This window comes from Carassius auratus, chromosome 34, assembly GCF_003368295.1.
Source record: "Carassius auratus strain Wakin chromosome 34, ASM336829v1, whole genome shotgun sequence".
Lineage (NCBI taxonomy): Eukaryota > Metazoa > Chordata > Actinopteri > Cypriniformes > Cyprinidae > Carassius > Carassius auratus.
Window position 1 is genome coordinate 10,177,951 of NC_039276.1, and position 72,089 is coordinate 10,250,039.

The window sequence follows — 72,089 nt, forward strand, 5'->3', positions numbered from 1 at the left end:
TCGTGTTCTGTACCTACAAACAAATCACAAATCATACCATACACGAATCTGACTGATACGATTCGGAATGATCCAGTCACAACCCATTGCAGGGCAAGATTTATAGGTGAATAATGACATATGAAATTGGACTAGCCTATTTTTAAAGCTTGAAAGTCTCATTCACTGGAATGAAAACAGCGACCATCACAGTCTATAGAATTCCTCCTGTGTTACACGGAAGACATGCAGACACACAGGTTTGGACGAACTTTATTAATTGCTTAATTAATAATCGAATGCTTGATTTAATCTGTCCTAACATTTTAATGACAGACACATAAGCACAATAGTTTCCTCATGAGGGCAGTGTTCTCTTTCCAATGGTAATGCAGGAACCATCTGTCACGCATGGTTGGGATGTGTGCCACTGAGATGAGGTCTGGGAACAAGCCTGAACACATTGCTTTTGGGAACACTTTCTGAGCCGATCCTTGAGGTTCAAAACAATCCTGTCAGGCTGTAGATTTTAATGGCATAATTGCAGAGACTTCCTAGCTGTGCTGGGTCAAAGCCACCTGCTTACCCTAAGTTTGTTCTATCTATCTATCTATCTATCTATCTATCTATCTATCTATCTATCTATCTATCTATCTATCTATCTATCTATCTATCTTTATTAATGGCACAATTGGAAAGGCTTCCTGGCAGTGCTGGGTCAAAGCACTTCCACTTACTCTGACTTTGCTGAACACCTCCTTAATAATTTAATATTTTTATTTGGTTAATTTTGCACATATTAAGATAATATCATTATATTTAATTTATTTTTTTAGTACCTTGGCATACCATTTACTCTTCAGTATGTGAATGCACCAATCAGTCCTATGGAATGTTCTGAAATTCCACCATTTTTACCACCTGATACATTGCCGTGCAATAGAATGACCACATTATGTTTTCGGAAGGGTTCAGCTATGAGAATAACAATAATATAACTATAATGTTTAGCTGCTTGTGGTTATTAGTGCTCCAACTGCATTTAGAAAAAGCATAGTGGGGGATAAATGGGGTATCCAAAATAGCAGTATACTTGATGGACAAATCCAGCTATTTTGTGGCCAAAAGCACGGAGTGAGCAAACGGCAGCACTTGTATGGAATAATACATGTCAGTTGTCTTCAGCCGACTGCTGATTTGAAGGCGGCTGTGGACGGCCAGCACCGTCCCACGTGCGGGAAGCCTGTGTACGCTGTGTTACTATATAAAAGACTGTCGATTCAAAGGCAAAAAGCCTCAACTATTTAACAGCGAGTTGTGGGCTCTAATTATGGGAAACACAGGCAGGAAAAAGTGGCTTGGGGTTTTTCAATCCGTCTGTTTGTGAGGACGAGATGCTGTTTATTGAAATATTTTCAAAGCTAAACATAGACAACTGTCATTATGGACGGTCTCCTCAGAATGTCTCAAATATACTGCATCCCTATTTCACAGGCTAATGCAATGCTGCGAGGGCTGAAACTGGACTTCGGCGTCCACATCCTCAGGAAGAGGTGGTAGAGTCATGTGAAGCCAGAGACACAAACAGTGCACAGACCACCAGTCTTGATTAAAAGGGCTGCATTTGACCCAAGGTTAAGCAGAGCATTTGTTGCTTCCAGGCACATATGGGCTACTGTACAGATATTTAAAGAGTCATGTTGTACTAATATCCTATAATGGTTTGCGTTCAACTGGAACTGAGTGAGGCACTCTGTCCAATTTAACCTCCCTCAGCTTTTATCACCAGTGACATGATTTTGAAGTAATTTGTAATTACCATGGTACATGAATATGGTAATAATTGCTGGGTACACAACCAGCAATAATATATACAAATTTATTTGTTTATATGCATAATGTATACAAAAATGACCATTGATAACACTATTTGATACAATCAGTGTACCATGGTATGCCACAGTATTTTTTTGTAAGGGGATTAGGTTTCCCTTGCATGAATTGTTGGTGGAATTACCCACTTTTGAATTTCAAAAACACCGACAAGGTCAGCAGGATTTTTTTTTTTAAATAAGGCTAAATGTATGTGAAAGTACAGTAAGTGTGTATTAGAGATGCTTGAGGACTAGAGCGCTGAAAGCAGTCTTTGTGTGGGTGTGGAGTCCATCCTACACCCTCCCCACAGCCGGGGTGCCCGGGTCCTGTGGTGGCGGATCACAGTTAATAACTGTGTGGTTGGCTGTCAAGAGCACTTAGCCTGATGCTGGGCAGGCAGGACCTACGAACAGAGCTTCCTCTGGCCGATTGAGAGTGCACGTGTGTGTGTGTGTGTGTGTGTGTGTGTGTGTGTGTGTGTGTGTGTGTGTGTGTGTGTGTGTGTGTGTGTGTGTGTGAATGTATACACCAGTATCTTGACCTTAAACTAGAAGAGAAAAAAACTTGCACATAAAGGTGATTGACTATATAAGTATTTTAATCTTACAATAACTTCTTGCATTTGCATTTTGCATTTTCTGCAGCATGCTACAGTTACGGATTGCTTTAAAACTTTATTATTCATAAATGAATGAGTCAAATCAGTGTCCAAAAGTGTATAAAATAAAATAAATAAATGTAAATGTTTTTACATGCTTCAGTAAAAACTTGTTAACTGATTCACCTTAATATTACCTTATCATTACAGTGAAAACCTGATAGAATGATACCATGAAAACATAGAATTTGATGAAATTTAGCTATAAAGTACTGATAAATGTATGGTTTACCAAATAATTTTTAAGTTTAAATCTGTATAAAACTCAATAGGAAAATGTAAATTGTTGTTTTTGTAAGTAAGAATAATCCTGCAACATGCATCTCTTGTTATATTTAAATAGTTTACTTTTTTATCATTTTTGTGCATTGGGGTGTTTTGTGCAATAATTTTTGTTATGTAGTTTAAGCTTATGTTTTAAGTTAAAGGTTGAATTATATACAGGCACCTGTAGAGGATACAAAATGCTGTCCTCTAATACCTGTTACATTTCTGACCATTTTAAATGTTTTACATATATATATATATATATATATATATATCTTTTCATTATTATTATTATTATTATTATTATTATTTAAACAGTGCAGTGTATTTTAAAGCAATCAGAAAAAGCAGAGAACGGCAGAAAATGCCGGTAAGGAAAACCAGACACAAATGGCTTTTATTTTGTAGTCAAACAAAGCAAGCTAGAAGCTATATATACGCTGTCTGTTTGGGATTCAAAGTCCAGCTCATCCTCAAGTGTGTAGATTAGATAAAGGTGCATGAAGACGGGGATACCCGACCTTCAGCTGTTTGCTTGGTTCCATTCAAGCCTCTGATCCTGGTACAGATAACCAGGTGTCTTCTTTCTGTTAAATAAAGCTAGACATTATGTGTACAGTTGCTGAGGTTTATGAAGCACTTTGAAAGACACAACACATAACACAGTAGTATGTTACTTTTTGACATAATTTTAAATATAGAATTTAGCATGAGTAGAAATGTGATATTGAGCAAGCTTTTGGACCGCCATTTCATGGGTCTAAAGAAAGTGTCGTATTTTTGTCTTGTCATAGCTCATTGATCCCTTCCACACCTTTCCGCAGCCCCTTTTCCCAGATCATTTCATTGGTTACTGCTGCACAGGCTGTCAGTCGCTGTGCTCCAGGGCTCCTGTATCAGACTCCCTTGGGTGGAGGCTGGAAAAAGTTCCATGCAGTCAGGCCAACAAATTAAATCCCAATCAGTTAGACAGCCCTGAACACTGCTTCTAGCCAGACCCCCAAGCCTGCGCACACAAGCCACCACGCAGCTCTGATTCCACCTAGAGCTGCACAAAGCAGAGACAGCTTTGGCTTTGGCCTTGTCCTTGACAAGACCCCTGAGCTCACCACCATTCCCTTCTCCTCTCCCCACACACTCTTCCTGAGAGAAACCAGGTGCTACAGAGGCTGAAATACTGTTGGCTGTTCTTCTCCTTTCACCCCTGGAACTGGTACACCATTTCCCACGACGGGTCATTTGCACTATCACCTTTCCACTTGATTTTTCAATTTCTTGCTTTCCAGTTTCAAACCCCTAGGCTTCTTTTGTATGTCACTTCAGAGATGCCAAAATTGCACTGTGCAAATTAGAATGTGGAAAAGTTCCAGCTCGGTTTATCGAGTAGGCAATTATTTACGACAACTCCAGATTATGAGGACATGATGTTTTGTCTGTTGTGTAGCCAGCATAAAAATAGAATCAAAATGTGAAGTCAATATATCTTATAATTTCCCAGGCTAGCTCTGGATTGTTTTCTTTTGACTTTGCTTTGCTTCCAATTTGAACATTTTGTAAAACTTTTTGGTAACAACTATTTCCTAAGTGTTTTCCTTTAATAAACTTCCTTACTGCTTATTGATATTAAGTAAGGTAGTTGTTCCAGTAGTTCTTTTTAGATATTGGGTGGGGATAAGGGATCTAGGATATGGTCATGCTGAGTAAGGCATCAATATGTGCTTTATAAATACTAGTAAATAGCCAGTATGCTTGTAATATGCAAACTAATAATAAGCAACTATGTAATGTGAATGTGAAAGTGAATGTGTTCCCTAAACTAAAGTGATAATGCAGTCTTTTTTCAGACTCTACTTAGCAACTATACAGCATCTTTGTCACTTGAGTTGTTGTGTTATTTATGAACTGTATGTGGCTACATTGATTGTAACTAACGAACACTGTCAATGGTTCTGACACATTTTCACATGCAATATCTGAACAATACAGTGCAGCTGACTTAATAGCCTTAAAAATTTGACAGTTAGTCAAACCACATTTTTTGAACTAGGTGCAGTTTTGGTACCGTTTCAGTAACAGTGGAGAAATAGATCACCAGATATGTGAGTGAACAAATGAAGAAGGTGACTTGTCAGATATGATTATCAAAATGCTTGTAGTTGCATAACACTGGCCAAAAACTGAAGCAAGGTTCATGCTAATGACTATTCCTAATTGCCATTCTGAGATTATATTTGCCATTTGCTGGAAGTTATTGTCATTTCCAAATACTTAATTCTGAATGTCTTGCATAAGAAACCATTACAGTTTCCTTTGACAATACGTCAGTATAAAAATCCAAGCTATTTTTCAGTGCCATCACTCATACAATTCATTTTATGACATAGATTGTGCTGAACTGAAATCAAGATGTATGCATAACCGTTAATGTACTTGCTGTTGGACCCCACCCTTCATCTGAGAGTTTTTATCCTGTAAATAGCTTGGAGGCTATTAAGTTAATTAATGGCACATGAAGAGTGAGGATCACCCAGAATCTCAGTCTCATGCAGTTTTTATCCCATTGTCTTGTTTCTTCTTTATTCTTTCTTTTCTCATTTCTTCAGCGTCAGACCAGTCCAATACCCCAAATACCTCTGTTCACAATCCAGGCAGACCCAGTGGTCATGTATTACTCATTCAGAGATTCCATTCATTGTAAATATGGCTCTGGCTCCACCTTCTCTCCTCTTGCTGCTTAATCCTGCCAACATCTTTTTCTCCAATGAACTGTTGGTATGCTGTGATTGTCCAAGCCAATACATGGCAAGAGGGTACTGCTAGGAAGTGAAGTTATCTCACGTGGTCCAAAGAAGAGAAAAGCATCAAGAATGTGGGGGGTTAACATCAGGGGGGAGGGTGTTAAACTGATCTGGTTTGCTCTGATGAATATATCTGTATGTGATTATTTTGACAGCAGTTATAAACCCATAAGGCCTGGCCCCAGTTCCTGCTCTTGTTGATTTAAACCACTGAGCCCCATAAATAACGGCTGATTAAGTGGCTGCGCCAGCTCTCTTAGCCCAATTTACCGCTGCCTGGGTCTAAGCGCTGTGGCCCTAAATGTGTTCTGCATTAGTATTACTGAAGAGGAGTGGGAATGCAGGGTGACTGGTCCCATGAGCCGGAGTAAGCTCTCAGTGAAAGAGGATTTAATAGATTTAAACATCTTTTGATAATCATTTGAGCAGACCTAAACTGTGCCTTGATTCAAAGGAAACATGGCAGAGACATTCTTGTCATAAATATGTCACGCTAAGTAAACTCATTAGTTACAGAAGTCTGATATTTTAGATGCAAATAAATGTACATTCACTCAAACTGCTCTGTTAATGTCAATCACTTTTTGCATTGTGTATCAACAATCCAGCTGCCGTTAGTGGCATACAAGAGTAGCCATTGTTGTTTGAGGATAAATATTGGTTACTAGACGATTTGTAAATTAATGTAAAGCTTTAAAAATACTGTAATTTAATAACTTTTTAAAACATAATCTTAGCAACTCTTGAAAGAAAAGTAATTTTTTTCTTACTGTACGTGAAATTGTGGTGATGCCTAAATGCACTTGTAGCATTGAAATGATTCTGTGATTTATAGTGATATATCACTTAATTTATTTAGAAATAATATAACAATTTTAATTATCTGCCAATTATTGGTTTCTCTGCACAAATAACATAATTACATAATTATCTGCCTATATTGGTAATGAATTGTTTTTTAGATCAAAACTTTGTGTATAATAACAATATAATAATATGAATTATTATTATTATGCAAATAAAGTTTCAGTACTACAGTTGGCCACTGAAGTGTGAGAGCTACCTCCAGCTGTCACTTATCCAGTTCAACAGTGCAAAGACTTGGCGAGCAGTCTTTCTGACAAGGTAAGCGGGCGCAATGGTGGTAAGTGTGCTTTGAAATGTCATTACCCCCTCTTTAGTGGGATAACATTTCACCACTTTAGATTAGCCACCCCAGGTCCAATCAACACATTTAAGAGGGTGACCTCCACCTTCCCCCTCCATAGCGCGCAGTGAGATGTCTGAGATGATGGCGCTGTGTTAACCTGGCCAAGGGCAGCATAGCAATAACAAACACAGGATCACAGAACCAGTGCGACCCCTGACCTCACAGCCCTTGCCCAACACTACATAGATTGTTATCAAAGGAATGGCTTCAAAGAGACCCAAAAAAGATGAAGAGGAAAGAAACAGAAACACACAAGAAAGTTTTTATATTTATTGTTTTATTAGTTTTTAATATATATATATATATATATATATATATATATATATAGAGAGAGAGAGAGAGAGAGAGAGATAGATATATAATCTCATTATTTGTTGATTTGATGCAAACACTAAAACATTCTTTTTCAACTTTTAATATTAAATTACTGTTTTAGAACAGTGGTGGGAAAGGTCTCTTTAGTAACTAAACCTTGACTAATGCTAAATATCCATTTTAGACTTTCTAGAGTAATGCAAAATGAAGGATACTGTGTGGTTTGCAGCCAAATACTGTAGCTGTTTTCTTCAAATCTGTGATACTTTGCATTAAAACATGTCTCTTGTGCATGCCACTGAGTCATAATTGTAAATGAACTGAAATGTAGCCTACAAACATGTCACAGAGAAAGAGGAGGATCAAATTCTGTGGTACTGCTCTGAGCCGAGTCTGACAGACTGCTCTAGTCCAGAGCTCTCAGACCTGATTGAGGTTTTAATAAGTAAGAGTAATATGACCTGGCTCCAGTCCCCATTTCTCTCTCTCTCTCTCTCTCTCTCTCTCTCTCGCTTTCTTTGTATTTTCTCTGTCCTTTCACTCAGTGGTTTAGTGCATCAGAAACACACAAATATATTCCAGCTTTGGGAAACTTCACAGACTCAGACTTCACGATTCAGAACTGAGAAGGTGGATCAGTGATGTGTAACACTACTCTATTGCTATAACCCTCCCTACTTTAACAAACACATCAGCTCACACGGCGGTCGTGTTCCACAAAAAAAAAAAAACCCTGTTTGTCTGAGTTTAAACCTCCTTTGGCTTAACCCTTAGTTGTACTGACGTTCGTCAAGAATAAAACATCAGTTTGCTACCGAAAGCAAACTGTAAATCAGACTCTTTGACAGACGACAAGCCAATCAAAGACATAGCTGGCAATGGCACGGTCCTTCATTGGTGAGTAGCAGTAAATGATTCACACTTAGTGTCATAGTTCCGCCCAGTTGTGAAACCAAACTTGTGCAGGCCGCTTGCTTTCACTGATTGACTAGGCTGTTCTTCCGCCAAACTGCTGTCAGTGAAGGCTGTGAGAGTTAGAAAAACCAGATGTCCGGATGAAGAGTCATCTTCCTTTACATTCTGCTTGAACAAGCGGTGAGTAAAAAGGGTAAGATCATTTAATTTGACATCTATCAGTTCAGAAACTTGTCTACGGATATCTGGTTAAATGTTTTTCGGACCATTCACCATTGCATTAATTGAAAAGCCCAAATTTACAAATGGGTTTTACTGATTGCTGCAGTGGTGTATTTTTGTGTACTCAAAGGTGTGTTTGAGATGTTTGATTGGTTGTGGGCCTCATTCTTAGGAATTTGTTTATTGTCCTGGTCACTATTAGAAAGTGGACTTTGGTCCCTACTGCATTGGTGACGACACAAATGGCATCAGCACCAGTAGCTGTAAACTACTCCCATCCGTCCTTTCCATCACCTAAGTCCCTGAGACGAACCTTTGATAAGAGCCCACTCTCCTTGAGTGTTGTGAATGTGTCTATGTAAATGTTGATTCTTTGTCTAGACATCTACTGGCTTGCCTGTTCTCCTGTTACCTGTGGTTTTGCTAGTGATGAAATGATCCACTTGTCTTAAGATGATTTAGGTTGAATTGTTAGGATTTAAAGGATACTGTCAGGGAGGGAAAAGGATTAGCCAGTGAAACAAGATCATGGCTAAACCAGGTAGAATTCGGTGGGTTCAGTTTTAAGCTGCTTCAAATATTGATTACATTTTTATAGGCACAAGTTGCTGTTCAAATGTATTAATTTATTCATTCATTCATTCATTCGCATACAAACTCATACAGAACGGATATCTCTATTAGCAAAGTATACCATAGAAAATGTTGCATTGATTAAGCCTTTGTAACATAAATTTAAAATCAAATAAATAAATAAATGTGTTTTGTCAGTAAAACTGCAAAATAAAGTTCATTATAAGGATGGTCATACATGTGATTATTGCTTGAAAAGCTTTGGCTAGTTACTAATATAATTTGTAAATTTTTCAGTTTAAATGTAATTTTAATAAATATATTTCACAATAATTTTTTTTAACTTATTTATTATCTTTATGGTTTTTTATTTTATTTTTAAAGGGAGAATGTACATGTATTGAGCACGTGTCCATTATGTAAATGTGGCAGATTTATACCATACAGCTTAGTTTTCATCTGCAGTCCCTGTTTAGTTTAGTGGCATGACAAACGGCGTCAGCATCAAAGTGTTTATAAAATTCGAAACAATGATTACTCGCTAATATTATTTTACAAAACATGCATAATTTAAATATTTGTACCCACGTGACGTTTATCGTACTTTAAAAAAAGCAACATTATTTAAGCTCTACTTCATACATACATATATATATATATATATATATATATATATATATATATATATATATATATATATATATATATATATATATATATATCCATTTTGAGCAAGGGTTCACAAAACATTCAAATTGCACAGCTCTTGATATCCCCTTGCCTTTTCTAATAATTGTGCTGTGCTTCTTACCTTCAGACCTGCGACGTCCCTTGACGAGGTTCCATATCAGCTGAACTTAAATTAAATGAATAAAATAAAATAAAATAAAATCATTAACAGCACTGTGCGAGTTATGTGGTCGGTCAAAATCTCATCTTGCCCAACAGACGCCCTGTTTTTCATGTTAAGGGGGCAGATCACATTCTTAAGGGCCCCTCCTCCGTTTTCAAACGCGGGATCAATTTCTTTTTACTCTGTTTATGTTATCATTTGTAAATCTTACCAGAACTGGACCATGAGGCACAAGGGGGGCTCGTACACAGTCTAATGAAGTATTTACAGATCATTCCAACTGTCAAATACTTTTGCCCATTGACATAGTGCAGAGTGCTCAAGCTTAACAACTCGCGCGTGCTTTCCAAAGCCCTGCGTGAATGTCTCAGGTCAGGCGGATTTCATCACAGGTAAACACTAATGCGAGGACCTGCAGAATCTGTAGCTATTTTTTACTTTTTAAGGGTGTTTTGTGGAGTCTTGGCTGAGAAGGTTTTTTTTTTTTTTTTTTTTTTTTTTTAAAGAACATTTCATCCTAGTTCCACTCAGTTATTTCATATGTAGGCTTCTTCCGTGCTAAACGTTCTCGTGAAAAATTATATGATTTGCAGAACACATACTGTTATATATATGTATATAGTTATAGTTATTGTTATTAAAAGTGCAAAAAGTATCAGGAGAGGTTCTTTAAAAAAGGCGATCCAGTTTTTTCACCATAAGAACCTCTCCTGATACTTTTTGCACTTTTAATAATAATAATAATAATAATAATAATAATAATAATAATAATAATAATAATAATAATAATAGCATATTACCACTACGGAAATTTGTTCTAAAATCTTGTGAAATATGCAGACAAGATGGTCTTCAGTCCAAGCATTAGAATGAGAAAATACGGGGGGAATCGTGACCTCTGAGTTAAAGTAGTGCCCCTTCTATTAAGTGTTTCGTTTACAAAAACAAATGGGCTTAACATTTATTTGGGGCGTGTTTCTTTTTTTTTTTTTTTTTTTTTTTTTAAACAAATTCTATTTCGTATTTTTTTTTACGTAACCTACCATTGCCTCTAATAATATAGCAATATTAATAAAATAACGATTAGTTTTCGTAGGCCTAATATAACAATAAGAAACCAATTAAAGATTTAGATTTAGAATAAGTGTGCGTGTGTGTTGGGGGGGGGGGGGGGGTTATATTTTTAGTGATGGCTTCCTTTGTAATTTATTGTTTGTGATTGCTGCGTAACTTTAGAAATCACATTTTTAAAATCATTTCAACTTATGTCGGATCTTTTACGATTGGACTAACTCCTATTTCCCAAATCAATATATTGCACGTTATGAGAGCATTTAGAGACCTAATTAGGCCAAATTATTTCAGAATTTTAGATTATCAAATATTATTGAATATGAAATATTTATTTGGCAAGACAGACTTTTATAAATAACAGTGCTTAACAACATATTAATGAAAGGGCTTACTGTCTGTACTTGTGACTGCCATTATGCAATATACAATGAAACAGACAAAGTTATACCTTAATTCAGGCCTGTCACGTGGCATGCACAGACTGCAGATTATCATTGCAAATCTGATGTAACGATTCCCGGAAGTAATGCACATTGGCTTTGCAATAATCGACATGCATCAGTTTATTCATCTTTCATAAATTGTGTAGTCTTGTTATACGCTGAAAGGAAAGACCATTTACGTCTTTACTGTTCTGAGAATAGGATAGGCTACTTGAATAAATATTAGACTATTGTTATTATTATTAATACTATAGTAGTAGTAGTAACAGACTATTAATGAGGAATAAATGTGGAATATTAACGGATAAAATCTGCTTTAATAGTGCAATGTTTAATGTAAATAGTACAGTTGGTTGAACACAATCAGCCTATTGTTTTACACACAGAATTAATATGTATTACAGAAACTTTGTAGCGAACATAATAGAATGAGAATATATTTTTTTTTCTGATTGTCTCTACTATTGACTTATTATTTACTCTTTATATTATCTGAAAACAATTGATCAGAAACTGTATATGGGTCGAGCAAATGCTCAGGAACTTCATAAAATCATAACATTCGTTTACAAAAATAATTTAGTAAAATGTGTAAACGTTATGTTAACAAAATGTGTGTTCTTTCTTCCATATGATTGATCATCGTCACCTTTCAAGAATACGGTAGTTCAGTTTCCTTGTAAATTTTGCAGATTATCCGTTTGTGGGTAAATTTAGTAGCTGTAAAAATTTAGTATTCATTTATTACTTGAATCTCCCACCACCTCCACTTCACCTCAACCCTGTACATAAGCATAAACTATCACACTCCATACAATAGGCTACAATTCAAAACTTCCATCTGGAATCACGATAATTAGAGGTGTAGGTTTGTTTCTGGCCACTAGACGATGCTAGTTCCACATTTACTCCTCAAAGACCAGTCAGAGTAATCAGCAATGACCTAAAGGCACTATCACCTTTTCAACACAGACATAACTTATACAAAACGACTAAAATTTGAGTGATTCGAGATTATGCTCTTAGCTTTTGTTAGGTGAAGTTTAAATCCTTTAGATACATTCATATTTTTATACACAGTGACTGCTCCAGATAGGTTTAGTAGCCTATTATATACTTTGTTTTTAAAACTGTTCTAGTTATTGTCATCATTGATTTTAGATGAGACTTTCACTGTCGATCTGCATAAACTAGCCATAAACCTTTGTATAATGTAGGGCTTCCTCAGTCGTTATTTAATTACGTTTCTGGGACGTAATTAGGACGAAAATGGTATCAGACATTTCTCATTAGTTACCCCATATTTAAAAATATATATATATTGTTGAATCTTTGATCGAACGTGGATTCAGTAAATTTGAGTTTGGTTTACTTTGAGACGGTAGCGCCCCGCGATGCAAACTGCCACGTAATTGTTGTCTTGTTTTACAAATTCGTCGAGGAAATTACATCTTTTCATTTATTAGTTTTCTCAAACAGAATAGTTTTCGTATTTCTGAAGTCTCCGGCATATATATTTTTAATTGTTTCACGGTTTGACTCTTTGTGCTTGAATGTTGTTTTGACTTACTAGTCAGCTAATTTTAGATCCCCAGAAATGGAAAAAGGAGAGCTCGTGGGAACCGTAAGAAAGATGCTCAGAAAAGGTTTTCAAAACCAGAACTCAATAATTTAGATGTGCTCGAGACACCAGGTTTTTGCGTGCAAGAATTTCAAATCAATACACCACAGTAATGTTATTAGTAATGTTCATTCACACTTGGTTAAAGATTGTTATTCATAGCAATTATTACGGTTTCTGTAATATTTATATAAAACAAAGATAGCATAATTGATTTTGGTTAATTATTTATATCTTATTTTTAACCAATGTAATGCAATGCATACATATAGGCTAAACATACGTAAGCTATATGTCTATCTATTCATTGGGGTAAATTATATATTTTATTTACTAACTGTAAATCAGCAGTTACGTGGACCAGGCGATAAAATATTACATTTCTCATAGAAGTCTTATTTACGGATTACAGTCAGCGGTTTCACTCTACATTCGTATACCATAAGAAACTATATTAACAAAAAAAGCGCGCGTTCTTTGATCTCAGGGTAGACTATAAGATGTTTATTATTTTTATTGATGAAATTAAAAAAACTATCAACGATCTGATCATTTTGGATTCAAGTATTCAGCCAAATATTTAGGTTTTAATTTTGTTATTAATTTTGATTGGATCTTTGTTCGTCTCTTGAAAATTCCAAAGTCTTAAAATGTGCAGTTTTTCATAAAAACGAACGAAACATTGTCAATCACAGAGCAACAACAATAATCACAATAATAATAATATGACAATAGTAATAAATATTAGGTAATGTTTTCCCATGTAATATAAAGACCTGTCATCTAACAAAATATTCGTATATTCAAACATAAATGTTCCATTTAGTTAGTGGAGTTCTGAAAGGAACGGAGCATGTTGCTGAAACAAGCTAAACTTTAGCTGATGGTAACATTCATGTATGTTTTCATTCTGTCAGTGAACACTAACTCGTTTGTCACTATACATTAAAATAGGAACAATTGCACTCACCTATTCAAGTTTACATGAGATGAACAGGCATCATGCAATGCTTCATATTTTATTCATGACTGCGTCCTGTCAAATTCTGCAAGGATCACAGTTAAGAAGTCCATCCAACTAATATTTGATTAGGTTTCGTGTAGCTTCATTCTGACCAGCAGACAAGATAATTTCAAGTTCTAGGCTACATAATATATATTGGTCGACTGCATTATTTAGTCCGTGTTAGCAATGCAATTCCATTTTGCCTTTTACCTGTCACGCAACACTGCAACACCATCATCGTGATCATTATCTGGTATTATATTAGTGACGAATGAGGTTGAAGTGTTCGCTCACACCCCCGTGTGTCTCAAAGCAGCAGAGCAGCCAACTGCGCACACCATTGTGCAGTTATTGAGGTCTCATTAAACCATCACAAAGGTAAGTTTTTTTGTACAGACATATGAATGCTTCCTGTAAAGCTGAATGTCTGCATGAATTTTAATATTCATGTGATGCAGCTTATTTGTGGCTAGCTCTGAGATAAAGACTACGAAACTGAGGTCATAGTTGTAGAAATGAGCAAACGGTTGAAGAAGGATATTTTTAGGCACTATATTCCAGAGAACAAGTTTTCAGGTTTAACTTTGATAGCTTGTATTGTGATATGAAAGTTTTGAGAGCATATAAAGACAGAGAGACCCTAAAACATTGGGCTTCGACATGCACCATGCTCACACCACCGCTGCGCAGAGTGCACATCACAAACCGCTTCACAGTCTGGACGATTTTCGGTCTTTATAGCTCACGGCTTGTTGAGGTGGTGTCATTAGTGCTGTTTTGAGTTGTCTTCCCGACTCAGGACCACCAAATGTGAGTCTCTCACTTCCAGTGTGCTATGATAGAGAAATCAGCCATTATAAGGTGATTCCGTTAAAACAGTAACAACTCCGCCATCGACACAGAAACTAAATTAGTTGCATTTTAAGTAGTAGGTGTTTACGTGAAAGTGCCTCATCCAAAACAAGGTTTTTCCATTAGCCTATCCGTTTGAACATTAACCCACAAATCCACATGTGTAGCTTTCCCCCCGCAAGATTTCACGTTGCAGGCTATTTTTTACTGTAGCCTATGTCCATATCACTGTTTAACGTCTGTCGAGCAGATCAGTCATCATTTCTGTGCCATTTCGTTTGGTTTAACAAGTGAAAATGTACAAGACATCGATTCATTCATATCGCGTAAAATGCACTGAAAACAGAAACCGGTGTGCAATTGATCAGAAACGGTTTCTCAAATGCAAGCAAATGGTTGAACTAATAGCCTTTTATAACTGATGTCAACAAAGGCGGCACCAAAATAATTAAACGGCCTAATTATTAAAACCGAAGTCAAACTTAGAAGCTAAACATAAGTTCAACTAAGCTGTTTTATTGATAACTTATACATGGAATGAATTAATTACCTACCTTGGACAGCCCCGTCCCTCCCTCCCCCCTCCGTCCCTCCCTGTCACACTTCCACGTTTGCTCTCCAGTCCTCCTCCCCTCCCACTCCTCTCTCGGCTCTCCGTCAGTCCGTGCGCCGCGCAAGGGAGAGATTGAAAGTGACACACTCACATTGTTGCTCTTGAGATTTTGCGCCACTTTAATAGGTGACGTCCGCATCGCACAAAACCGATTCTTGACGTCTGTTTTAGCTTGGTTTCTATTTATGTGCATGCAGCAACATAGATGGACGTTTTTAGATTTTGATGCTCTTTTTTTGCGCCCGCTGCTGAGGTTTTCAGTTCTGCCACGGACACTCGTGACTCAAACTCGCGGTAAACGGTGACAAGATTCTGTTGCTACTTTCGGAGAGATCGCTTCTCGGAACTTCTCGGATCTCTGTGCTGTGTTGAGTCTCGTGCACTGTCTTCTCTCTGTTTTTCCCTCGCGCGCGCTCTCTCTCTCTCCCTCTTCATGCTGTCTATCTCCTGCTACCTGTACCCCTCAGCTCGGAGTCTCTCAGTTCCAGCAGCTCAGACACAGCGCGCAGAGCACGGAGCCCAAGTGTCCAACACCGAACCCGACCGTATTTAGACCTCCTCCGAGGCAGCGAGAAGCCCAGCCCTGGATTCAATACTTTTAATCAATGGACAGAGCCCTCTCAACGGCCAACCGAGGTACCGACACGCCATAAGCAGTAAGTCCAACAGAACATAACTTTCGTCTTCTTTCATCAGATACTTCATATACATTACTGCTACTGTAACAACTGTTGGGGAACTAAGTAGGCTTTAAAATCGAGCTAACCCTTCTGAATACAGTTAAACATAAATGATATGTTTGAATATTCGTTGAGGCCTTTATAAAGAAAAATATATAGGCCCATTAAGCAGTTTAGAAGGCCATGGAAGTTTTACATATTCCCACTTAAAGCGTGCTTCTCCAAGACACGTGCAAATCTTTTATTTCTTTCTTTTTCTTTTTTTTAATGAGTAAGCTATGTCGGTGAAAGATTAAAATATTTGATAGTGACTGACGTTGAAAAAGTAAAATGCAGAATGCAGCGGATGAGGGGGAGACTTCGTTTAGATATTCACTATATTAATGTTTTTATGAAAGAGATCAATAATAATACTAATTTAAGATGTTTATTTAAGTTTAATTCCAAATATAATTGCAATACACGAATAATAGCTTCGTGCAATTAGCTTTAATTATTACAAAACTCAGAAAAGTTCAAACAAGAGCACAAGAGTCATGCACCTTGTGTACTTTCGATCTGGTGGAAATGTTAATAATGCTTTTTCTTTGAAGAGTATAACATGGTTGATATTCAATTACAGCTAAACAATTAATTTAATACACATGTCGAGATTCTGTAATACATTATTACTCTTTACTGACGAGTGTGTTTCAGTAAAACCCTTGATGTGGAACTTGTTTAAAAATATTTTAAGTTTTTATATTTATATTTTTACAAATAAATTATGTAAAGTTATTTGACCATCTTAAAGCATTTTTGAGCGGAAATGCTGTTTTTACTCCATCCGCAATAAGGTTAGGCCTCGAGTTTAGCTTCACACGTGTTTGACTTTTATTTCTGTAGTCTCAACGCCCTCACGTTATGTGTGTGTGTGTGTGTGTGATTGCCATTTTCATACGTTATTTTATTTTATTATTTACTTATTTATTGAAAGCCTATTTTTTTCTTTTCTAAGTCAAAGAGAGGAATCTGAGACTTGATTTCGAAAACGTTATGCTTGTTGTATTATTTTGTAAAATAAATGAAAGAATACCAAAACAAAAACAAAGCTATTATTCTGTGCAATGTGTTAAATCATTTTCAGCCTTAAGAAACTGACGATCATGGTTTATTTACCCGTAAAACGTTTTTTACCGTTTAACAATATTTTTCTGTTGTTTAAGAAGGTTGTCAAATGTGGTGGCATACATTAAAAGTAGCTAAACAATATCTCGCTGATGGTTTATGTATTGTAAAACCCCGTACTTCCTGTTTTTTAGCTACCCCACGTTTTTAAACAACTGCTACTTTAGTTTTCATTTATATATTTATGTATTTTATGAGGAGAAACATCCTTTATTATAGGGGAACCTGAAGCAAAAGATCGGACATGATATTATGATTGTTTTATTCAACGAAGATTACCGATACACTCTTTCGATCAAATTAAATTCGATTAAATTATATTATTACATTACACAATTACATTGAGGTGTTTTTAAAAGCAAATCTGCAAACTCTATAAAACAGTAATTTAGGTGTAAAATCGAACACGATTAGACATGCACCACAGAGTAAATCAGAATAACACAACAACAAGTCTATGCATTTTTATTACCATCTGACAGTTTCGGGATATATTTTTATTTCTTTAGTTTTAATGGCAATGTGAGGAAACCTGTGACCTGCGTCTGCTTCAGTAGCAGGTAGTCTGAATTATTTGGGCGCAGAAGTAGACTGCTCGTTAAGAAGTCCGAGATCTTATGTCAGAAATCACAATATTCCTCTTTAAGAGTACAAATCTGTGAAGTGAAAGCGAGTGAGCACTTTTCCTTTCAGAGCCCGTGAATTTCTCTTTAATATGAAGATGATGGAAGTTAACTAAATCGTCTTTGCTAGAAGCCAAAAAAAAAAAGAAGAAGAAGAAGAAAAAAAAGGTAATGAAATCGCTATCCTTCTGTTGTCGAAAACCATACACATTACATCGAAATGGAAACACAATCCAGAAGAAAGTTGTAGCCTACTCTTATAAGACTCTGGACTGTGAAGTAAATAGCTAAATAAAAAAATATATAAATAAAAAACACATGCAGAGTGCACATGATTTGTTATTATATTACATGCGATATTTTTTTCCCCTGTCAGTTCAAACTCCGAGTTATGCATCACTTTAAAACTTTACAGCAATGTATTTGAAGAGTCACTCACAAAATCATTCCTGTGCAAGAGGGAGGCATGGTTGCTATATAGCTGCCATCAGCAGTAGAGATCATTCTGTTTCTTTTTAAAGTTACATTGATGTATCCATTATTCATTTGCACAAACTTGGCCCCCATAGCCAGCGGAGACGTTTTCTTAACCAGGACCAAAAGGAAAAACTAAACGTTAGTTAGTCTCCGTAACAGGGAGGCTCTATACGTCTCAGTAATTTTGCAATAGATGAAAGCCTCTGAGGATCTCGCGCTTTGTGGAGCCAATCACAATGGATCAAATCCAGCATTTATTCACGGCATGTTTTCTCCAGCCCTATACCTGCAGGGACTTCACGGAGAGTTCAGCGCCAGATATTTTTTTACTTTAGCCTATACTTACAATACCTGTTAATTAATTTGCTTAATAAATAAGACACGTGTCGTTATATCTGTATGGAAGTTTCAAGGTGCCTAGAAGTGTCAATAAATAAATAAATAAATAAAGCATTTGACATTTGACCAACTGCTTGAGCCTATATTTACAATATGGCATTGCCTTATTGTTTTTATAAAAAGGTGTCTTTGTAATAGTCTACTGATATTTCAAGACAATTCAGTAAAGCATTATGCAAAGTTTTGAAACGTCATTCTTCCGCTGGAATATAGTCTAGTCGCTGAAAGGTTAAGCTGGCCCATGGGTGCCTCACAGTGATTCACAGATGTACATTAGTTAAGTTAACATGTTTGTGTCATATCTGTTTTATTATTGTGTATCTTAGCAGAATTGGAACACTGTACCGGTCGAGCATCTCTCTGGACCAAACATATTCGTTTAATAGAATAGGCCTAACATGAATTCGCCGCAAATATCTCGTCAAGGCCTGCTAACTTGCATTTGATCGCGATTCCTTCGATTTTGGTGACAACTGAATTAGCCTTTTTTTTAAGCGCTATTATTATTTTAAATAAATAACTTTTTTTTCTCCTCTGTAATTTTTTTTCTCAGAGAAGATTTATATATCATAGTAAGTTAAGAATCGCTATTGCCCATGGAAAGATACCGTTCATGCAGTTCATTTCACAGTTATATGTGGCTAAGTTGTTAGTTAAAGCTGATATTAAGCACCCTGTCAGCTAACCTTTTAGTTTAACTATCAGTTAATTTTTTGTAAAATTCGAACAGTAAAACCAAAATACAACATAAATAATTCTCGAAACAGCAAAAAATGTAAAATGTACATTATGAAAACATCAAGTTATTGTATTCGTCAACAAAAATTGTATTTAATAACTTTAATTTAAACTTTAATTTAACTTTTGTTTTAATATGAAAACTTTTATTTTTTAGTATTTTTTATTTTGTTATTATAGTCTTGTAGTCCTGAGAACACAGCAGGCTTTCACATAAAATCTGTCATTAGCCTATACTATTGCTTGAATATGCAAGTAAGGTATTATTGTGCATATTAAAAGATCTTTGAACTAGGTGTTTAAAACCTTACAAAACCACTGCAAAAAAGATTTCACTCTAAAATCCTTACTGAGATATATTCCTTTTGACAACCTCCCTGTGTGACAGCTAGCCCCAATATATATTTATGTATATATTATCAAACCATTTAACACTACATACCTAAATCCAAACCGCAGTCACCAACTCTCTCTCTCTCTTTGTGTGTGTGTTCATGTGTGTTTTATAGCCCTGCGCAGTGTAGTCTACCGTGTGTGATTTTTGTGAGTCAATGTGTGGTCCCTGCAGTGTCAGAGCAGTGAGCCTGCTCTGTGGTTTCTGTGCGTTGAGTGTTTGTGTACACTTTGTGTTTGTCCGTATTTGTGTATGTGCGAGTCAGAGAGCAAGATATTTAGGGAGAACATAATAAACTGCTGCTCACTCTTTATCTTTTACTGTCTAAGATGTTTATTTAGCAAACTAAACGTGCTTTCAGGAAGATTCGTCATGCCCTCTCTTCATATCTGAATCTATATATTCTCTGCACATGTACATTTGCACACTCACCGACATTGCTGCCACTCTATTTCTTAATTCTTCTCAAATCCGTAACATGAACACTTTTCCACTTCTATCTAACATAGCTTTACTCCTAATGTATATGTCTAATTGCCTCAATATCAAATGTATATTTTATTTCATATATTCGTAAGAGATTTATTTATTTAATATATTTTTGAGAAACTATTTGAATATCTGGAATCTCAGGGTACAAAAAAAAAATCTGATCTCCACTTAATATCCTAATGATTTTTGGCATAAAAGAAAAATCTGTATTTTTGACAAATGCAATGTATTTTTGGCTATTGCTACAAACATCCCTGTGCAACATAAAACTGGTTCTGTGTTCCAGGGTCACATATGTATGTGTATATTTACACATACATCTAAGGAAGTCCCAGTATCGAGCTTGTCTTGTTTCCACTGTGATCATCTGTCTTGGTTACAGTTTGATCTGCCATCAAATTCATGGGTGATAAGCTGCTATCTATTCTTCCCTTCCCAACGCACACACCTGTGAGACACTGAGGGGCCTTTAATACGAATCCCTCAACCATCTTCACCTGCTTTATCTGTACCCTGAATGAGCCGATGCTTTAATAACCCTGCAATAAATGAGTATCACAGACCTATTCCCTGGTCAATAAGGTTAACGCCTTAACATGTTGTCAACACAAAGATACCATGATACCACCACGTTCTGAGCAACACACAGCTTTATCTCATCGCTCATTTGCATGCCTATCCTTATTAGTTGTTATTAACTGCTGTCGGGTAAACTTTGAGTTGGAAACAAGCAAGAAATTGGATACTCTTGTCCTGCCAAACACTATTATCCATACCTAATTTTTTATGTCATCTTTGTGTCAACATTTCTGCTTCCCTTTTCCCTTTTTCCCCCTTTTTTCTCAGTGTCTCTCAATATCGTTCTCTTCTCTGTGTATACTGACTGACAGTGTGAGGATAGTCAGATCAGCAGTGTCGTTTACTGCCCTCAGTTTCCTGTGTGTGGTACAACTGGCAGCGGCCACTCTCATTGCCAAAGAAAAGAGTGCAATGTGGAGGGGAGAGGAAGGTTAGCAGAAATCGTATATTGCATGCTTAGGAGAGAGTGTGGTCGTCGTAGTTTGGAAATTTGAGTCTCACGGGATCGGAGTTCTGTTCCACTCCCTCGTCTGGCTTCTCTCATCTACCCCTAAACATAACAGTCATTAGTTATGTTTGTAATATGTGGCTGCAAGCATTACAAATAAAAATGGAACCGTGTATCTGGTTTTGAATACCTGTTGGTCTAACACTGAAATGTAAGGTGCTTAGTATCTTTCAGGTAGTATGTAAGCAAATTTGTAATAGCTGTACTATGCTGTTAAATGCTACAACCTCTTCTGTATTTCACAGTGCTTCCTGCTATTAATCACCATACTGTAAGCAATTTCTTCATCTTGAATCAAGATCTTGCTTTAATTATTTTTTTGATCTTCATAATCTTTGTCGATTATTCTTAATAACTTGCACTGATTAGACATCTATCTCTATTTCTAACTGACGCCAACCAGTTGGAAGGACAGGACCAATCACACTTTTATGATGACTGTAAATGAAATAGTTCACCTAAAAGTGAAACTCTGTCACCTTCCCGATGTTCCAAACTTGTATGCCTTTCTTCCTTCAGAGGAACATAAAAAAAAAAAAAAACAACTACAAAAAAAGTCAAAAGTCATGTTTTAAACAATATGAGGGTGAGACAGTTATTATAGATTGAAACTACAGTGGCAGAGTTCTTTTATTAATAGCTGTCCCGTAAATGCTTTATAATCTTCTAATGGATTTTTTAAATTTAGAAATAAATAAATTAGTCATTTATCTCCAGCCTGTTGATGAAATAAAGGAATACACTCTCTGTCGATAAAGCTTTTATGAAGTAGTCTGAATATTAGCTCAGCAAAATCTGGATGAGATTTTGTGGTGCTGAATTACAAGATTTTTACCAGCATAATCACACAATATCTCCCACCTTGCATTTGAGTCCATGAATTCCAAAACCTTGAATCGCAATAGTCTGTTGCAAAAGTATCCAAAGTAGTGTATCATAATTATAAGTGTACCTCTTCAATAGGCTTGTATTGATTTGTTACAGCAGGTGTGTATTGACCAGAAGAAACTTTTACAATGCCATCTTTGCATAGCCACTGGCATCTCCATACATGAGTGACGGGCAGACAAACTGGAGCTGGTTTTATCTCCCCATCAAATATTTGCCGGGGTGGAGAAGGATCAGAAAGATAAAGAGAGAGCGAGCGAGTGAGATTAGCATAGAGATGAGAGAAGAGATTCAGACAAGGTCTTGATTGGGATCGGAAGACTCATTAAAACCAGGCAGGTTTGGACCTGTGAAGCCCAGTGAAGGAAGGAACAAAGACAACCCATTAGTGTCAGATGAACTAAGACTGATAAAATACTTTACAGTGCGAATTGTAGGCAAACAGATGTAAAGCTTTCAGCCTCACTGATGCCAATGAACTCAAGTGCAGTGGCCATTGTGTCCATTTGTGGTTACATCCTTCATATTTCTCGTTTGGCTCAGTGCAAGTCTGAAACATTTCAAGACACTTTTTGCGAAGAGATTTTATTTTACCCCTGGGACTGCAAGTCTAATGGGCAAGCCCGCATCATAGACGAGCTGTTAATTAAAAGCAGATCTGTTCGCCTCATAAGTGGATCACAGTGATTTTACACATAGCAGTGGGTTGTATCTGTTATAGTTTAGGATCTTATCCTCTGTTGTTACAGAGGTGCAGTGTTTTCCAACTTTGTGCCATTTTAAAAAACTTTGACATGAACAGAACTATAGAACTGAGAAATAATTGCTGCATGTACACTGGGGTAATATCAGTTTTAATTGGAAAGCTGTGTTTAATGGGTGGTATTAATTATATATATATATATATATATATATATATATATATATATATATATATATATATATATATATATATATATACATGCGAGTGTGTTTTCATAAGCATGCATATCCTTTGTTGTACTGTATTGTTCGCACTTGAGCTCTATTAAACTGTCTCAAAGGCTCTGTAAATCTTTTTTCTCTCTCTCCGTGTGGGTAAGTACATTGTGGATCATCAGTTCTTGTTCCCTTAGTAGCACACTAACACATTTATTTCCATTCAAATGCCCTTAAAGTGTTTTTCCTCCCATCCGCTTATTAAACACTAAAGAATTCAGACACTTGATTTCTGGACCCACGTTAGGTTTTTAATCACGCAGAGGCTAATGTTTTTAATTTATTATTCATTTTAAAAAATTTAGCTCCAGCTTGTAATTCTCTTTGGAATTTTTTATGTTCCATGATGTTTTTCTCGTCAGGGCCAAAGGAAAGTATGATGTTTTCTGCATAACCACTATGAGAAGAACAGCAGAGAGAGTGGACATCGAAATCTATTGATCAATCGATCTGTCTGTCTGTCTGTCTATCCGTCTATCCATCTATCCATCTATCTTTTCCATCAGTATCCCTCTGTATTTAGGAAGTGATATGCAAATCAAAGCAATATGTTCCTAGTCTTTAACTTTTGGCATGGACCCAATAGAGTCTGGCACTGACTCTGATGGACATTACCAATATTAAAGGTTTGGCTGAAAAACAAAGACCTCTGAAAGGTCCATAGCTCAGATTAATGTGTGCCGACATCCATGTGCATTCAAAAATACTATATGTGCATGCATGCACATACAGATATCATTTGAAAAACTTAAAGTAACTTAATAATTCATTAAAAGATTTTGAGCATCTTTGCTTTAATATATATTTGCATAAAGGTCTGTAATTTTGGCTACACATTCATATTTAAATACACATGCACATAAGTTTACATTCCCCATAGATGCTGAAGCAGAACGAGAGACTGGGACTCAGCTTTTCTGTTTGCTGATGGTGCTGATAAGATGCCAGCATCCTCTTAAACAATTCACTGTAGGACATAAAGTTTGATATCTTTGAGTTGTTGTCTCTTTTAGTTGTGTTTCGAGTCAACAAAAGGGAATCCTTCGAGTTGTGAGTTTCCTGATCAACAAACTTTGAAGAGAAATGTTCATGAAAGTTTATTCTTAATTTAGATTCAGTTCTTTAAAAATTTAATAAGAACTTTAGCATTTGATTCGTTATAGGGTTTATTGGAACCAAATGATGAATTATCATGGTTATGGTGAGGACGCAAACATTTTATTATTTATTTTTTTAATATGTTAAGCATTGTTGTGGTTTTATTTTGTATAACACAGATTTACCAAGCAAATATTTTGGTTATTGGATATACAATTTATGATGTTCAGAAAAAAGTACATGCATCAATGTTGTATTGGCTGTGTTCTCTGTGTCTCAGGTCCTTATCCTCTGGCTGGTGTTCGCCCTTTAGTGTGGAGGGGGATGGAGCGTGGCGGAGGAGAGAGCCCTCACTTACGGGAGAGCCCTGAGCGACGGGGGAGCAGCAGTCCTGATATTGGTGGCCCCCCACCAAAGATGGGTCGTGTGGAACTTAACGGCAGTCCCACAGGTCACCGTGGTCGCCACAATGGGGCCCCACAGAGACCTCTTTGCGGTAAGACACTTATAACTTTGTCTTTGTGTATAATATACACTTGTTATATTTTATTCCTTAAGTTTTTCCTCTTTTATTAGTTGTATGTTGAAGAAAGACCACACACTGTGGCTTAGTGTGCTTGAATTCTAGCCACTTCCTCACTGCTTAAAAAAAAATATTTTGAGAGAACTATTATAGAATTGTAAAAATGAATAAAACATTAAAATAAAACATTAAAACAGAACATCCAGCTAGGCAGTTTGCCTGGTTCTATCTAATTTATCTGACATTAAAAGAGCCAGCCCATAGTGCATGATGCAAATCAGTTTAATCCCATACACCATTTTAAATCTGCTCACAGGAGTGTTGTGGCCACTATAAGCTCAGGGAGTTAAGAAGTGCCATATAGACCTGATTTATTAATCTTGGCCAGTTATTGATCGCAACAGTAGTGTGTGTCAGAAGGGAGGTCATATTGATTACAGTGACCCCAAAAATGGCCACATACAGTGATGTGGTCACAGCTGTGATTACTGAACGGCTTTAAATATGTTTTTACACATGGGTAGTTGACACATAACATGGATATGGACTTTTTAAATTCAGCATCAAAACTTTCTAAAAAGAATCATCAGATATTTTGTTTCTAGACAAGTTTATTTATTTGGCTTGCAAATAGAGAGGTGTGCAAGTAAGTCGAATGGTTACTACCATTTAAAAGAATCAAAAGAGGTGCTCTTTTTATATTATATGAAAATTCAGCTTTGCCTTCACATGAATAAATTACTTTTGAAAAATATTAAAATAGAAAACTCTTTTTGAATTGTAATAATATTTGTTAGTGTTGTGCTGTATTTTGATCAAATGAATGCAGTCTTGGTGAGTATTAGAGACCTCTTTCAATAATTAAATTGAATAATTATATAGCATACCAACAGAAAAATTCTCAACGGTAGTATGTATGTATGTACGTTTATACATATAGTATATATGTGTGTGTGTTGTTTATATAGTTTTAGATATATTGGATACCATACTGCAGGATACTGATGTTAGCTACTGCTTCAAATATCATATATCATATAGGGAACACACAGCCTGTGTCCAGTAACACACAGCCTCAGCAAGTGTCATATTCTATCATCCTTCACAATGTTATGGATTGGGGCAAAATGTCACCAAGGTCAAACTGCATTCACCTTGAAAGTGAACAATTTGTGTAGCCAATCATAAAGCCACATATCAGATATAGATTAGATATTTTTAGAGGCCAAGACCTTAACGTCATGTTCTGTGAGTTTGTTCGTGATTGTGTGTATGTGTGAGTATGACTTGCTGTACAAAACTGCTCTAATCCATTTGATTTGACAGAATATCTAAGTAGAATAATTTTCTGGAATAGGTAGAAGAGGGAAGTAACAGGTCTTTCTCTTCCTGTACCCTGGCAGATGGACCAAATGGTTAGTTTTAATCAGAGGTTGTCTTGAAACGGTCTTCTCCAAACCTCAATGGAACACTAGAGTGGGCCACACACATATCAGACATGGACTCACTCAGAATCACTCACACATGCCTGCATTTTTTTTAAGTATCTAAAGCAAGATTAATTTCTTCTCAAATTTGCATAAGACTAACACTGGTTTTCAGAAAATATAGTTTTAATTAAGTTTGTGTTTTACGCATTCAGTAGTTTATTCATGTTGATTCAAGATATAATTTATGAAAAGTCTTTTGTTGTTCTTCTTCTTCTTATTGTTATTATTATTAAATAAAGATTTTGCTTCTCAAGTAAATTTATCTTATTTTCAGGCTGTTATCAGCTATTCTGTCTGAGAAACAAGACAATAATGCTGATTTATTACTTTATCTTATGCATGTATGCATTTTTTGCTGTATGTTCTTTGCTGCTACGTATATTTCAATTATATACAGTTTAAAGCTGGTTACAGTATAGTCTACGGATATGCTTACAAATTTTACAAGCCTATATAACCCTTAAATGAAACACTTCAAAATTAATGCATAAATCTAAAAAAAGTGTTCAGGCAATGTGCATTAAAACAGATAATCAAAGAGACAGAACTACTTACTCAGTGTGAGCGTTTCACTCTACATCAAAACACAAAACTCACACACAGAAATGAGTCAGACACATGCTTCACACACATGCTGTTGCCTTATGATGAAGCTGTGCTCATACAGGGTACAGGGATGAGCCCATGGGAGCTAGCGGAAGAAAGAGAGAGAGACTGCTGGGAGCTGCTGTGTGTTGACAGTTATATTTCCCTGTTGGGGGAAATTCACTTACTCGAATTGGCACCAGCCCCTGGCCTGTAATTCACTCCATAAGAGCATTCTGAACTGGAAGCCAGGGTGATTAATGGAAAGGAAATAGAAATATAGGAATTGACTGATTAAACCAAGGGGCTCTGGGAGCTGTGCGTGAATGTATATGCATTTGCATGGAAGTGTGTGTGTATAAATTAGGAGAGAGTTTTGTACTGCTCTGCTCTTATTAGTACAACTGGGATTTTGCCTAATGCTTTCAGTCTGTAATTTCTAAGGTGTATTAATTAATAGTCAGAAAGCTTTTGAGCACTTCAGGGAAATTGAAAAACCAACGGATATTTTAGGCCTAGATTAACCAGAGGAAGCTTGGGTGGGAGGTGTGTTTTTCAGGGATCATTAGGTACTGCATACTATTTCTCAACAAGCCGCGAATGACTATGCATCTCAACATCCCATTAAAAGACAGGACTCTGTACCCACTGAATCACTTGCCAACATATTTTATGGATTAATCATAAATGTTTTTAACTAAAATGTTAACAAAGTCAACACTATTAAAATGATGTGTTAAGTTGCAATGCAATGAGCCGTAACCTCAAACACTGAAGGCAGAAAGGTTTGCATATCCGTTGGTGGCTCATGCAACTAATTTAATTAAGTGACCCTGCCGTTAGCATGCAGTCCGTTGACTTGAGGAGATATCAGCTCAGCTGCCCTGACAAAGTGAAGGGAGGCACCATAAAAAAACTGATAGCTTTAATGGAGTATAACGTAGCTGGTTTGATGGTTGGTATGATACACAATCTGAACAGTTTGTTCATGTATTTGCATTGAGCTAGGAAACCTGGGACAAGCAAATTACCCTGACCAACTTTAATCCAAATGCAAGTAATGAAACCATTAATCATTAATGATTTCTAATGAAAACACTTCTCTTGTGAACAATACATGGTGATTATTCAAAATGATGCCACACTTTATTTAGAAATAGAGTTTTGTAAAAATATTTGTAAAAATTGTGTGGAAAGAGTCGTAGAACATCAGCTCAGTCACTGGACTTCCTTTTTAACATATATTTAGTAATTCAGCACTTCTCTCTTGACCATTGTTTCTCTAATGGTTTCTATACTGTACTTCTCTACTTTATTGCAGGTCTGATGATTCCAGTCTTCTGTGTGGTGGAGCAGGTGGATGGAGGGATGATATCAGATGGCAAGAGCCGGGAGGAACATGCAGAGTTTGTGCTGGTCAGGAAAGACATCCTTTTCACACAGCTGGTTGAGACTGCACTCCTCGCTCTTGGCTACTCCCACAGTTCTGCAGCCCAGGCACATGGTGAGCTCAACATTGTCCCAGACTCAGAGTGCCTGTTCAAAACAGTTAATGAATTTATCTTAAATTACAGTAAAACCAATAATAAATACATAATGACTAGAACTTCACTCTTCCAGTTTGACAAACCAGAACGATATCAGGTATTTTAACATTTACTTGATATACTATTTAGATGAGCCAAATGTTACATAAAAATAAGTGTGACTAATTGTACTGAATGTGCATGTAGTGGTGTAATTTATATATTATAATTTGTAAAAAAACAACAAATAAATTTTTAAATAATCTCAAGGAAATAAAATGCCACTTGATTTTACAACTTAAGTGTACTTTTAACTCTTAAGTACACTTTTTCATCATTTTTTGAAAACAGTGCACTTTTTCATCATTTGAAGTTTAAACCTGTAAATTTATTTGAAGTAAATTTTAAATCATGTTTTAATCATCTTTTGTTGAGCTTTAAATAAGTACACTTGTTGATTTAACATAATAAAGCAAAGTACTGTATTATAATTTTATTTTTATTTCGTTTTACTGTATTTGCAGTGTTTTATGTGATGTTACATCTAAAATGAATATTTTTTTCAATGTACTAATTTGCATTCAACATAAATGATATCAAAGTATATTGCAGTTTACCATAAATTTTTGTTGGTACATTTGGCACTACGCTTTAACCATATTTTAAAGACAATAGAAGTAATTATGAAATTACACATACAAATTTACTTTATCAGTCAAATCTAAATTTAAGTTGCAATGAAATTTAACTGAGTATCCGAAAACTTTACTTCCAGCTCTTTTAACTTTACATTCAATTATTTTAAACTATATTATTTCCGTAATAAGTACTCTTTTTAAATGTTTTAAATGTAAAAGTATAGTAAAATGTGAATCTTTCACAAAAGACACTCATTTTAAAAACAAAGTTCATTCATAATACATAAACCATAATAATTTATTTATACTTCAAAACCCCTATATATGTAAATGAATCAATATTTGTAAATGCTGTAAAACATTTGATCACTGTTAGATTTTGATACTTTAATTGCTTTATGCATTAATTAATGTTAATGAATTGAAACTTACTGTAGTGTTATGAAATTCTAAATTATCATATTTATTTCTTATATAACTGGATTCCTGAATTAGTGTACAGTAGTGTGGAAAGCCGTGTACAGTATGTATTGCACAGTATGCAGTCCTCAAGCCCTTTACAGTTCAATGCGATTAGAGTACCATGGAGTGCAGAGAGGAGGTCCGGCTGTTGAGATGTTGACAGGAGGATATACTGTTTTGGGATAATGTGTCTGAGAACACTGAGGAGGAAGGACATTTGTTCAGCATAACAGACAGTCTGAAAATCTCATTAAACAAGAACAAAGGAAATGGCGAGGCAAAGAATGCAGTATTTTCACGTCACAAAAAGATGCGTGTGAACTTTATTTGTGTGTATGTATGTCCAACTTTGTGGGAATGCATGTTTGTGTCTGCTTAAGGTCTTTGTACTCTCACAGTATGGGTCCATTTTGTGTGTGTGTGTGTGTGTGTGTGTATGGAGAATGTTTATGAGTATGTGGGCCAAAGAAGCAATATAATGCTTTACTTTATTGTTGTACACATGAATGTCATCTCCCAGTAGATTGAGAGTTTACTTGTATTCTGTGAAGTATGAAGAAAATGTAAAACAGTCATTACTTCATGTTGATCCATGGGTAACAAAAGACATCACAATTTACTTCATAGGTTGAGCATTTGGCATTTATTTGAGCTTATTTTTCTGTAGTGTTTGTAGTCACAGTTCATGCTCTGTACGTCTGACTAGAACAAAGTTTACTGTGCTACAGTTTATTGAAAGTATTGTCAGAAAACCGAGAGCGAAAATTGAAGGCCACATTTCAACCTTTAATTAAAAGATCATTTAAGTCAGGCTGATGAAATGTCTGCTACGTTTTTGTAGTGATTGTAGTTTTTAAAATTAAATGCTGCGTGGTTGTGTTTGTGTGTGACTGCAGCTTGTTATTCATCAAAAATAATGTTAGATAAGCATTCTTTCTCTCGTTTTACTAAATATACACAGTAACAAAAACAGAAAAAACACGAGTCACTCGTAGGTCAACAACATGTCTTTAAATACACTCGAAGAGCCCTTTAGAGATTGCTTTGAAGAGCCAAAAAAAACTGATCAATATGTTACCCACACAGCGACTCAAGCCGTGTGTGTATCCTCCTAAAATACCATTATGTGCTATAAAACGAAACAAGTATGCAAATTGATAGAAGCGGCATTATGATTGGAAAGACTAAATAGTCCTGTCTGGCCCACACAATGGCGCCACATCTGTGAGGAAGTCCCAGACGCTACTCCCCTAAACACAGAAACACAAGCGGTTACTTCTGTACAGTCGCAAAACAATATCAAAAGGACACGGAGGAGGACAGGACAGCACTGGAAAACAAACCGTTTAGGCTGAATATAATCCACACACCCTCACAGTGATCGGTTCAGATGAGGCCAGATAAAATAAAAGGAGAGGGTTAGGGCTAAAATGATGCCCCCACACTCGCTCACACATACTAACAAGCTTCTCTCATTATGAAGAAGTGCACTGACTTCAGTTTACTCCTGAATGAACGATAGAAAGAAAGAAAGAAAGAAAGAAAGAGGGGAGAGCTCTCCTCTCAAATGAATACTTTTTTTGTTTTTAAAGCAAGCGTTTATGTTAAATGAATAATTTCTGGCTTAAATTATACATTTTTTCCTCTGTGGTTCACAACCAAAATTACACAGAGTCCCATCTATTTTCTCCCTGTTTGAATTGTGTCCTGCATAGCTCTCTCGTAGTGGTATATTTAAGCTCCTCTCCCAGCACCGCTGCCTTTCTTTAATTAGCCTGACCAGTAATTAACTGGGAGATATTGTTTATTTCAATTATAAGGGTCTGAGTACTTTTTTAGAATCATATGGACAGACCTGTACTTTAAGGCTTCAGACAATTAACAGTGGTGACGGATTACAGCACGGTTGCATTGTTGTGCTGCCACGTTTGACATGCAGCCACAGCGGGTCGAACTGGGGCAGTTTGATAAAAAAAATAAAAATAAATGCTATGTTGCCTGATAGCGCCTGGACAGTCACTTCACATACTTTGAGCAGTGACAATTAATTAATTCCCACCTGTAGTGTGAAAACTTGTGAGTATTCACATGTGCAGATAATGTAATGATTATCTACCTTAAAGGGATAGATTGCCCAGAAATTAAGATTCTGACATCATTTAAAGTACCTAATGTTGTTCCAAACCTGTATGCTTTTTTCCATAATTATAAAAAAATTTGACACTGCTCATTTCTGTATTATGAACTGTTCATTTTGACTACTGTCAAACACCATAAAGATACCACAAATGTATATGCAAACAAGCTGCAACTTGGAAAAACACAACAGTGAGTAAATAATGACTGAATTTTATTTTTATTTTTTTCGGTGAACTATATTTTTGGTATAAAATGCAATAATAATAATAAAAACCATCGCTGTCCTCAACGAATCCTTTAGATTTATGACCAAAGTGAGTTAGTTTTCCACCTGAAATGCCCGGCAGCCAATCAGAAGCAAGTCAGTTTAGTCATTGTTACCTGAGTTCTTCGTTGCTCTGTCTGTTTGGTCATTTTAAAGACAGCACTATTACGGTTTAACCTCAAAATAAGATGAATCTGTCCAATCCATAAATCTATAATCTGGAGCATTGTTTCACTTCTGCTTACAATATGCTCATGGTTAAATATCTGTTTAATCAATATGAGTATTATTTCAATAAAAACTATGTTATGTTGATATTATTTCTGATGATTTTATGATCTAATAATTTCAATAAAAGTAGCAGTAGACTCACTCACCTGTTGTGACCAGGATTGTTTGATTTATATTGAAATGTTGTTTCTCTAGCAGGTAGATCATCATAGCACATCATAGTCTTTAAGTTGAAACTGACTGGCAAAGGGAGACATGCTGGTTAAGTTAGTTAAAAGGATACTTCACACAAAAAATAAATCTGACATCATTTATGCACTCTTATGTTGTTCCAGACTGTTAGGCATTCGTCTTTCTTCTTTCAAACAACACTGGACCCCATTGCTTTTTATTGTTTGGACAGAAACCAACCATTGACATTTATTTAAAAAAAGTCTTCTTTTGGGTTCAGGAAAGAAAGATAGTCAAGGTTTGGAATGACATTAAGGTGTGTAAATTACACTTGATTTATTAAATCTATATAGATATATTATTAATGATTTGTCATAACAATCTTTGGTCTTCACGACTCATTTAGTGGGGCGTATCTTCTACAGAGCTAAGTCATTCAGAACAGCAAACATTTGGATATCAGCGCTTCTATCCAAACTAGCTGAATAGCGTATGGGTGCTGAGGAACATTTTCAAACTGTGTGTGAGGTTGCGTTTTTGTGTGTGCGAGTGTGTACGGATGGATACACATAAGCTTTAGCCAAGCCACCAGCCGACCACATGAAAGCCCAGCACTGGGAGGAGGAATTTTAATGTGGCAATGGGAACAATGGTTTGTACTTGAGGAGGAAAATGACAAGGAACAGAGTCTTTCCAAGTTAAAAATGATTCATTAATGACATTACCACAGTCTGTATGATGCTAGCTCATACTGTAAATAGGAATACATTTTACCACTTTTTATTGGAACAGAGCTCATTGCTTTTTTTCAGATTGGATGTAGAGAGCTGTCTAACACTAAACATGTGAATTGGGTAACCTCGCTGACATTCAGCTCTTACAGCAATTGGAATGAATTACTGCTTAACTTAAAGTACATTAAGAGCATCTCGGTTCAGTCTTAATTGTTGCTACTGCTCAAAGTCGGTAACTCAAGACGTCTACAGTGGGCATACATTCAGCATTGCACAAAAAGACAAAACAGCAATGTCCCTCAAAAATCTAAGCAAAACCAGGCTTGAAAAGAAGGACAGATCTAAAGGGGGGCGTGGAACAATCACACAAATTGTCTTCATCTGTCTGACTTGCCTCTCCTCTTTAAATCACTGTCTGAAGTGGGAATACATCTCTACAAATACCTTAGAACAAAGACAAGAGGCATGCATATTAAGAGGACAGAAGTTTACTGTAGTTACAAAGGTCACCAGCCGGGTCGGCCCCTCTTGTAGTGGTTGTCTGTGACCCCGACTTACTGGTGGGCTTACAAAATAATCGACTTTATAATAAATAAGTGAATTGATACATTCTGACACAAGGGAGCCCAAGTGACCAACCAAGAGCCTACCCAATATAATCATTGTGTTCTTTCGATAACATGAACAAAAGTAGTAAACCTGACCATTTGCTTGCACTTGACAGAAAAAGAAATGCACTGAGGCTATTTTGGCTTACCGTTTAATGTTTAAAGCACTTTTGCATGGCATAAACAGCATCTGTTAAAGCATAATTATTGTCACGCTTTCTCAAGAATAATATAGGGAAGAAATTAAAGCACTGTTGATGAGAAGTACAGAACACAAAGACAAATCTGGATAAATCTACTCTTTAATATGTCTGTGTATATAGTCATTAAAAACATGTTTGTCTATAATTATTATTTATATTATTATTATATTTTCATATATTTGAAGTGTTTTTATATATTTATAAGACCTATTTAATTTTGTGCTTTATTGATACTTTAAAAAAAAAAATTTTAACATTTCTTTATATAATATTTTGCATAATTCTACAACAATTATCTTTATTTTTGTACCATATTTATTTTAATTTATTGTACATAGTTCTCAACTGCTGTTTGTTTACATTGAATCTGTTAGAATGAAGCACACAATAATATACAGCTCAAAGTATTTAAAAGAAACAATGTTGCAGTGGCTATATCTCTTATTTTATATTAAGACCCTTTTTTTTAACCAGTGATGCCCATTTTCATAATCCAGGTGCCTAACACACTGGCCTGGTTTAGATTCTGAAACTGATAAGCTCTCACATAAGGAGCAGTCAGCCAATAGTGGAAAAAAAAACAGTTGAACAGGTCACACCGAATGTCTTGTTATCTTCTCTCTAGTCAAAACACAAACATTGAACTGAGAGAAACAGTGGAGCCCTTGCTAATTTGCAAAAGCAGATTCTGTCCAAAACTAACTCATTTAGTCAGGCTTTAGTGGCAGCAGTGGTATGACAATACAGTGTCTGGATAGAGGTACTGTAAGTGATCCATCGGCATGTCTGTGTGTGATTGAGCAGCTGGAGCTCTTCAGATGACACAAACAGCTTAAAGCAAAAAAAAAAAAAAGAAAAAGAGAGAGTTAGAGAGAAAGAAAGAGAGCGGGAACGTCTGGGTCTCATTTAGTGGATAGTAATGTGATTAGCATTGTTTAGTTTTCACAGCTTCAGTCAGTCCCTCCTAAGACCATGGGAAATACTTTTGTGTGTGTGGATGTGTTTTGTATCTTTTCATGGCACATCCTTCGTTTTTGGTCAGGTATACTTCCTGTTGTCGGATGTGTTGAATATATACATTCGCGCAAGGGATGTACATTGACTGCACATGCGTGTTGAAAAGTGTTTACAGACGTGTGCAGTGTTTGGAAAACGGTTTAATAATGCAATGAGCACAGGGTCCGGTTTACATGTACGGCACATCTTGACAATGATTGTGACATCTGGAAATAAATAGAGCGGAGGGCATAATAGATTCAGCTAATTCATTTTTAATAGCACACTGTGGTTCTTGAAAAAAAATAAAAATAAAATAGCATCCTCAGTAGATGCTACAGCTGCTTAGCTTTGATCCTGATCTGTTAGTCTGTTCGGGTTCAGTATATTTTAAGGAAATACCACCACACAAGTTTAAAGGGCTAGTTCACCCTAAAATGAAAATTCAGCTAATTTAATTTCACTGTAAAATTAAATTAAATGTGCTGTTAGATCTGCTACAGTTTTTCAGTGTATATAGTAAGAGAATCTACTGTTAACCAATTAACAGGTTTTTACTGTAGCATTTTTACATTAATTTATCATTAAAATTTCTACTACTTTTATGTTCCACAGAAGAAAAAAGGTCACGGTTTAGAATGACATGAGGCGGACATGTGATATTTAGGTGAACTATCCCTTTTGAATAGGTAGCAATGCACCTCCGTTCACTGGGTTAATATGGGACGGCCTTAGTTACCTGGAGTATTTACAAAACAATCAGACGGCATTGTTCAGAAATATGGCTTTGACTCACAGTGACACCCCGATTACAGATTACTCCTCAGCCATAAATGCTCGTCTCTTCCTTTGCACAACAAGAGGCATTTATAACAGTCAATTTGGGTTAATCACGCAATCATTGACCTGTGTTTATGACGGCTCATTAATGGAGGGGGGGATTGGGGGTGGATGTAATTGTCAGAGGCATCGATGCACTAGACAAGCGCCTGCTTTCTATATTCCTTGGCTGTAAAAGAGGCACAGGCACCCCTGCGGCCCTCAGCATGTGTGTTTGGTGCTTCTTTCTGACCTGATAAGTATTTAATAGATAGAGTCTTATCATTGGTGCAATTGTTCCTTGCTGTCTGCTTTAATAGCACAAGATTCAAACATTTCCAAAGTGTTTAATGAAATAACCCACAGGTAGTGTAAATAATTTAATAATTGATAAATATATGACTCATTTCCCACAACGATTACTGGTCACTTTAGAACTGTATAATTATGTGTTTCACCATATGCTGTAAATTACATTCGTCTGCCACCTACTTCAAACCCCTCTTTCCAATAACGCAATGTTCTTGTCTTACTGTCTTTCAATCATCGAGTTTGTGTGCCCTCTAATGTTGATTTTTACTGTAAGTGGGTCTTTGTGTGGTGATGTAATGTGCCAGGTTTGGTTCTGGTTTGGTGGAGCTGCCTACTCAGTGGAGTGGAGCCCGTCCTAACCTATTCTTTTATTGAGATTTCATTACAGCCATCATTGACATGAGGCCGTCTCTGATGATGTCATGGAAATATGCTACACAAATTTGCGGCACAATGAGATCAAGTGGGGTTAATTGACTCCCCCTTTCTCTGCTTCCTTTTTACAGGCATCATTAAGGTGGGCCGCTGGAACCCCCTGCCCATCCATTACCTGACAGATGCTCCAGAGGCAACGGTTGCTGATATGTTGCTGGACGTTTACCACATGGTCACACTACGCATCCAGCTACAGAGGTATGATGCCACAGAGCACTTTCAAAAAATAAAGGTTCTTCAAGATACTTGGTTCAGCAGAGAACTCTCTGCATATCAAGAACCTCTAAGTTTTTTGGGAGGGAATTTAAAATAACAAAAAAAATCTATAATATAACACACGTTTTTACAACAATTATTATTAGTATAATAAATAAAATAAAATAAGTATGGGTCCAATTTTAAGTTTAAATAACCAAATACCTAAATAAGTTAATAACTATTTTAATAAATACTAAAATAAATAGTTATTTTATTTACCAAATATAAAAATATCTTATGTAATTTAAACAGGTTATCTTGTGGTATCAGTTTATAAAATCCTGAATATTCTTCTGATGACTGGTGAGTCATCATTTTATTACAAAATTAGTATTATTATATTTTGCAATACATCATAACATAATATGAGATAATTATACTTATATATATATATATATATATATATATATATATATATATATATATATATATATGTATATATATATATATATATATATATATATGTATATATATGTATATATGTATATATATGTATATATATGTATATATGTATATATTATAAAATGCCATTTAAGATATTATCAGTGTTTGCAATGAGGAAATTTTCCCATTTCTATATATTTTACTCCATTACAAGTGACAAGATCATTAAGGGATTATTTTGCTTATGTCAATTATAGACAGTTGAGCAAGCCTCTAAAGCCCTGTACATACATGACAGCAGGAGATAGGCCAGGGTAAACTTTATATCTGCACTTCTCAATGAGCTCTTTCATGCCCACTGATTGCAGTTTACTCTTGGATGCTGAGGAGTTAAACATAGGGTCCAAATGAATAGACTGTAGTCTTTGTGTAGTCATCCAGGTTTGTTTCTCTGTGTTCCCATGGTGATATTATTATTGACCTGGCCTGCTGTAGGGCTTATTGATTCAGAACTAAAGATGATTACTGTAGAATAATGGAGGGATGAATAATAATGATTTTACGGATACAGCTTTGCCAAACTGGAGGACCTTCCATCAGAGCAGTGGAATCACGCTACAGTACGCAACGCCCTCAAAGAACTACTCAAAGAGATGAACCAGAGCACACTGGCCAAAGAATGTCCTCTCTCCCAGGTACAGTTGCTACCCATTCAGATGCCAACACACATAGATTTGACCATTTAAGATGATAAGTTAAATTTGCACTGCTGCTGCAACTCTTCTAAAAACTAACAACATAATAATTAGCAGTAAAACATAAATGAAAATGCTGGGCTTAGTGTTGCATTATGCTTGCAGATGTTCCAGTCAATGGTGTGAGTGCATGGTTAATGCAGCCTAAATATTCTTAGCGTGTTTCATTCATCAATTTGAAATTTACTCAAAAATTCCTCACATTCATGGGCCATTTCTAAAAACCAGAAATTACTTCACACGAGAGAGAGAATGCGTGTGTGTGTAACTGTGGGTGTGCATCCACAATCCTTGCTCTGCTCATTTCAAGCGAGCAATCTTGGAGATTTATGTATCTGTGCATGCTGTGTTTAAGTGGAACTGTGTGGGTGTTGATCCTCATATCAATTGTTTGCATATGTGTGTGGCTCTTTGTCTCTACTTATATCACTGTGGCTTGAAGCTTGTCGCGGCATTCGCTATCTGACTTGCCTGGGTGGCTTTCCACAGTAATGTGTTTTATAGACCATTTATCATTGCAATTTTAAGATCTTGACCATGTGTTAATTTCCATTATCCTCTGTCGTTATTCCCATTTTTTTTCCTTTTATTGACTTCCAGAGTATGATCTCCTCAATAGCGAATAGTTCCTACTATGCTAATGTCTCAACTGCCAAGTGCCAAGAGTTTGGTCGCTGGTACAAGAAGTACAAAAAAATAAAAGGTAAGGATTCCACTGATGTCTTTATGGCTGTACTTTTACTCTGTCCAATCAGCTTTAAAACCAGGTTCAATTCTTAAGTAGCTTTGATCAAAATCGCATACTGTTTGAGTAGGTATTACATTCGATGAAGAACCTATCATTGTCACTGTCTGTGATTTATGGCATTAGTTGCGTCACTTCACTTCCACTGCCAACTCCTCTCCCGTGGCTTTAAGCCATAGTAAATTGTTCACTGAATGTGCATACTGTAGTTTTATGAATTTATGAAATCACACATACTTCTCTTTTCACATACAGATTTTTGTCTACTATATAGTCGGGAACTAGGCATATTCGGACACAGGCACTGTGTTTTTTATTTAATTTTTTCAGAAATTTAATTTTCTAGCATGGGGTGAGGTATTCAAGGTCGTGAGCAAGCCTTGAGTTTTGTGCTACGTTTTATAAATTATCTCTTAATGACTCCTCTTACCTGCGTTGGGGTAACTTGATTAAGCCTCCTCGTAGCCTAATACAAACCACTGTTCCTTTACCCAAAATGCTGCAGGGGGTCTACCCTTGACAGGTCCTGCAAGAAGTCGTCCCTTAGCTCTGCTGTTTAAGCCTCTTAGTATCCAAATGCCTGTGTCAATTTTCCTCCTCTCGTTGCCCCTTCAAAAAGTGAAATAATTACACAGCAGGACAGATCAAAGTGGGGGCTAAACCCCAAGTGCAGTGAGAGAGCGAGCAGCAGCAAAGAATAAAGCGATCCTCGGGCACGCTGACAGAATAAGTGGTGTTGAGTTACACCGAGCCACCTCCATTAGTTCTGCTCCTTGCCTCCCAGAGCTAAACACTCAGCCCGCATTGCCAGATGTATGTGCCAGTGCAGAGAGACCCCACTAGATGACTCATGTGTCAGTCATACCGATGTAAACCCAAGTTGTAAAACTTTATATTCATGAAAGAACATTGTTGATTCATTGTGAGCGTGATTGAGTAAGTGAGTGAATGCTTTTGTCACTTACCTTAAGTTTCTGTATTTGCTTCAGGGGATTATTTGTGGCAAGGACGGGAGAGCTCGGAAATCAAGGGTAAGCATCTACATTCTGATGTTTATTTGGGTAAAAGATTGTCTTTGATTTGTCTAGAAGAATACTAGAGAGTGTGTTCTAGAGGCTCATACGCATCTCTGTCCCTCCACAGTTGAAAGGGACAGTCTCACTGACTTCTGTGTCCTAGCCCAGCGTCCGCCCTCTCACCTGGCTGGTCTGGCGCAGCTTGGTCACTTGAACAGTGCCGGCTCTCTGGTGAAAAGTGGCTCTGGAGAACTTCAGAATTCAGCCCAGTCTCAGCCTCCATCACAAGGGCAGCCACAAACTCCGTCATCTCACGGACAGCTCCATCACAGTCCTCCGCTACGGGCTCAGGTGCCTCCTCCACCTTCGCCTGCGACCATGCAACCTCTTTTTTCTGCACCTGGGGGACTTCTCTCACCCCAGCTCAGTCCACAGCTGGTGAGGCAGCAATTAGCCATGGCTCATCTTATCAACCAGCAGCTGGCCGTCAGCCGCCTCCTGCATCAGCATCCGCAGGCTCTTAACCAACAGTTTCTCAATCACCCACCCATCCCGCGGCCTAACAAGTCCGGTTGCCCTGGAGAGCCTGGGTCCAACTCCTCATCTGCGGAAGTCTCCTCTGATATCTACCAGCAGGTGCGAGACGAGCTGAAAAGGGCTAGTGTTTCACAGGCAGTGTTCGCTCGAGTTGCCTTCAACCGTACACAGGTAAAGTACAGACTGCATGGTGGAGAATTTGTTATTCACTTAATGGTCCAAAGGTTCAAAGAAAAAAATTGAGAAAGGAGACACTACACCATATATAGTAACAAAGAGCCTCTTCAGAACATACCAGTCACTATTGCATGGCGATGTATTAAATGTTCATGATGTATTTGTAATGATATTTGTAAATTATGTAACACTGTGAATATTGCAATGATTTTAATGCACTCTTTATTTGGACATTAAGTTTCTGTAAGTTATACCTAACAAAAAATGCTTGCAAAAGTAATATTTAAATAAATGATTTAAACATGCCTTAGGTAAGGTAAGGTAACTTTGGTAAGTGTGAATTCAGCTCAGTTAATGCCAAAGCAAATGTATTTGCTTTACCATTCACCAAACTGTATTTTTTTTTTCATTAAATTAAAAATAATATGAAAAATGTATTTTTAATTGATTTTAAAATGTTATAGTTTTAATTTTAAATTTTTAAATTTCTTAATTTGTAATACCATTTAAAATTGTCATATAACTGAAGTATTGAGAGATCTTTTCTTCTTGTGACTTATATCCAGTTGATTGGATTGGGCAGTCAATTGCAAGGACTTTTTTTTTTTTATGTGAAACATATACATGAATAAATTGTTTACAATAAAATCAATAGCATGCATTTAGAAATAGACGGGGTGAATTTGCTAGTAACTATTCCAAACACAGGTCATATGTAGAAATCAGACCATGTAAAAAACAGAACTAATGCAAGTTTAATTTGGCATTGAACTAAACAAGGCATAAAGGTGTCAAAGCCGTTCTGTTGGAGGTTTCAGGTATGTGAGCTGCTTTAAGCATGTCAGCGTGATAACTCTAGTATCCAGAGGTTGAATCCTCTCATACACCCTCCTGGCAGCAAACACACCTGGTGAATTCACAGAGTCACTGCAGGTCTAAATTATGTCCAATTACATCCAACATAGTGCACAGTCAGTTAAAGAGTGGGTGGATACTTACATGGTGCAGGTGATGTAACTAGATGGAAGTGTTTCAAGAAAATGAGCCTTACACAAATCTCTTCCTCTGTGCTCACGTGTGTCTTTATGTGTGTTCACCAGGGCCTGTTGTCAGAGATTTTGCGAAAAGAGGAGGACCCACGCTCAGCCTCTCAGTCCTTGCTAGTAAACCTCAAAGCGATGCAAAACTTCCTGAACTTACCTGAGAGTGAAAGGGACCGGATTTACCAGGAAGAGCGAGAGCGCAGCATGAACCCCCCTGTGAGTCTGCCGCAAAGCACAAACCCCAGCCCTGGTGTCCCCCGCCTCTCTCAGGTACCCCACTTTCTCACCCCTGACTACGTTCAGCCCCCTAAACATCTCTTTTCCCTGTTGCTGCTTTGTTTGTATGTTTGACTGGGTGTAGAAATACCTGAAAACTTGTGTTGTGTCTGATTCTGAATTGTTTATTTGTAGGCCTATGAGATTGCTTTTGTTTCGGTCTGGATTCATGTGATCTGTTTACTTGTTAAGTTTGGCTTACACTATGTTGTTTTCTTTGTAATCAGTATCAGGATGTTATAAAGCTAAGTAAAAAAAAAAAAAAACAAGAACTTTACTAAAGAACACTGAAGTTTAGTAAACGCTGGAATACGCTACACAACTTTTAAAACCTTAAGTTAAGATATTTTAAAGTACTTGCCGTCATACACTTGCCGAAAAAAGAAAAGAAACAGTGCATCATACACTAAACAACTAAGGATCACACACTACCAGACTTTAAGTCATTCTGAACTCAACAAACTCACGCAGAAACATGCGCCTCTTTGATAGGAGAAGCATGACAAATGAAAACAATATGAGTTGTAAAACTGGCTCAAAATATCACTTTCAATATCACTGTGACTCACGGCAACTAATGTCATGTAGTCTTCCAGCTTTAAAGGTGCTGTATGTAGGATTGACACTGAGTGGTTGAACTAGACGTTACAGTCCAAATTCAGATTATTGGAGAGGGGTTTTTTTGTTCACACAGCCTCTCAGACTTGAGGCACACGCAGGTTGCCAGATTGACAACGCCAAAAGGAACGACCACACTTGACAATGATTTAAATGAAAAATGCAATGTTTTCCACCAACTGGCAACCCGGGGTGCCGAAATACAATTGGGTAAACTGTCAGTGGGCCGGTTTCACAAACCAAAACAAAGATCGGCATTCCGGCCCCGTACACACATTTTCAAAGGAGAATAACTGACAGTAGCATTGTTTTTCAGATAAACAAGTATGGTAACTTAGCATGTTTCCTAAATATCTGCAAACATATTATGGTATTTTTATGCTTTAGTAAAGTCAAAAACTTACATACAGCACATTTAAGACAACAAAAAAGATCAAATGTTTCGATCCTGACATCTTTAAATAAAGCGCACAATGTTATGCAATTTTTCTAGTAAATGTAAATTATATCTTGTCTTTGAATATTAATACATATTGACATTGACAACAATAATATGGATAACACCCAGAAACAACCAAACTCCCTTTCAAGACAGTGCCCGCTAAGGGACAAAGCTAAAACCTGACTGCTACCTTCTTCTAACTTCACCCCATACCTCCCAATGCAGAAAGTGTGGGAGCGCAGCTTCGATGAACAGTTAACCCCTGACGCGTGGGCATCTATTTGGAAGAATAAGACCAAAATCACAAACTCGGTGAGGATTACATCAACACTCATTTCATTTCCTCATAGAGTGTACCTCATCCGAGACCTCTGAGATCAACTGTACGCACAAAACTTATATACATATATATATATATATATATATATGCATATGTATGTTTGTTGAAGATTAAATGGTTCACACCCATTAAAACACCCATTAAAACATCGGGTCCACAAGTTCTTGCCCTTGATTCTCTTAAATGTCAAAAGCAGGAAAGCATGGCTCTGCTCTTGTCATGGCATGTTTATATTAAATGACCTGGAACCTGGTGTGTGGACTTTCTAGAATGTTTGTATGAATCATTTGAATACAGCTGCTTTCAACCTCAGGACCATTGTAAATGAATTCATGCTGATGATAAAAAAATCTTTCTGATATGAGAACAAAGTTCCCATTCTTTGGTCTTAGGGAATGTGGTTGTGTATTATCATTACTATTATGTCTGTATATGTTTATCTCGCAATCGTTTTTACTGGGGAATGTGAGATTACTTGTCTGTGCCTGCAGGGAAACTTCAAACATTGAATGAGAAAACACACCACTCTAAAAAATCAATACACCATACTTCAAACACATACTAAAAAGAGTTTACTAATAGGATGCTTTAATGATTTATCTGCTAGAATCTCAGTACTGTACATTGCTGGTATGAACAAGGGTCTAAAATGTAATTCATGAATGTTATCTCATAGTGTACTCTCTCTAGTAATTATGAATATTTATCTAACCAATTTGTCTTTGTTGCTTTTACCGCTGGACCCTCACAGTCCAAAACTTCTGGTCCTAACCCTGACCTTCCCCTGAAACTGGAGACGCTGGTTAACATCACCTCAGCCATTTATGATGAAATCCAGCAGGAGATGAAACGGGCAAAAGTGTCTCAGGCGCTTTTCGCCAAGGTGGCAGCCAACAAGAGCCAAGTAAGAATGTTTTTTTTTTCATTATTGTTAATAAACTGGACACATTTCCATCCATCCATAATGGACTTAACATAATGGCAATACTAAACTATACAAATACAAATTCTAAACTAGCTTCATCTATGTAAACTATTTTACACTGAAAATACACAAAAAACCTAATAATTTTGTTTCCTACTATTCAAGTACATTTTGCATACGGGTTTGCATTTTATTTCAGTGTACAGGAGAATTAAAACAACTTGGTATTTTATTGTGATAATTATTAATAATATATTTAATACATTTAAGAAGTGTATGCTAACAGTAAAAATAAGATTCTTTGGCTTCTTGAGAGATCCTTTTATTATAAAGAATAATAAATGCAAATAAGTTATTAATTATTTTATAATTCATATAAATATAAATATTAAATATTTCTAGGTGCTTGAAATATTAAGGCACAGCATATTTGAGACACTTAGTTTTTAAAGTGATTAGTTTTTTTCTAAAACGATGTTAAAAAGATGTTCTTTCCTCAGTCAGTGTAGAGGAAGTAACGGTGTCCGTATGTGCAGACTGTTGTATCTGATTCAGGCGCGTCTCTGCAGTTGCTAAACAAAAACATCAACATCAACAGATGCCTTACATTTATTTATCTCTCACTTACCGTTCCAGATCCTGCCAAAGAATCTCACTCTTTCTTTCAGTGCCTTAGCCAATCTCTCCCATGAGTCGTGGCCTTTGTTGTGATACAGACGTGCATCCAGTGATCCATAGATTGATCTGACTTCTTTCCTCATACCATTTACATTGACACCTGTTCCCAGACATCTTTATAAAGAATGCAGAATTCTGTCACTAGAACTATAAGGCAAGGAAGTGTAATAGGCAATGTTATTGAGGCCTTGAAAAACTCTTAACATTTTCTAACTTAAAGGGGGGGTGAAATGCTATTTCATGCATACTGAGTTTTTTACACTGTTAAAGAGTAGGATTCCCATGCTAAACATGGACAAAGTTTCAAAAATTAAGTTGTACGTTTGAAGGAGTATTTCTGTTCCAAAAATACTCCTTCTGGTTTGTCACAAGTTTCGGAAAGTTTTTTTCGAGAATGGGTCTGTGTGACGTTAGATGGAGCGGAATTTCCTTATATGGGTCCTGAGGGCACTTCTGCCGGAAGAGCGCGCGCTCCCGTATAGCAGAGCACTGAGAGCAGAGACATTCACTGATCAGAGCGAGAACATCGCGAAATGTCACAAAAGGAGTGTGTTTTTGGTTGCCAGGGCAAGACAACCCTGCACAGATTACCAAAAAAAAACAGCATTAAAGGACCAGTGTATGGAGTTTATTTTTACAGAGCATCAACGGAGTTGTGCAAGTGTTTTTGTTTGTTCCCTGCATTTCGAAGATGCTTGTTTTACAAACAAGGCCCAGTTTTTGCCGGATTTGCACATTGTTTATTTCTTAAGGATAATGCAGTCGCAACGAAAAAGGGTCACGATCGTGTGTTGGAACCACATGCGGCGAGTAAAACTGCTCCACATATCTCTGTGTTGTTAACTTAGCTATTGGCGCATAAGCACATCAAGTAAACAACATGCGATGTTGTCATCAAACTGCACTTTCCACATTTACAGCTTAAAAAAATAAAAAAGACGACAAAGTGAAACTTAGTCATTTTCCAAAACCGTTAAGCAAATATATACAGTTTCAGTACATACCACATAAAGACGCCTTTGCTGATGCTGCTCTCGTTCAATTTCAGCCTCTGGATCTGATTCTGGATCATAAATATACGCTGAATCTGACTGTTAGCCATGGTTTGTTTTGGATGTTTTTTTCCTCACGGTAATGTCACAGTTTCCACATGCTCTCAACGGAAAAGCCTACTGGCGCTCGTGATTCTTTAGCTCCGCCCACAAGTCACGCCTCCAGCCGGTCGTGTTTTTCAGGGAAAAATCGGTACAGACTATCTTTCTCTTATGAATATAATAAAACTAAAGACTTTTTGGAGTTATGAAGGATGCAGTACTACTCTATAGGTACTCAAAATGAACAGGATATTGAGTGAAAACGAGCATTTCACCCCCCCTAAGAAAACATAGTTTTATAGACAGCCAGTTATAGTCATAGTAGCAGTTATGAAAAGAATATCACTGGATTCTACTTTTGCTTTTTGAAATAAATCTTTATACTTATTCATAACAGAGTACAAAATTAACAGTTAAAAGGACTTGCTTGAAGCTATTTCAATTTCTGTTTTCCTCATATATATGCATATGTATTTCAAGTAAATGCTGTTCATTCAAATTTCTATTCACCAAATTATCAATTTCCTAATCAGTATAATATAATGATTTCATGTGACACTGAAGACTGGAGTAGTGACTGCTGAAAATACAGCTTTGCCATCGCATAAAGAAATGACTTTTAAAAAATATTTTATAACAGAAAAAGGAATCAGAGATGTGTGTATATGGATGGTTAAAATTTCCCAATTCACCTGCCATTGACAGCTATGGGAAAAAATGTTGGACCCTTGCCACATACCTTTGTTAGTGCAAAGGACAACAACAATCCCATTCTTTAACATAAACTGGAAAAACATGGCATTCAATTCAGAGAGTTGATAAATACATTTCTTAAAGCTTTTGGACCATTTGGTTGTCTCTGTCTCATTTAAATCAAAGAGGGATAACTGATTTAGTCAAATATGATCCCACTCCCAGCTGTGCCTAATTCTTACCATATAATAGCCTAAGAGAGCCTCAATCTCTGCTTCTTGCTTTACTAAGGAACTTATTACGTTATTGTGGGATGGCTTTGCAGGTGCAGACACCTCATCTAGTGGCATGCGTTTGAGCAGTTTTTGCGTGTTTGTGTGTATGTGTCAGCAAAGTGCTCCTCTGTGTGTGTGTGAGTGTGTGAGACAGATGCGGTTAGGTCTCACAGGTCTGGGGTGGGGTGGGGGGGGGGTCACGGCTGAACGCGCCCATCTGCTGCAGCTGGCCAGTAGGAGCTGAGGGAGAAGGAAAGAGAGAGAGAGATGCTCAGGTCATTAACAATGTGTGCTGGAAGTGGTTGGCTGCACACAACAGCTGGTGTCATAGACTGGCCTAGTCTAGCAGAGATAATCAAATCTTCCTAATCTCCCACCATTTAACTCTCTCTCACACACTCTCAGCTCCTTCAGTGCACTTGTGATGCTTTGTGGTGGTAGTTGTTTACTGTAACTTTACAGTCATGAAATAAACATGGACAAGGGGTGACTTGCTTCACTTCCCATTCTGTCGATCATGTCCCCCTGTTAAAGTGACATAAAGGCCCCAAAAATGGAAGAGTTGACACTTTAGTGGGTAATGAACTAAGCAGGCAAGGCATATATTGTTACTATTTAGTGTTATTGTTGGAAACATTCCTTCAGCAAAACAAAATGTGTAATGAAACCTCGTCCCTTCTACAAGGGATGGCTTTGTGAGCTGCTTCGCTGGAAAGAGAGTCCCAGCCCGGAGAACAGGACACTCTGGGAGAACCTGTGTACTATCCGGAGGTTTCTGAGCCTTGCACAAGCGGACAGGGATCTGGTGTATGAGGAAGAGTCCCGCCATCACCACAGTGAACGGCTTCACACTGTACTACACTTACCCACTGACCCTCAGGTGAGTTTATGAAACATCAAATTGCATACTTGCATATTGCATACAGAAATGTGTGGCAAAAGAAAACAATTTATATGACGTTTTAACTGCAAGCTGGTCATATTATAAGAAATGAAATGTTCCCTGATTCTTCCCGCTCCAGAAAGGCCGGGATTTGCATAGAGTTTGTCCCTCAAGTTGTTCCAAACCTGTACATATTTTTTATTATTATTTTCAATGCAAAAGAAGATATTCTGAAGAATGTTGGTGGCCAAACAGTTGACGGAAGCCACTGACATCCATGATAGAAAAAAAAAATACTATGGAAGTCAATTGCTACATTCAACTGATCGCTCCCCAAACATTCTTCAAAATATCTTCTTTTGTATTCAGCAGAAAAAAAAGCTTGTGCAGGTTTGGAAAAAGTGGAGGGTGAGTAAACGATGGGAGAATTTATTTTTTTGAGTGAACTATCCCTTTAAAGGCACAGCACTGAAAAAGGCCCTGTTAAACACAAAGAAGGTTGACTCCGATGAAGAATGGTCCAGTAACATGTCATTTACCTATTTATTTCTATTATTTTATTTACATTTTTTAAATTATTTCTATTTCAGTTTTTGTCCATTAAAAATGTTGGTTTAATTCTAACAGAGAGGGTGTTTTGTACAAGAAACCTTGATTAAAATTAAAATTAAAAGAAAAAATAATTTGAAAAACTGCATAAGACTTAGAAGAAAGAGGAAAAATTATTTTGAGCTCTGCAAAAATGTTTTAAGCATACTTCTCTTGAAATCATATAAATTTGTTCATTGTGAACACTTCTTTGAGGTTTCAGGTTTAATATCAGCATCATTCATGCAGCATTCCTGCCAACATCTAATAACCCAACACACCCCAACCTTTTTAATCTCTCTCTCTCTCTCTCACACACACACACAAACACACACACACACACACACACAAACGGACACACACACACACAGAATTCCAAATAACATGCTACTGATTAAATGGACTTTCCTCTATTCCAGCTGGGGTCATTATAGTAAAGACTGTGGACAAACACTTTACCAGTATTAACATAGACATGCATTCATACACGGTATGCAAACACATATCTACACACTAATTCTTATATGTAAATACTTGCCCACACAAACGACATACAAATAAATCTACAAACACTTGGATCAATGCTTTCCACATTCTTTTAACCTACTCTTCTTTCTCACCCTGCCAGTAAAGCATTGCAGTTTAATTCACTCACAATGATTGCTGTTTATTAACGTTCATTAACTTAAGTTGAGCAGCTGTATTAAGATTAAATTCTAAAAAAATTATGACAGAATGGCTTTTAGTTACTGTCTTAGCCCATTATGTCTGTTTCTCTCTAGCTCACTTTCTATTTTATGTCAGTGGAATAAACAGTCTGCTGGCAGCATGTGTGTGTGTGTAAATATACTCATTTATGTGTTTTGGGCGCAGAAGGAAATGCCCCATTAGGACACACCCTGACAGACAGTGCCACCACAGCCCTGATATTAATAATTACAGGAAGAGAAGGAACACACACACATATGCACATACACATACGTGTAAGGACTCAAGGGACTTCACTACAGTAAGTCTCTTTAGTAACTCCACACAGCTTTGACCATGAACTCTTGTGCAATATTGATCATAAAAGCATACATATGTTGAGGATAGTCAGTGCATTTACTAAAGCACCGTGTTGCTAAAAGTATCTGTACCAGGCACTTTTTCTATTTATTTATTTATTTATTTGTATTATGTTTATATCATATTGGGTACGTATAGTTATATTTATATTCATACTGTTATCTTTAATTGAAAAAAATATGGGTGTAATATTAAATGAGAACATTATAATATACATATTATGTAACATTTTCTTTTTGATTTAGTTTTTTTTATGTAATGTAATACTGTGGTGCTTTTTGAGACTTTTATTGACAGTGAATGTAGACTAAGAATGTACAGTTGAACATGTCTAACAACTGACAATTCTATTTATTTAGATTCTGTTTATATCATACAGAGCACATACATACATACTAAAATAAATAATAAAAATACAATAAAAGAAATGCATAAATTGCAATATTGCAAGAAGTGTCGACATGAAAAGGCCAAACATTAAATGTTTGCGCATTTGTGTCCATATTTTTTTTGTTTTTTTGTTTTTTTGGTAATAGTAGTAGTAGTAATAGGAGTAGTAGTAATGAGGGTCTCTACTCTTATCAAAATACCCAGCAGCCCCCTCGGTTCTAGCCTGCCTGCCACCCAGCTGCTTATGCAGACATGAGCATCTTAATGAATGAACACACATGCAGCACATGTATACGGTTGATTTAGCAGATACCACCTCATTGTGACCAACATAATTCAGTGATGTATTTACCTAACCTTTATAAGATCACCAAACATCACTCAATAATCCAGAACAAGTCCCCTTTTGGTCTTAACCAGGAACTTCGGTAACATTCACGTGTCAAACAAAATAAAACGTGATTTGTGTGCTCTCATAAGACAAGGTGCAGTAAGACAATTTTAATAATATTAAAAGTTTATCTTGTCTTTACCCATTAAGAATAGGTTTTGACCTGGAGAGAAGACGTTTGAGCATAAATAATGAGCATAATTTTTTTTTTTTTTTTAAGTTTTATAGAGAATTTTTGAAAAAAGAATCTTGCAATATTCTTTCCTTTTTTTCTTTTTCTTTTTTTAAGCACTCTATGACAGGTCCATGTGAGCCCCTGGGTACAGCTCACCCCACCTTAGGGATACACTTACACTTTCTACATGTAGATGGCTGACCTGGTCCCATGTCGTCTGCACACTGTTTCTGTAGTGCATGTGTATGGTCGGTCTTAAGTGCCTCCCATTGCTCATTTGGCAAGACATTTCTTATGAATAATTTCGCCTTTGTCTTTGCGAAAATGGATGCTGCAGACCCTGCCATGTGGAATGGGACCCCGTTTGAGTGCTGGGGTAGGGGGAGTAAGATAATTGTAAGATCAAGTTAAAAAAAAATAAGGTCAGTATTGAAAAACAGTCACAGTTGTGCAATTTAAAGTTACATTGGGAGATGTCACATTTGCCAAAACAAAAATGTACATTTTGAGATCAAATTAAATTATATTTTTTTTCTCTGAGGCAGTAACAAGCTTACATACTAATAGTGAATAATGCATGAGTAAATATCTTTTAATTTTGTGAACTGCCTAATCTCTACACATTCACAAAAAAATATCAAAACACAAACATGCACACATGCACGTATATGACTCACCCATTCCTGAGGTACTGCAATGTGGGGAAGGAAAATTATGATGCACGAGATAATTGGAGAAGGTGAAGTCATGCACAAGCAAACCAACAGAAAAGTGTTTTTCTCATCATTACATATTTATCTGCCTGTTAATGGCGTCTCCAGTGGCAACACAGCCCCCTTTTATTCCTGCCTCCGTCCCCATGAGGGTCGGTCCTCATTAAGAATCAACTGAATTTTTTATGTTCTATAATTCTTTCATACTTCTTCAGCATAATTTGCCTTAATTTGTGTTAAAAGAGGAAAAAAATTAGATTTTCTTAATGCAGTGAACTCACAGACCTGTCCCAGCTTGGAATTAGAAAAGAAGCGATGGAGATGATTTTTTTTTTAAGTAAGGCATGCAGGGAAAAATGGCTCTGTGTCCAAATGTGACTCTTGTGGTTGAGAAGAAGTTGTTTAAGAACTGAGTAGGTGAATGAATTGGATGGTGGAGGAAATCGGAGGTTGGCTTTATTAATAAAAGCAGGGTTTTGAAATGGAGTCACTCCTCTGGCTCGGCAGAAAGGCTCTTTATTAACATCAACCATTAGAGCACGGAAAAAGGAATATTAGGCCCTTTACTCTGAATGGGCTGTTGGAGGACTCACTTCATCTCTGAATTTGAAAATATCTGATAGGATGCCAAAACAATGGCATGTACCATAAATGTGCCAAGTCGTTATTTAATGTTTGAGCTGTGCATTTTGGATATGTCTTTGGAACATACCTAAATTGTTCCCAGAATTTCATAAAAATAATATACATAACAAGCAAACATATACAGGATGAATGGGTTTGTGAATGTGTGTGTGTGTGTGGTCTCTTTAGCTAAGCTAACGGGTATTTTGCACTGTTATGCCTTGTGGTCAGCCTAGTTATTCACCATCTTCAAACTTCTTTGACATTTCTTTTTCTTGTCCTTTCTTGTGGCCTCTGTTTGTTTCTCTGAGACATGGAAAGTAATACATTATGGAGAAATAGAGAAGAAAAAGAATAAACCTACACACTTCCTGTAAAGCGCCAGCCCAAAACAGCCCCCACAAGTGAAATCGGAGCAATTTCATGGTCTGGCCTGCCCTCAATATTATTTAAAAATACCCTGTTATTATTTAGGGAATAGAGAGAGAGCAGGAGCGAGAGAGAGGCGCATGACTATTATCTTTATGTAGGTCCTTTAATTTTAATGCACCACAGATTTATAGCTTAGCATTCCAGTGTGGAGGCACTGGGCACCCCACCCTGGTCATAAACTCAGCAGGACAGCGCCACCGACTTCGATAGCTCAGCTGTGATGCACTGCACCTTCTCTTGTATCAGCGCTTTCCAGATACCTATTCTTTTCTTCTTAGTAAATTGTCTATCTGCTATTTACTCCTAATCCTATTTTACCACTTTTTTATACTCTGTCCCCCAGTGCCCACTGTAGAAGAAATTGGCAGATTTATACAGAAACATATATTGAGGGTTTTTTAAAAAAAACAAAAACAATAGTGTAGTTCTTCTGTTAGTCTGCTAACTTGTTGGAAAATGCTAATGATTATACTGTGTTTTTATAAGACAATAGCATATGAAAACAATGTCACGTCTCATGTCAGAATCAAAAGTGTCATTTCTTGCTGTGTTTTTGCATTACTGTTAAATTTAGCAGCCACTAGTCTGTGCTAACAGGGATGGAATTTATCCCTGTCAAAATGACAGATGAAACCAACTTACCACTATACTTCAAATGTTTTTTTTTTTTTTTTAAAAACACATTTATTCATAATTCAGATTCTTTTGATGTCATTTATCTTGGTTTTGATGTGTATTTGTTCAGCTTCTTCCTCTGTTGAGTTTCATGCGGTTGATGTGTCAGTTCAGATGCTTTTATTTGCCTTGATGGTCTCAAAACATGATGCAGTGACAAGATATTTAATCTTGTGGAATTATGTGTACACTATACATAGTTTAACATTTATAGCCTGGAACAGTCTGATTGGATTTATATGTGAGATCACATACATATCAGCTCCAAGAGACATTCATTGAAAAGATAGTTTGAAGCAGTTTTTCAATTATTCCATACTGCTAACGCTTGTGTATAAATTTAGGAAAGTCATCACTCACCCAGCTAATAACTTTTCAACTTTCTTACCAGGCACTTCACAGACAGCCCATGCAGCCACTGAAGGACCACTCTCCCATCCGAGAAGAACCTGTTCCCAGTTCTGGACCCGAAGAGAACCCTCAGGCTAATGCAGGTTCAGGCAACAGTGGAGTGGTTTGCAACATCACAAAAAAACCTCGCTCGCGCACCAAGATCTCTCTGGAGGCACTAGGCATCTTACAAAGTTTTATCCAAGATGTGGGCCTCTACCCTGACCAGGAAGCTATCCACACCCTTTCAGCCCAGTTAGATCTGCCCAAACACACTATTGTTAAGTTCTTCCAGAATCAGCGTTATCATGTGAAGCATCATGGCCGACTAAAGGAGCTTGGATCTGAGGGCGGCGGTGTAGATGTTGCTGAATATCGTGATGAGGAGCTGCTCTCCAGTTCAGAGGATGCGGAATCCAGTGAAGATGGCCACGAGGAGATGTACAGTGGGCATGAAAATGCACCAGCCAGAGCAGCCAACTCTGTTTCAACTCCAGCTGTTTCATCAGGCCTGGATGAGAATAAAGACAAAAGCCTGCCTCTGGGATCAGCCAGACCCAGCTCCTTGCCCCCATGTGGTTCTTCCCCAAGTCCCCGAGATCAAGCAGAATATCAGAGATAAAACCTTCTCAACAAAGACTATACTGTAGGTGTGGAAAGGCAAGGAGTGAGCACTTACAACTATTCTGTAGTGGATGAGAGAGTGTTGCGGACAGCTTAGAAACTTTTTGACAAAGACAAAGTGTCCTCTGAAGACCTGTAAAAGGCAAACCAAACCAGACAAGATCTGCATTTTGATTAAGGTGGCAAGTAAAGTTTTGTTTTTGTTTCTACTTCTGGCCTCATACCTCACAAGTTACTTACATGGGTGGCATGGTACGGAAGCAATCCCTGTGGCGTACTACAAGGAAATAATTTGGTTAGCTGGGAAGCATTCATTTTCTAGATGTAAATAATCAAACTAACTCAAGATCACCCCCAAGATGTCTCAAGCATTCAAACTTGCATGCTAAGAATGTCAAGAAGGCCAGTCTTTGTGTTTCATTTCTAATCTGAGAGCAGGGGGTCTCTCGCAAAATACCACTATACATGCCCCCTCTTTATCTCTACAGGGTTAAAATGGCAGGGACAGTGCTTTAGATGAGCCAGTGATCTCCTATAGGACACCAACAACATCACTGCTGTCCGATCAGGGAGCCTAGTGGGCGGCTGTGGCTGTCCGCATCTTCCCCTCCATGATGGGGCATTCTGGTGGTCACCAGCTGAGAGCTGTGCTTGACTGCTAAAGTGGTTGGTTGAGTTGGAGGTACAGATGAGATCTTGGGTCTACACATAAGCCCAGCCCAGGAACACTACTATAAACATGTGGTGTGCTGAAAGGTCCACAGTTAGCCCAGTGGCGCTTTTGAAGACTATGCCATCCTTCCCAACCACAACCGTCATTCCAAGCAGTCCCACACAGTTCAAGAAATCACTCTTTTACCCCCACCACCCATGCACACCCAATACAGACTGTGCAATCAGTTACTCCTGTCCAGTGGTTGAAGGTTTGCTTTATACAGATATGTTTAGATCGAAGGTTTCATTCCAGTTTTGCTCTCTCTACATTTAAAAGACAGTAAGAATAAAACATAATTGGCCGGAGGACTGACTGCTATGGACAGAAGGACAATAGCGAGGGTGCAGTCTAACTGCATCAGCCTCGAGCCTAGTGGAGAAGAACCATTTCCAGCAACTGTGCTTGTGTGAAAGTGCGGTAGCCCTTCTCTCTTCCATCACCTCCCACTGCTTTCTCTTTTACTGACTGATGCCCACAATGTCCTGATTTGACCACACTTGCCCACACCCAACTCCACAGCACTATTTATTGCTATCTTCACCCTCAATTATTATTGTTGTTATTGTTATTATTGTTATTATGGTTGTTCTTGCTGTTATTTTTAGTTCTATTTTCATGGTCTAATATCAGCTTTTGGCTCGCAGCAGATGTTTTGGTAATGAGAGACGTTGTGAAAGAAAGTAACACTGCCAAAACAGAGAGGAATGAATTGGAAGCAGTTACTGAAGTTAAGTTGAGTGAATCATGTGATATATCAGCATTATGTGCTTTTCCAAAGAGAACAGCACTTGGCAGATGAGATGTTGAATATTAAAACAAAAGAAATAAGAGGAATCAGTGGAATTTATATGATCTTTTTGTGCATAAGATGACAATCCTTCTTTTGAGCCAGTCAGAACTCAGCAAGCATTCTGATTTAAACTTTGATCAGTGTCACTTGAGGCAACATGGCCACCTATTGCAAATCATCCATGACACCGTGGCAACACTCGTATCCAGGGTTCTGATTTGTTTTTAAGAATCAGCTGCTACTTGCTCTTTCACGGGAAATAGACAAAATATTGTTGTTAACCTTATGCTAACCCTTAAACTATTTTTGTGTCAAACAAATGTAAATTGTGGTCTATGTCCATGTTTTGTCTATTACAAATGGAAATGTTTTGTTTAGAATCGTTAATGTGTAAAAATGCTGATGTGGTCTTTGCAATTACTTTGAGCATCCTGACTTTTTCACATAGGCACAGTGTCCATTTGTTTGTGGCAAAATAGCCTGATGTGGGTTATACCTACAACTGTTGACATTTTAGGCAACCTTAGACTAAGTTGTGCTTCTCTTCTGCTCACCTCTCCAGAGAGACTGAACTTCTAACATTTTCTGTCCTATTTACCCATCTGCATCATTGGCTCATTTCAATTTCACTCTTGCTGTTTGTTTGATTATGTGATTTTTCTTCATGTTCACCAACAACAGTCCACAGTATCTCAGGTTATTTCAGTCTCTTACTAGTCATTAAAACCCTTTAATGTTAGTTACATTTACATATCGTCATTCTCTCTAAGTGGTTAAAAACACTTTGTCTTTGTATTTTACAGGAAATGGTAAAAATGGTAAAAGTTGCTTATCATATGTTGCATTTGATAATGGAAAGAGCTTTTGAATGACAAGACACACAATCTACACTGTGAAATCTTGGATACCTGTAGGTTTTGCAAAAGGTCTTTAATAACACGGTAGTGTTTGATTTCTTGATCTACACCTTACTTAAGCCTGCCAATCATTTCGTTTCGGAGGCCTACACCTCCCCTTTCGTTATTCTCCGAACATCATCTCCAAATCCCGCCACCCTGCTGAGTCTAGATCAGCTGGAGACAAGCACTTCTGATGAGTCCATCCCCATACACATCCCAAATTATCCTCATAAATGATGAAAGCATGTGCACACGTGTCTGTGTGTCCTAGACTGGTGTTTAACCTACCATGGGGGTGGCTTACCACTCAGTGGGAGCGAACAACCACGCACTTCTTCTCCTCCATCACCACCTCCTCTCCGTCTTTGTCAGAGTTAGTGACAAGTGTGATGGCGAGGAGAAACAAAGAAGATTCCAAGAGTCCCTGATGAGCACTAGGTCAAGGTCACTGCCTAATTATCCATGTCTTTCATTTTCATTCTGTCTTTTCAGTTTCCGAACCATCCTATCTGTTCCCTCATTTTCTCGTTCACCAGGCGGGAAAGTAATCGTTGTCTCCCATGCTGTGGTGTCGAGGTTAAGTGGAAGCGATCATGTCTCCTTGTGGAGAGGCTAGTTCCATGAGAGGCAGCAGAATCCCAGAGTGGCATGTCTGAGAAGTGTTGTGGTTAAGACGAAGGCTTGGTTGGACTCTTTAGTTTAGCCATTTGTTTGGTATCTGGTCGTCTACAAAGCCACTCTAACATTACATTGACTTTCAAAGGATTTGAATGGAAAAGCTGAAGGCCTCTGAGGCCACCTTCTTGTTTTTACATTCATTATTTAGACAATTAGATTTAGAAAACCTGAGTATTATCATTTATCATATAAATAAGAAATTTACAGATAAACAGGAATGTCCTTAACCAATAAATAAATAAATAAAATGATTAGAATTATTTTCAATACCCCATGGATTTCTGAGGAAGGATGTTTTGTTAATCTTGCTAATGCTTAAGTTTGTCATACCGTGCCTCTGAACTGAAAACAATGCTCCAGTTTTTTTGCTTTGGGATTACAAAATTAGATGATCACATAATTTTCATTGTTTCATACTCACAAACGCCTACAATGTGAATCAGGATTGCCACTTCTAAATTCCTTGTCAATCGAATGCATTGTCATTATCACTAAGTGATAATTAACTTATGTGCATCATTTGGCTTCTTTGTTTGTATGACAAAGTTGTTGTTTTTTTTATGCTGTTGTTTAAATAAAGTTCATTCAAGGAAATGGAACTATTGCATGTGGGTTTGTTCTACCTGCAGACTGTTGACTAAACTGGGTGGTCCACAAGTCAAATTACTTTATCCTTAGTTCACATTACGGTTACAGAAGTTAAAAGAAAGCTGTGATTAATGCACAATGCTAAGTTGTTTTGAGCAGAGGGATTAGAAGTGGAGAAAAATGAGTGGAAAGAAACAAAATACAGTTTCACTTGTACATTAAAGCAATCTAAAAAAAAAACATAATATGAAATGTTACGGTTTCATGCCATTTAGGATCATTTAAATAAATAAATCACTTGATACTGCAATCTAGTGAGTAATATTCCATCAGATTGCTTCGATGTCTGTCTGAAGTGTTTCTATAAATCAGACTTTCATAAGTAAATTCATTAGAATCAGACATTATTCAAAATATCAGTTTTGTCCCAACTGAAACAAAACCTGACATTCAAACACAATAAACAAGAACTACACTGAGGAAAGATTCCTGCATCAATAATTCCACACATTATTGCATTTTACAACCTGTTTGCTGAAGGCTTTTTTGCATTCATTCTATTGTGTGCTCTCTTGGACTTATTGTGGGGTATGAAATGCACATTTACATACAAGTGATAAACTTTCACTCGCATTAAATCCACTAAATTGCCTCAGCATATGTGACAATTTTTGTTATCATTTATTATTCTGTGCAAAGATAAGAATTGCTTTATGTGAAACCCCATCAGTCCCTTAACCACACGTAGCCCTTGACACTAAAGCCACAGCTGAGCTCAGAGTCCTCTTTCTGGCCACCTGCCAGGCTTCCCTCCTTTCCATGGTTCCCTTCTTGCAGTGGTGTCCTCTGGTTTTCATTCCACACCAGCCCTCCAATCTCCTAAATTGAACTTATTATTCGCTCAATTGGCTTGCTTTAACCCTTTCTCCCCCACTAGGTCCAGGCCTGTATGTCATTAGCAAGAGGATTTTTTCAGTCATAGCGAGAACGCCAGGAGCTGGAGGGGTGTAGCTATAAACCCGTGGTCCCTGGCAGGATTTGTAGTTGCATCCGCTGAAAAAGCATCAGCGCTCATTCTATGAGTGCAGTGGAGCCAGACCACCCAGAGAGGGATGTGTGGCCCAGTTTGTTTTCTGGCTGATGCATTTTAGTCCCAGCTGATTGCTTTGGCGACCTGGATCTTTCTCTCTCTTTCTCTGCTCATACATTCACTGTCTCTTCCTCTCTGACGTCAATAAAATCTGTATGAATCATTTTAATGGCCATCTGTGTGTACTCTTTATCACATATCAATAGGACAGCGTTCTATAAATTTATGCATACCATCCAATGGGAATCAAGCTCTTTAAAAAAAAAAAAAAAAAAAAAAAAAACAATGTATCTCATAGCATCTACATAACTACATAAAATAGCAATTTAATACATTTTATTATTATTATTTTTGAAAAATGATATACAATATGAGCACAATGGATAGTAAGATGAACATATAACTGAAGCCTCTACACAAACACCCCCTTATTTGTTGTTTGTTCTTCTGATTGAAATATCTTTGTGATTGGATTGTAAAAGTTCTAGTTATGTAGATGTATTCCATATTTATATTTATATGTGTTGTTTATACATATGAATGTTTTAGGTATTTATTTAGATCTATGTATTTATTTATTTATAGGTAGGCCTATATTATTTATTCTGTACAATTTTAGACTGCGGGTCATAATCTGAAAACTATCTTTGAATGGTCCCTTTACGTGTCAGATGGTCTCTTCATGTCTAAGATGGCAGTTATTGGATAGAATAAGCTGTGAGACTAGCAATGAGGTTTACTGCCAGAGTGTCTGTGACATCTTACAACTGATGAAGCCACTTACAGTACATGAGCAATTTAGTAGTAATGACTTCTATGAGCAGTTAGTAATGACTTTATAAACTTCTTCACCGATAAAATAGTTAGCATCAGAAATATAAATAACAAATGTAACAAATTCAGCTTCATTCATCATACTCAATGAAAAATGTCCGTGCTTTACAATTATAGGACAGGAAGGGCTGAAAAAAAAAACTTATCACTGCATCTACACCAACAAACAACAAACAAAATATTTATTAGATCCTGTACCCACCAAATTACTGAAAGAACTGTTACCTTTAGCAGAATCTTCTCAATATTATTAACATATTGTTGTATCTAGGTAACATCCCGGCATGACGAATAACTGGCGGTTATTAATAAGCCTCATATTAAGAAACCACAACCAGATACTATTAAACTGACAGATTGTGGACCCATTTCAAATCTTCCATTTCTGGCATTTCTGAAACATTTGTGTCTGCTCAATTGTGCTCCTTTCTGCAAATGTTATTTTATTTTATATATATATATATATATATATATATATATATATATATATATATATATATATATATATATATATATATATATATATATATATATATATATATATATATATATATATATATATATATATAATAAATGATATTTATGAATAAATTCAGTAAGGTTTCAGGCCCCATCATAGCACAGACACTGCACTTGTTAAAATTACAAATGAATTGCTTCTTGCGTAAGACCAATGCTGCATTTCATTAAGTTTTACTTGATTTTAGTATTGCATTTGACACTAGATCATAACATACTCATAGCTTGATTACAAAACTACAGGTATTCAAGGGCAGGCTTTAACATGGTTTAGATACCGTTACCACTTTGTTTTATTTAAATGGGAAATCATCTCAATTAATGCCACTAAAATATGGAGTGCCACAAGGATCTGTCTTAGGCTCTCTGCTTTTTTCAATATATTTGTTGCTCCTTGGTAATATTATTAGAAAATATGGGATGAGTTTTTTCAATTGTTATGCTGATGATACTCAACTATATATTTCAGTTGGACCAGATCAAACTTCTAAATGATCTAAGCTAACTGAGTGTGTAAAAAAAAATGTAAAAGATTGGATGACCAATAATTTTCTCCTTTTAAATTTGGAAAATATATTACTTATTAGACAAAAAAAAAAACAGTACACAGAATCTCTCAGATAACCATTTGCCTTTAGAGTGATGTACTGTTACTTCCTCTACAGTCAAAAACTTGGGTGTTATATTAGACAGCAATTTGTCTTTTGAAAGTCATATTTCACTTATTACAAAAACAGCATTCTTACACCTTGGAAACATCAATCTATGGAACATATCACCTGTTTCTGATACAGAAAAGCTAGTTTATGAATTCATGACCTCTAGTCAAGTACTACTTACTTAAGGCCATAAATGATTTAGCTCCAGCATACCTAACCAATCTTTTATAACGCTGCAATCCGTCATGCTCCCTAAAGTCGCAAAACCGGACATTTGGTAGAATCTAGGATAGCAAAGTCCACTAAAATAGGTAGAGCTTTTTCACATTTGGCTCCCAAACTCTGGAATAGCATGGTTCAAACACACTCTCTCTGTTTAAGTCTTAATTAAAGACACATCTCTTTAGCCAAGCATTCATATAATGTATCTCATAAACGTGTACTCCAGTTATTTCTGATCAAATGCAAATTATAATTCTTTGCTTGGTTTGAACAGCAGCTCTGCTAACTTTTGTTTATTTGCTTCTCTGTTTCTGCCACAGGATGGGAGTCCCAAGATAACTATAGAAATTACACAAGCTTTAGTCTGGATCCAGCCATTAGGAAGATCTGAGATGACCAAACAACCCCTCCGATGACATCAGATGATGCCAGCCCTTAACTAACATGCAAAACTACAACTTTTTCCTAAAAGTTTGATCATAACATATATCATTGCTGTGAATAATGTTTCCAATTTGTTTGAATACATGTCATTAACTAACTTCATGATTTGTTTTTCTATACATATCTGCCATATAGACATCACACTGACATAGTCACCACTGACTAGCTACTCCTGAATGTAATATTGAAACTTTCGTTTTCTGTGAAGCTGCTTTGCAACAATTTGTATAGTGAAAATGGTACGTGATCTATGGTACGCTGATACGAACACTTCGGAAGGATCCCAGCAACTTCTTCAGTTTGACGGGTGAACATGATAATCAGGTCAGAGCCTCCGGGTGAGTGGGCATCTCTTGGGAATGAGTAAAGTATACACCTTTGAATAAATACTGGCCCACCAAAGCATCATCTAAACTTTCTAACACTGTGCTGTCTGTTTGTAATTATCAAACCACAGAAGAAGTGCATGTGAGGAAACTCAAGGGGCCCATGTGGCCAAGGGCTTTAAGCGGACACAATAAAAGGCATCATTGTTTCTGTGGGAAAGGTTTAGATGTCGCACTCCTTGTGATGGAGAGCTGTGAGGTCGTGGCTGTATGCAGTGTCCCTGTGTTGTTTTGTGTTTACATCAATGTGTGCGAGCAGGTCTGTGTGTGGCATTTTTGACAAATAGTTTGATTCTGTTTGTTGTATCAGCCCTCGTTAATGCTTTTTAAATTGTGCCAGGGACTCATATTAAGTGACAAAAACATTCTGGAAAACAATGGTTTGCAACACTACGGGATTGCATGACATCAAATACACATCTAGTCTCGGTTTGGCTCTGGAGATTTATGGACTTTTGATGTTGTGTGTCTTAAATGGAAACTGAGCGGTTAGACACAGAATGGAGGGTGATGGACAGAGAGCAGATTAACTGAGATTGACAGCTCTCTGCCAGGGGAGAGGTGGCAGCTGCCAGGGCACTGCTGCTGGGGTATTAGGGCCTGATGGCACTGTGATTAGGGGCCATTAGAGGTGAAAGAGAGGGGGCGGCACAGGACGCAGGTGCACCAATGCCTGTTATTACCCAGAATTCAGTGGGGTGAAGCGCAAACACACACCTGTGGTCTCCCGTTGGCACGCTCGCTACCCACCCCCCTAATCTCACTTCTGCACATTAATACACACACTGATAAACACACTAATACCCAGCGCAAAGTTTCATATGAGTGGCTCCTTCCTCTCAAACCATTTGGCTTTTCTCTCGCATTTTATGCCTCCAAAACAGATTTTCTGACACATTTAAAAATACAACCCATTTTTTTTGTTCACCTATAAGTTTAAATAGATAGTTCTGCCCAGTGTTTTTCTTCACTAAAACAATAGAATTTAAACAATTAAAAATTATTTTGTTAATTGAAATAAAGCTGAAATCAAATCTAAATATTAGATTATAAATACTATATGTAGGCACTATATATATACACATTATTAGATGAAAAAACAAACATTGTACATAAATATTGTATAATCTGTATTGTCCTGATAACTAACTTAATTAATTCAAGTAGTAACATTTCTAAAACTAAGACAGAAATAAAAATAAATGATAATAAAATATAATAAAAAGCTAAATAGGAATATAAAACAAAGTGACCAAATCTTAAACTAAAATTAAATTGAAAACTGAAAAAATAATTTAGAAAATATTAATAAATTCTACAACAGTACTGTATATAGACGAAATAACACTGATTCAATTACTCTCCCCCATGTTTTTCCAATTAAAGCTTTTTTAACTTACCTTTTAACTGTTTTTACACTTTAAAAAAAGTCAGTTCGGTGACAAAAAAATCATAATAATAAAATTAAAAATATTTGGCATTTTGGAGAATGTAAACAAAAGTAACACAGGTCTAGAAATAAATTTTGACAGAAATTTAATTTTTGGATGAATGTTGCCTTTAAAAGGTTAAGATGCATTTTTGTAAGACAAATATCAAAATTCAGAATGTAATAATCACTTCAAAGACAGAGATCAAAGACAATTTTTAAAATAATTGACTGGATTTGTATGAAAGAAGAAAGTCATATACATCTTGGATGACTTCAATGACTAACCCTTTAAGCACAGATATTAAGATGGACAAAAAGCTGAGTGGAGTTCCTGCTGATCATTTGAGTGAGAGATTGAGGATGAGAGGAAATGTGAGCTGTCATATTGACTTCCCGAGAGAGATCAGGCTAAAGCAGGGCATCTATCACTGGCCTGTATCAGAGTGTCATACGATGACACTAATGCACCCAACAACAACATTCAAATGAGCACAACACAATCAGCTCTCATGAACAAACATTCAGTTACCTCAACCGAAAAAGCAGTCTCCGTTTGATTGGTGCCCCTAATTAGGTTGACAGCAAGGAATATTTGTATTCCATGTTACACAAAGTATGATATCAGGACCTCAAAAGCAGGGACCTGATGGGATTCCTTGTTTACTAAGTGGGATCTTTTCATTTGTTGGGTTTATGGAGTCCGCAAAGAAGATGCATTGTGGGGTCAGGTATGTGTGGCAAAAAAAAAAAAAAAGCTATTTGTGGTAAAAAATAAAATAAAAAAATAACAAGAGTTGCAGTGGGTTTGATTTGTCTGATTTAATCAGTATCCCTGTCAAGCACACAATTCAATATAAGAGGCCAAACAGCTGCTGCAATTAAAAATGTATAATGCGCCACATTTCTCTAAATCCCAGAATAACTAATCTCCTCTGTAACATGAAAAAAACATGAGAGGAAATGTAATGATTTCATCCATCAAAAATAAAAAACAAACACACCAACTCACACATTAGACAGTCACATACTATCTGTGAGTTATTCAGCGCTGCCCACTCTTCATCTACAGTTTTACAGGTGATGGGAACTATTTCAGAATCTGCAGTTTTCTGTAATTCAGAAAGAACATACAGAACTAAAAATGACTGCAAAAAAGAAACATTGATGATCATTCTTTACAAAGAGCAATATTTCGATTAAGATTAGTCCACATATTAAATAGGCGTCCCTTAAATAAAATATTTATTTAAAAAAATTATAACTTAATAATGTTAATAGTCAGAGAAAAGCCTCGTAAAAGGCTATATGATATTAGATTTTGCAATACAAATTGATATTGCTCTGTGTAATCAAGATGCAAAGAGATTTATTATTTACTAACATATTTTTACTCACTTATTTATGATGAAATATTTTTAATTACTTTTCCAATAGTTGACATCCACAGATGTCCCCAAAGGGAAGGTTTTGTTAAATTCACCACCACTGTATAATCCCTATCTATACAGTTGCTAAGTATACTATACCAGAGTACAGAGGGAGAATTTTTGACAGTATGCCTGGCTAGATCTTCCACTTTGTAATTACCTCTTTAGATATTTGCAAATTAATTACTGTTTTTATAGTCTAGACCGCAGACAGTAAAAGTGTTTGGGAAAACTGTTTGGTCATAAATATATGTTGTTAAACTTTCTTCTCCTTTTATCAGATTATAAACCTGACTCAAGTTAAAACCAATAGGAATATATGTGAGTGACACTGATAAAGGAATGCATTTAATGTATCCTCTAAGATGCCATCAGAGCCGCCTCATGCCCAAAGGCGGCCAGGGCACGATGACAGGTGTGCAGAGCAGGCCTGCTCGAGGGGGTCCCGGGGTGAAGTGCCTCCACCCCATCTATAGCTGATGCTTTCTGACAGTCAAGCACTCTTAACGGAAGACAGAGCTGCAAAATTCATCACAGTAAAAAAAAAAAAAAGTACTTTGTAGCCATTTCTTTTTTAATTACAAATAAATACGTTTACATTTTAAAATCTAAATGACTGAAACGTTAACTAAATTAGAATGAAAATAGAAATATATAACCTACATCAAAATATTAATAAAAGTATAATAGTATCTTATTGATACTAAATTAACACTTTTTAGTTCATGAAATCATGATAACACAATAAAACATCCCACTCCCTGCTTGGCTAAGTTCCTATCAGCACACCCTCAAACAAGCAAAGCTACAGTATGGACATAGTATCTAAACAATAGGCTGTCCATTAACATGTCATTCTCTCAAAGCATTTCCATATGCCCCCTCTAATATCCTCCTTATGCAGTGACACATCATCTATGAATGATTGACCCATTCAGACGTGACATTGGCAAGTGCTGGACTTACTTCAGACATTAACCACAGTACCAGACGTGACTGAGCAGCCCATCTCCCCGTCACTGATTGTCCTTTTATTGTTTGATGTATTAAAGCCTGACTGATGGCTGTCATTCTTTTAAAACTTTATACCAAGAACTAAAGATTGACACCCTGCACCAACACATTTAGGGCAGTGCTGGGGTTGCATGAAATCTGTTAATGGTTACAAATTTGTGTTAAGTAAAAGATAATAAGCTTTGATGAGTAAAATAATAGCATTCCTGGTGCGAGCATGATATTGCTTAATATAACTATAGTTATTAATATAAATAGTTAACATTATGTAAAGTACATTTTACACATAATATTGCCAGTTACTTTGTCTCTACCATTGTAAACAATTCCAAGCAGAGCAGACTATTGCATGTCCATGAGCAACACACACGGTAATGTCAGCATTCTTAAATAAATCAGTGTTTTAGAACAAAATCCTTGAATTAAAGATTCACTCATAAATACATTTCTCTGTTTTATTCCTGACTGAATCAGTGTTTAAAAACCAATCGAATAAGTAAAAGATTCAGGGATTCAATCATAAAATCACTTGTTTAGTTCCTTAATGAATCAGTGTGTTAGAACCAATCAGTTGAGTAAAAGATTCAGTGATTCAATCATGAAATCACTTATATTGTTTCTGAATGAATAGTAAAAATCGATGGTTGAGTAAAAGAAATCAAATTATTCCCTCAAGAGAGGAACTTGATTTGTTTATGAATCATGAATGAATCAGCGTTTTTGAACAAATCTGTTGAGCGAATGAAGCAATGATTCACTCATAATTACAGTCACTTGTTTTATTCCTGAATGCATCAGTATTCTGACGAAATCGACTGAGTAAATGATTCAATGACTCACTCACAAAAACAATTAATTCACTCATAAAGCCACTTATTGTCAACTACTGGTGTGTCGATGTAACCTGCAGAAAGAGTCATATAATATTGCATGAAATATTGTTTGTTAAGCACTTAAGTCAGCTTGTCTTAACACAACATCTGCACACCAACACAATATATTTGAACCCACTTTTGTATATGTGTGCCACACACATACACTTGTCACATTACCACAAAATCCCACGCTAATGTAGCTTTACACACATTATTCAATATTCATCAGCAAGCTGTCACATAATACTCTTCTTCCGCCAACTCAATCACCCAACGCTGGTTAACATCTGACAGAGCAGACCAACCCCAAGAGCCCGCCATGTCTCCGATCTCCCCCTCCCGCTAACCCAGCCACTGTGGAATGGAGTTTTTTTTGGAGGGGCACTATGTATAGCTGTCTCAAACATTGCCTGTGAGGCCACATTCTTTGGACATTTTTTGCGGAAGGTGCCGTTTACAATCTGTGGGCTCCAGTGATTGTCGGTCAGGAACATCTGTGTATAAAATAGAAAATAATGATGGGCTTGGGGCTCATTGTGCCTCTTCATGGTATTAAAGGTCAGCACTGAATCCCGAGCAAAAGACACAGAGCTCGTGAACAGGGCTCAGAATAGCCAGAGTCCAGTAAACTGAGAGAACAGTGGCCCTCCCTGTTGAAAAAAGGTTTGCATGGATGTTGCTTAATTAAGAATTTCAAGTTGCCATGAAATAAAAACTGCCTTAACTGTAATAATTACCAACTGAAACATCAGATTAAAAGAGATATGGGCAAAATCATTTTAAAAAGTGTTTTTTGACAATTAAGTTTTTTAAATATGTGTTGTATGTGTCATTTTTTATATACATACAAACATACATACTATTGATCTAAATTAGCAATGATGCTATAATCCGGTTTATTTACATTGTGTATTACTACAAATGTTCATTAGCATGCATTGTCCCTATCAAATAAATAAACAACAACAACTGCTCCCTTTGAATGATGAATGAATCTTTATTGTCATTGTATACACCCAGTGGCATAGAACAGTTGCCAGCAGTTCTTGTGGCAGTCCGGCTTTTTCATTGTTCTCAGGAAATACAACCGCTGCTGTGCCTTGTTTAATTGTAAAGTTCAGGTATGGTTCTCTGTGATGTGAACCCCTAGAAAATGGATTTTGGGAACCCTTTTATCAGCTGATGAAGAACAAAACATAATTCCAAATATGGGATCTCTGGATGTCTTCCTTGGTCTTCAAAGTATTCAGAGACAGGTTGTTCCTCAAACTCTAGGTTTTGTATCTCTGCTGTACAGGCTGATTCGTCATTGTCCGTGAAAGTCATGTCATCCTTCACTATGGTGTTGGTGTCGGATAGGAACACAGTCGTGGGTGAAGAGGGAGTACAGGGTGGGACTGAGCACACACCCCTGTGGTGTAACTGTGCTCAGAGTGATGGTGGAGGGTGTGTAAAGGCCCACTCTCATTGCCTGGGGGTGCTCTGTCAGGTAATCCTGTATCCAGTCGCAGAGAAGTGAGCTCAGGCCTAGCTGGTGGATTTTTGTTTTGGTGATTTTCAAATCACTTCATTAATATTGGAGTGAGGGCCACTGGTCGATAAGCATTCAGAGAAGTGATGTTCTTTTTGTTGTGTACATAATTTCTTTATCTCATGTTTTCTTTGGGTGATGTGCATATCACATCACATTGACAACTTGAGATGCCACACACAGAACTTAACATTTGGAATGTGAAATGAAAGAATGTTAAGTAAACTCAGTTAACTGATCGTTTTCAGTAGAGGAACATACTCAAGACAATAGGACAAAGTAACTGATAACTAAATAATAAAAAAACACAATTTTGCAAAAAAACTGTCAAATATTATACAGACAAATAAACCACATAAATGACCTATGTCACAGTCCATGCTGGGAAGAGGGTGAATAGAACTGAACCAAAAAAACATTTTCAGCACTTGCACATTTGGGGAAGAAAAAATCCAGCTTGATGTTCTTGTTAGTTTGACTTAAAAATTATTCATAACAGAAAGATTAAAATATTATATATAACAGAAGATTATTCAAAACGGAAAAGCTGTATTGAAGTTCCTAAATGAGAAAGTTTAAAAGAGAAATAAAAGAGAAAGTTTAAGTTTTTAGTTTTTGTTTTAGTCATTTGTTTGATTTCTTTACCTACCTACTATTCGTATGAATGACACCTGTAGTGAAATATAAGTTAATACATAGGAACAGGGCTTCTGTCTTTTTGCTCATCCAAAAGTTTCTCTATGATCACCCCAGCTTCAGTTTAAAAGTCAATAATTTTATTAATGATAATGCTTTGGTGATGATAAAGGGGCACTCAAGCCTTACTGATTGGGCACCTGGCATTCCTATGACAAAAAAACATTAAGAAACATAATTGAATCAATATGTAACATTTTCTCACACCAGTCTCTGTCCTCATCTCTCTCTCTTTTCTCCTTAAGTAGTGATTAATGAGTTCCCAGGCTGGTATGTGATATCTGACCCTGCAGTAGTTAATGGCTAAATGTCAGTCATTAAGACATTCAATGCAGTTGGTATTAACTTTCCACTCTCTGTCTAGGTCTGGGTTACATAAATATGGCCTGCGGAATCATAGAGATCTTCCGTCATGGAAAAAGGGAATGATAACCAGAGAAGAGGGCTACAAGATACAGACCTTACTCACAGTCCATTTATTCATATTCATGCTATGATTCAAAGCGAGATATTGCAAATTGTTCACTATTTTGAGTCTTGCATACATGTCGTGTGTGTGTGCGATCGTGTGTGGCCATTGTCTTTGCATTACACTGTGTGGGCGGCTGTATTAGCTCACCTGTGCAGCACAATGCCCATGTCTCCGCAGTCACACTCAATTAGCCACCACTGAGCGCGTGCAGCGCTGCCTCTCTTGTTTGCTGCCATTGGCCGATGGCCCTGGTGATAGCATTGAGCTGCTGTCTCCTCTCCACCCCCAGCATGCAGCGTTCTGTCTGTAGATGGCTGCGATGATAGCTTTCACAGCTGAACAGGGACACTTTCATCTGCTGCACATCTTCCGGCCCAATGCCAGGCACAAGCAAGTAAGGGCACAAACTTTATATGGCCACCCACTGCCTTACTTTGGCCTGTCCAAAGCAAAGGTCACAAAGGTTAAGGATGCATTAAAAAATCATTATGGGGGAACAAAATCTTTGGTCAAAATGTAAAGAGTGCTAGCTAGAATTAATCAACAGAAGAGTGACAATTAAGAATCCTCTTTTAATCCACGGTAAAATCCCAGGATCGTTATTTGTTTCCAGTACTTACTGTTTATATGCCTTGTGCAAAGTTTCAAAGGGTATCATTTATCCACTGTGAAATTTTTAATGTTTTATAAGTTGCTTTTTGGATATTTTGACTATGACCATAACTAAAGTTTCAGCTGTTTTTTTTTAGATCGTGGATTTAATGACGTAGACAAGAGCGGAACATAGAGCAGAACTCCTTATGTGAGCATTTCTCCCGGAGAAGCGCGCCCGTGCACATGTTGACCAGAGGAGAGCGAGACCGCGCACATCAACGCGCTTCAAAATCACTGGCAGCGCTGCGTAGGATTTGTTCGAGAATGCCTCCAAATAAGTGCGTTTTTGGATGTGAGGGAAAGTTTACCGTGTTCAACTTCCTCAACAACCCAGCGTTACATGAACAGTGGATGCAGTTTGTTTTTCTGGGGCAGCAACAGAGTGTATCAAGTGCCTTTGTGTGTTCTGGTTAGAGCTGTAATCGGGCCTTAAAAGTTAGGTCATTTATAATGAGTCATTTATACATGTTTTAACATAATTTATTCATAACTAACGTAGTCTAGACCACTTGGAATTTGGAATAAAGAAATAAAATAAGTCCTTTGTGACATCTTAACATCACAGCACTCTAAATAGACATAGGCTCATTTAGCCTATAAATAGACACACCAATAAAAACTAGTCATTTTTAACAAATTGAAAACATTTTTAATTAAGATGGGTATTTGGCAATAACGCAATTAAGATAAAGGCTCCGCCGGATTTGCTTCGCCACTAGCAGCTGACATTTAATAAAAGAATAATGCCAACATTAACTGTCCACATTATGCATTTAAGACTCAATGAATATTTAGTTATCATTTGAAAAACCTTTACTCACCAAGATTAGGCTAGGCCTACATGTTTTTGTCGTGGAACATTATTGAATCCACTGTAGATGGCTTCAGTGCGTTCCTGCGCTCACTGATGGTGCGTCATTATTCACTCATTATTCTCATTATAAACATGGTCAAAACTTTTCCACACCTCAGACTTTGCTTTAGTTGCTGGTGCAACCAAAACGTAATCACCAGAGGCCAGCCTCTGTTATATGGAATTACATTTGTTTCAATAATAATGAACAAAACTTTATATATATATATAAAGCTCTCATGGTGATTAAATCTGGTCTCCACTGCAAAAAAAAATTTTTCACAGACAAAGTGAAAGACATTTATTTTAAGCTCATACACAGGTTGTACACTGTAAAGAAGTGTATACAAAGATTTAAATCTGACATTGATCTTACATGCTCTATTTGTTCGAGTTTCTGAAGAAACTGTACACTTATTTTGGTCATGTCACTACACTCAGAAACTCTGGGATGACATTGGTGTGTTTGTCAACTGTAAGATTTTGCCAGGCTTCTCAGTACAGATGAAAAACATTATATTTGGGTATTATGACTCTGACCCCACACACGAAAATAACAGTTTTGTTATTAATTAAAAAAATTCCTAAACAAATTTCACATTCACAAATGCAAATTATCCAACTGTAAACCTGTCTTCTTTGTTTTCGTAAAAGAAATGGAAAACTATTTGAATGTAATCTCAGTGTCTGATCTCCTTGTTTAATTTTGTTTAGATTTTGGCCCTCTTTTTATTTTATTTATATTTTTTTGTGGTGGATATTATGTGATGTATGTTTATACCTTTATATGTTTTTGTTCTCTGCATTACTAAATATATATATATATATATATATATATATATATATATATATATATATATAAAAACTCTCGCGGTGATTTGTATGCAATACGTCGTGCCTTGTTACTAAATATATAAATAATATCTGACATTCCGATTGTCTCAGTAAAGATGAGCTTGATGATTAAAACAAATCTTTGAAAAACATTAACAAAGAATAAAGCATATTTGTAGAGCCTGCTAGATTTGTGCGACTGAGTTAATTGTTTTGTTGTTTTCAAAGTTTTTTTTCTTCTTTTGTAATGGCATATTTTTGATAGTTTCTGAAAAAGTTACGTTCAGTTTTATAAAGTTTCGTTCATTATTATTGAAACAAATGTAATTCCATACTGTTCACTGTCCCATCGGGTCCCGTCGGGTTCAGGCAAAGATCTTCAGCTCTTGCTCTGGTCATTTGAGTGACGAATGTTTTATAAACAAGGCCCAAGTCGACGCTGGATTTACACATAGTTTGCTATTAAAACATGGAACCGTCCCTCTGATAAAATACTCAAGATTAACATGAGATTAGGTGACACTGTGTATAAACGCAAATGCATCTTCTCAGCCTAATTCATATGTACAGTCTCTTAACATCTTAAAATGTGAAATACTAATATTAAAATGTCTATATGAATAGTGTTGGCACTGAACCTTAGTCAGCATTAACGTTGAGATAATACACTGAGCCGTAATTTGGGTGACACAGGTTTAATCCAGGTTGTGATATTTCTTGCTCTTTCTGGTACAGAAGGTTCGGGATTTACTTTGAATCAATTTCAATCAGAAATTTCTAATAAATTGTACAAATAATCAGAAAGAAACAGCATGTAAAACACTGAATTAAACATT

General features: G+C 36.7%; 1 protein-coding gene across 4 annotated transcripts; it reads left to right on the plus strand.

Annotated features, from left to right (window-relative positions):
• The first annotated feature begins 7,218 nt into the window (after positions 1-7,218).
• On the plus strand, positions 7,219-58,565 carry LOC113053143 (DNA-binding protein SATB2-like). 4 transcript variants are annotated; one of them, XM_026217914.1, is made up of 13 exons: positions 7,219-8,197; positions 24,576-24,791; positions 28,215-28,397; positions 36,504-36,630; positions 37,646-37,769; positions 38,430-38,532; positions 39,564-39,605; positions 39,718-40,298; positions 41,405-41,617; positions 42,909-42,995; positions 43,775-43,927; positions 47,374-47,568; positions 53,019-58,565. In XM_026217914.1, exons 2-13 carry the CDS (start codon positions 24,620-24,622, stop codon positions 53,637-53,639), a joined length of 2,601 nt encoding a protein of 866 aa, XP_026073699.1. In that variant the 5' UTR covers positions 7,219-8,197; positions 24,576-24,619; the 3' UTR covers positions 53,640-58,565. The 4 variants fall into 4 exon arrangements, with proteins under 4 accessions (XP_026073699.1, XP_026073698.1, XP_026073697.1 ...); XM_026217913.1 differs by lacking the exon at positions 7,219-8,197 and adding an exon at positions 14,130-14,187; XM_026217912.1 differs by lacking the exon at positions 7,219-8,197 and adding an exon at positions 15,276-15,930.
• Positions 58,566-72,089: the final 13,524 nt, after the last annotated feature.

What these genes read in the sequence shown, in the direction of transcription:
- LOC113053143 (XM_026217914.1), top strand. Translation starts at nt 24,620, where the DNA reads ATGGAGCGTGGCGGAGGAGAGAGCCCTCACTTACGGGAGAGCCCTGAG. An exon ending in AAGAATGTCCTCTCTCCCAG is followed by an intron (nt 37,770 to 38,429) that starts GTACAGTTGCTA and finishes ATTGACTTCCAG; the next exon opens with AGTATGATCTCCTCAATAGC. An exon ending in TGGCAGCCAACAAGAGCCAA is followed by an intron (nt 43,928 to 47,373) that starts GTAAGAATGTTT and finishes CCCTTCTACAAG; the next exon opens with GGATGGCTTTGTGAGCTGCT.